General features: G+C 40.7%; 2 protein-coding genes and 1 long non-coding RNA gene across 10 annotated transcripts; 1 reads left to right on the forward strand and 2 right to left on the reverse strand.

The window, feature by feature from the left end:
• Positions 1 to 9,933: 9,933 nt before the first annotated feature.
• On the reverse strand, positions 9,934 to 23,106 carry LOC127582753 (cold-inducible RNA-binding protein-like). 6 transcript variants are annotated; one of them, XR_007958162.1, is made up of 8 exons: positions 22,992 to 23,106; positions 22,369 to 22,475; positions 20,701 to 20,842; positions 19,742 to 19,823; positions 19,558 to 19,610; positions 16,121 to 16,176; positions 10,975 to 11,201; positions 9,934 to 10,184 (listed from the first exon to the last, which is right to left on the reverse strand). XR_007958162.1 is itself a non-coding variant. In XM_052038325.1 (6 exons), the coding sequence occupies exons 1-5, from the start codon at positions 23,089 to 23,091 to the stop codon at positions 19,559 to 19,561; spliced, it is 483 nt and encodes a 160-aa protein (XP_051894285.1). In that variant the 5' UTR covers positions 23,092 to 23,106; the 3' UTR covers positions 17,729 to 18,640; position 19,558. The 6 variants fall into 6 exon arrangements, 2 of the variants coding, with proteins under 2 accessions (XP_051894285.1, XP_051894284.1); XR_007958161.1 differs by having other exon boundaries at positions 16,106 to 16,176; XR_007958160.1 differs by having other exon boundaries at positions 19,558 to 19,613.
• LOC127582754 (cold-inducible RNA-binding protein-like) lies at positions 23,022 to 43,566 on the reverse strand. Of its 3 annotated transcripts, none has more exons than XR_007958164.1 (8): positions 43,421 to 43,566; positions 39,887 to 39,994; positions 37,965 to 38,068; positions 37,435 to 37,567; positions 36,907 to 36,955; positions 36,760 to 36,833; positions 31,167 to 31,233; positions 23,022 to 23,104 (listed from the first exon to the last, which is right to left on the reverse strand). XR_007958164.1 is itself a non-coding variant. In XM_052038327.1 (7 exons), exons 2-7 carry the CDS (start codon positions 39,984 to 39,986, stop codon positions 34,107 to 34,109), a joined length of 474 nt encoding a protein of 157 aa, XP_051894287.1. In that variant the 5' UTR covers positions 39,987 to 39,994; positions 43,421 to 43,566; the 3' UTR covers positions 33,478 to 34,106. The 3 variants fall into 3 exon arrangements, 1 of the variants encoding a protein (XP_051894287.1); XR_007958163.1 differs by lacking the exon at positions 23,022 to 23,104 and adding an exon at positions 29,803 to 30,286; XM_052038327.1 differs by lacking the exons at positions 23,022 to 23,104; positions 31,167 to 31,233 and adding an exon at positions 33,478 to 34,120.
• Positions 43,160 to 49,232, forward strand: LOC127582755 (uncharacterized). The gene is made up of 3 exons (XR_007958165.1): positions 43,160 to 43,249; positions 48,144 to 48,269; positions 48,573 to 49,232. It is a non-coding gene; the product is annotated as an uncharacterized LOC127582755 (long non-coding RNA).
• The last annotated feature ends 22,857 nt before the right edge of the window (positions 49,233 to 72,089 follow it).

The raw sequence follows: 72,089 nt of genomic DNA on the forward strand, positions 1-72,089 counted from the left end.
TTTTAAATATGGGTGTTTAAAAACCCAAGCTTTATACAGTATGTCCACAAATTCGTAATTTATTCTACATTCCCTTTGCTTGTTCCAGCTTGTGGGTAATTTACATTTTAAACCTTGACCTTCATTTAAACTTGTCAACTAAAGGAAAAAGATTGTAACACTTACAACACTTAACAGCTTCTGAATGCAAAGTGAAAAGGATTCCAGTCACTGACTTCTATCATTCCTTGGCAGACACTGAGGAAGGAATTTCAGATCCTACGGAGTTAATTTCTTCCAAAACCATATATGCAACAGAAGTTGCTTTTCTCCTGGTAAAGCCAGTTTTGGCACAAGCTCAAGGATGATACTTTAACAAATAATCTACATCAAAGAGACACTCAGTGGCAATTCTATAATGATGATGCACAAAACCTGTTGATTTGCTGATAAGAAATCTTTTCCAACCCATGCTCCGACCTGTCTTGTTTGGATTAATCTATTGGCAGTCGAAACGAACCACTCTTAATCAGTTAAAACATAGAGGAAAAGCCTTCAGAAACCATTGCCCTTTCTTGAAGGACTTGCAACTTTCTGGTATTTTTATTTAATTACTGACCTTAGTGGTTGCTGGGGGAACAGTAAATTAGCCTAAAGAATCTATGCTGGTTGTCAAAGGGCATGGCCAAAGTCCTTCAGTGACCTAATGCATGCTCCAAGAATACACAGCACAGCTGCTCCACTTGCAGCTATTCATTTATAAATGAATCTTCATTAAATGAAGCAGCTGCCTTGCATAATTTCCGATGTTCCAGCACTGGACAGCACTTCGGTAGTACTTCCTTGGCTATAAAGCACTCTGAGGCATCATGAAAGAACATAAGAAATAGAAGCAAGCAGATGCAAGTTGGCTCCTTGTGACCGCTGTGCTGCTTAAGTAAGATTATGGGTGATCTTTTGCCTCAGCACCACTTCTCACCAACTATTACCCTATCCTTTGGTTCAATTAATAGCTACAGTTCAATTGATCTCTGGAAATGAGATGTTGCAATCCCTTTCCTTTTCTTTTGAAGCTGTAGCCACACCACAGAGCTACATTTAAATACATTAAAATATGTTGACATTTGCTATCTCCACTCTGGCACTGACGGCGAGATTATTTAACGTTTGAGAGTCTGAAACGTTTAGACTTAGAGGATGGGAAAATCCACAATAACTTTCTTGTGGATAAAGCAACGTAAGCAATTGAAGGAAGAGCCACGAGTGGAAGTTAATGCTGAGCCAGCCTTTGTTAGGATGCTGGTTTGGTTCAGTGGGAGCATTCTCACTTTGCAACCAGCATGTTGGGAGCCTAAATCAAAGGACTTGGGTGCAAAATCAATCCAAAGCTATCAGTGTTAGGCTAGTGAAGTGTCACATTTTCTGAGATTCTGTCCTGCAAAAGCCCCTGTGTATCCATCCAAAGACAAATGGATTTATTACATACCAACAGATCTCTTTATGCAAGTTCTTCATTGAACCAACCAATTTATTCTAGCTGACACGAGAGACTGCAGATGCTAGAAACTGAAGCAACAAACAATATGCTGGAGGAACTCAGCAGGTCTAGAAGCATCTGTGGGAGGAAAGGAATTGTCAATGTTTTGGGTTGAAACCCTGCATCAGGATCTTGAACTTATTCTGGCTTTTGGATGCATCAAAATATAGTTCTATTATTTATTAGATAATTGCACTGTAATATGTTAAGTGTTTACCTTAATGACAAGTAATCGGTTGATAGCTTTACAAAGTTTCCCTATTAATTAAAGTGTGATGTGGGTCTAGAACTCCAAGCCTGACAAGGGTGGGAGAGCAGGAACCCTCATCACAAGAGGTTTTGAAGAACCATGTTCCATAGAACTAGCATGCACATGAATAACCTCTTTCACTGCTGTAAATGTGTGAGAGAAATGCTAGAATTATATTTAATTGAACCTTTCAAAACATTCCAAAGCCCTTCACAGGCAATGAACTCATCAAAAGTAGTTTTGGAGAACTTTGGAAATATAGTCACTGCAGTAATGAAGGAAGCACCCTGAAATAGTGATGGTGCTACGTAACAAGTCCTTCTCTTTTTATTAACCCCATAGGATAATTGACGTCCTTGCGATTGAAATGTTGGTTTAACACAACAATCGAATGTTGTCTGTGTCCAGCTGTGTGTGAGCATTGTTATCCATGTAGCAGAGTGTGGTGTCCGACCATCTTCCCCCACTCCACCTGATCAAGTCTGTATGGTAGCTAGTGTACAATGGCTGCCCCATATTAAAAGAAAGCACACACGGGCAATTTCCACCTCACAAGAAGACAATCATACGATGTTCTCTGCAATCAACAACATTCCTCACTTGTGTGGTAACCTGGTAAATCCCAGTTTTGAAAATCAGGAAAACTCCAAATGCTGGAACTCTGCACTGAGATGGACTATGACCTCATGATCTATCTTGTTGTGACCTTGCACCTTATTGCACTGCACTTTCTCTGTAGCTGTGACACAAATGCACTCTGTACTAACTCAATGCAACTGCACTGTGCAATGATTTGACCTGTATGATCGGTTTGTAAGACAAGCTTTTCACTGTACCTCGGTACAAGTGACAATAATAAACCAATACCAATACCAAAATGGAAAATGTTGGTAACACTCAGCTTGTCAGGCAGCATCTGTGGAAAGAGAGACAGAGTTAATGTCTCAGGTTAAGGCATGATTAGGAAAGAGAGAAAACAAGCAGAGAGGGTGGGGGAGAGATGGATAGAACAAAGGGAATACCTCGGACAGGGTTGCTGTGCTGACAAGCGATTGATGAGGCCACCTTACTGATAGGTTGATGAAGGTAGTTGCAGATGTGACATGATTACAGGAAGAGTGAAGTGCAGATGAATTAATAAGAACCTTATTAAAAGTACCTATTTATTTAATACTTTGGTACAAAAACAAAATACTGGAGATGCCGGAAGGCTCATCAACCCGTGACATTAAATCTATTCCTTTCTCTACAAATGCTGCCTGACCTACTTCTAGCATTTTCTGTTTATATCCCTTTCTCCTTTGTGAGTTATAGTGTCTAATTCAAACTAATCCACTGTTTTACAACATAAATAGACCACTTGCCTCAGCTTGGTCCACAGTGTTGTTTAGATTCCATGAAACCCTTACTCCAGTCAGCCCTAAAAATGTCCAGTTACAGGAGAACTGAAAATTAATGAAGAACTATGAAAGGCAAAATTACTGTGAGGTTTTTAACAGAAATATTCCCAGTATTTCTGCCAGAATGTGTGTGTGGGTGGCAGGAATCTGTTGTATTTTGAAATATTCACCTGAGGGAATTAAAATCCATCTACAGAAATTCATTTCTTATGACCACAGAGTTTGTTGAGCAATGGTACACAGTAATAAATTCACTTAGACCTCGTGCAACAAAACATAACATTTTCGGTGCATTTTACAACATGGTTATTTTGTAACTATGACCTTCAGTTCCTAGGTGGCTTTTTCACATGGTCTCAGCACCCACATTCTATCTCCACGAAAGATCACTATATTAGTATCAAGTTCCAGGCTCGGTAAGATTACACAAAGCTGGGTTTTGTTCATCAGTGGCAAAATGACCATCCTCACCAATGACCTTGAAGAAAGAGGCCCTGAACGATTTGTCAATCTTAGAGGAATGGACTTCTCGTTTTCCGATATTAGTTAGCTATTAGTCATTAGTTCAATGGGGTTCCCTGGCATCTAGTAGATATACATCATCACACTTGCTGAATTCACACAACTAGCAAACCAGGAAGGAGGTAGCATATATTTTGGATAACATTGTAAACACTTTCACAGAACCCTTAAGATTGGAACAAACACATAAGAATGAGATGGAAGCTGAGATAGTATATACGAATTCTTTAAAAATAAAAAGTTACAAATTATTTATCCAAAGGAATTACAATCCACATACAAAAAATTATTCTTTGTAGGGCCAGAGAATTTTTCGAGCAATGTGTTTGATACACTGTTATAAAGTGTAGTGGGCAGCACAGTAGTGTAGCGGTTAGCATAACACTATTACAGCGCCAGTGACCTGGGTTCAATTCCCGCTGCTGTCTGTAAGGAGTTTGTATGTTCTCCGTGTGTCTGCATGGGTTTCCTCCGGGTGCTCCGGTTTCCTCCCACATTCCAAAAATGTACGGGTTAGGAGCTGTGGGCATGCTATGTTGGCGCTGGAAGAGTGGCGACACTTGCGGGCTGCCCCCCAGCACATTCTTAATAATGCAAAAAGACATTTTTCACTGTGTGTTTCGATGTACACGTGACTAATAGGAAAATAAAATTAAATAAAACCTTCATTCAACAAAGTGTAACATTTTCAGTGCACTTTACATGGTTATTTTGTAAGTACCAGAAACTTTCATTAACTTCACATTTTCCTTGATTGGTATGGCGAAGGCTGCATATAGCACAACCTAGTGGAGGAGGATTGAATTACTGGCAACAACTTCAGCCATGATTGAATGGCAGAGCAGACTCAATGGGCTGAATGGCCTAATTCTGCTCCTCTATCTTATGGTCTTTGAGCAAAAAAAATCACAAAGTTGCTTTCAACTTCACAGTGACAGTTTTGCCTTCACCATAACCAAAAAATTGGGCCTATTCAGGTCGCCATATCTTGAAATGGGATGGTAGTTCCCATTATTTCACCTAGAGAGAAATGCCAAAATGTATGGCACTCTCCTCAGCCCATCCTACAACTACGCACTCCTATCTTTGGATGTGGCTTGAATTTTGAGGGGTGACGGGATGTCCACTGAACCAAGATAAACAGCAAAACAGATAGTCTGTTAGCAACTCAGCTTAGAAGGTTGAAGAATCGTGAGTAAAACATTCATCAAAGCTGCAACTGGAAGAGAAAGTCGACGTTATTAGGATTGATCAGTTGAATGTAGTTCCTTTCAAGCTTCATCTTCCTGGCTGTTTGCAATGATGCAATACAGTATTGAAATGTCATGTTTAAGGTGATTTTGTGTATACTCATTTTTTTTAAAAAAAGATGCATGTCCGTACAAGCAGTCCCCAGATTATGACAGGGTTCAGTTCTTGAGAACTGTGTAACCTTAAGTCGGAAATGAACAGAAACAACGTGTGGGAGAGGATCACAGAAGCAGCGGTGACGGAACAGCAAGCAGGCACGGTAAGAGCAGCCAGCCTCACTGATTCAGTGATTAAACTAGTGAGTCTGCTCAGCACTCTCCAGCTCTGCTCAGCTTGACCCAGCCCCTGATTGTTGTGGCTCGGTGTGGGGAAGGGGAGAATGGGGTGGGGTGGGAAGAGAAGGCACGCAGAAATACCCCGCTCCCACCTGGCAGAAGATGCCTGCAGTTCCACAAAAGCTGGCAAATCCCACCCCATCTATCCCATTGGTCTCCTAAATGCTTGCTCGTACATACGGATGTCCAAATCAGGTATTCATAACCTGGAGAGGTGGCATGTTAAAAGCCTATTTTAGCAAAGACATTTTCAGATCATAAACAAATCTGTCAAGTGCTGATTGAATGTTTGACATTGTCCTTCTATTAACTACTTGAAGATTATTGTTCAGGACGTACATTTCTTCCACATTTTATTAGAAAAATATAAAAATGTGGTCTTTTGGTGCCCACTAGTGGATATTGTAGGTATTGCTTTTTGATTTCAAAACCACTGAAGTCACTCCGTAGAAACTAAGCACATTACACGAATTCTAACTCAAGAGCAGTAAAACAATGAAGAGGCACCAGCTCTGTGCTTGCCCATAGCCCAAATCAACTAGTTTCTTTAGAAATGCTCAACAAAACAATATTAGTCTTGATAAAACTTCAAGTTATCTCATTCACCCTACTTTGAATCGTTTGAAACACAGATGGCAGCTGAAAATAGGTTGATGACTCTTTGTAGCCCATCAAGTATGGGAAGCAAGAGAAAGCAAGATGTTCCTGTTTGGAGATTGGATCGGAGATAAATATTGAGTAAGCAGATTGGATCTGCCTGCTCAATTTCTGTATTGCTGACTCGACCTCAAGTACCAGGGTGATTTTTGTTCTTGGTGGGCACAATGGTACCGATCACTCTGGTGAATCCATAACAGAATCATCAGCCACAAAGACTCCCAGGGCCATGGTGTAGACACTTCTGACGTGGCACAATCTGGGAATGTAGGACATATGGTCCTGTGCCATTTTCAATTCCTCTGATATGAGGATAGGTGGGGGTGGTGTACATTGCTGGAGCAGCTTGACATGGTGTAGGCTAAAAGTTATAAGGTTATATTTCAAAGGTCTCTATTTAGCAGATAAGGTGGCCCGGTGGTAAATTTCCAGACAAGTATTGCCTGGACCATCCTATAGAGTTTGAATTTCACAGTGGCAGCTGGGGGAATTTAAATTCCTTAACAAAATACTTTCATGAGTGGTGGTGAACAAGGAACCATTAAATTGTCATAAAACCGTAAAGGATTCACTAATTAGTCCATCCTTATTTCATGTGGCCAAAATGTTACTCCAGACTTAGTTTGATCAACTCTTAAGTCCTCTCTATAATGGCCCAGCAAGCCATTGAGTCTAAGGAAAATTAGAAGCGGACTAATGGTGACGTGCAAACCTAAAAGAAAATAAAATCAGTTTCTTTTCCAATTACCTCTCCACAATCCATCACAAATAGAAAACTAAAATGATAGTGGGCCTCCCTCATGTCAGGATTGCACTATTTTGCTTATCTTCCACAAACAGTGTAGATCCAAAGGACAATGGATAGCATCTTCAGCACCTACCAGCAGCATGCCCCAGCTTTATTTTCTCCTCCAATGCCACAAATGGGGGCAAAGACAAGAAACACACTACAAATTCTGACAGAATTTTACAATGAGGTAGAGATCCAATGTAACTTATAATTACTTCACATTCCATCCCCACTATGACCAGACAGGAGGAATTTAGGACATCAAATACTTAAGAGTGATAAACCATCACAGAGCATCAGACAGCGGCAGAAACTGGATAGAAGTAGATGAATACAGAGATGGCAAAGTGCAAAGCTGGTAAGTGCAAGGTTTTTTCTCCAAGTTTAAAAATGAGGAATGAGCAAAGGAGTTTAAATTTCATTATAAAGACCAGGTCAATGGATGACCCCTTTGAGGCATAGAAGACTTGTGTGACTTAACTATTGTAGATACGTACACCTAATGAACAGTCAAAATTATTGTTCACAGACTGACTGTGACTATCAATAGTTGGTAGTTAAAGCCTCTTAACGAGAGCATGCGTATGAGAGAGTGAGAGAAAAAGTTAAGCTCCTTTGAACCTACACAGGGTCTAGATTGCTGTTCTTCATATAAGGATCAAAATTGTAATCACATTGGTTAATCCCAGGAAACGTTTAAGGAGTAGTAACAGCAACTCTCTCCCTCAAAAGCTGCTGGAGTGAAGGAAAGTATCATTGAAAAATGCAAAGCCAAAGTTGATTGACAAGGGTGAAAATGAATTACAGAACCAAGCCAGAAAGATAGAGTTAAAATTCAGATCAGGTATGAATGGGGATACAGGCCCGAGTCTAATAACTCTATTCTTAAGTTTGTTAAATTGTCCACAAATAATTAGAGGCATTGACTGACAATTTAACCCTTTCCACACTTGGGATAAAAGATGCTGAAACATGCCCAGTTAATGAGGTGAAAGAATGTGGAGATTTGAAATCATGCATAAATCTTTCACTAGAATATTTTGAATGATGCTTCCATTAACAGTTCTCCTTGCATCCATCCAATAAAGTCATGAATCCTTCCACAAGCAGATACAATGCCTTTCATAGAACAGAACAGCACCACATCCAAGCTGAGCACGAAGCCTATCTACACTAGTCCCATTTTTCCCATGTAAGGTCTGTATCCCTCTACTCCTTTCCTAAGTACCTACCATAATGCCCTTTTTTGTTTAAAAAAAGTGTTGTAATTGTGTCTGCTTACTCCGGCAGCTCATTCCAGGTAACAACCTGCTGTTTGGAAAAACTTAACCTATGGCCTCTAGTTCTAGACTCCCCTGCCCTGGGAAAAATACCTTATCTATCCTATCTATGCCCCTCATTGTTTTATAAACCTCCAAGATCACCTGCCATCCTCCTACGTTCTTGTGAAAATAAACCCAAGCTACTTAATCTCTCCCTATAAGTAAAGCCCTCCATTCCCGGCAACATTCTGGTAAATGTCTCCTGCAATCTTACTGCTACCACATCCTTCCTGCTTTGTGGCAACCAGAACTGTGCTTAATACTTTGGTGCCTGTTGAATACTATACTGAATGTAAAGGGCATATCATTTGAAAGGCATCTAATCGTCACCTACACAAGTTGCATTTATTGCTATTATCAGGTACCGATTTTTATTAAAATTCTCATGGCTTTTGGTACAGGGTTCTTTTATCACCCACTAAATCTGTAGGCTCTGGTTATCATGCTCCTCTATTTACTGTCAGGGCTTCACAAACTGTGGTTCATAAGTCCAAATGAAATCAAAGATCTACTGATGGAGTCATATTAGCTTGACTGCATACAGTCCATCACATTACCTCATTGACCTACCAACCGCCTGCCAGAAAACACCCTTGGACCCATCACTCTACTCTCACTGCCTTGAGTTGTGGGAGTAACAGCCTACTATACTGTTGATATCAATCACTTACAGGCAGCAGTGTTCATTTCTTGCTGTTTCTGTCTTGTGATCTGTTGATAAAAGGATGAAGACCTGCTCTGCTGGGTAACAAGAGCTCATGAAATGAAGAGATAGAGGAAAGAACCTGCCACTTCCCACTGGTTGCGAGCCCTAGTTCTCTTATTGCGTGGGGCAACCTTTGCTGGGAATTGGAAAGGACAGACCCACAGATATGTCAGTACATGCAGCTAAATTCAAATGTTACCAGGTGTGTGCTTAGTGGTTCTCACCACTAAGTGAAAAAGTAATGGATTCAGACCCCGGTATTGAAACTTGAGTAAAAAAATCTAGGTTGAAATCCATTGCAGTCCCAATCGAGTGCTGTACAGTCAGAGCTGGCATCATTATAGTTTAGCCACATCTTAGATCCCAAGGCACCATTCAAAGAGCACCCAAATACCCCACATGCAATCAAGATTCTTCCAACCCAGATTGTCAAGCCAAATTTTTCTACTTAAGATTCAATTACCCATTTGTCCATTTATTCAACCAGCTTGTATGCCACCTGTAGTCTGCATCAAGTTTACTACACTTTAAAATTTCTGTCCTATGGAAATTTAAGATTCGTTCTCCATACCAAAGTACAAGCTTTAATGAAAATTATTTTTCCTTAATATAGCACATTTTCTGCCCGAGAATACGATGCCAGTAATTATTTCAAGCACATTTACTATGTAGGCAAATATCTCCCACTGTAATGCATCTAAATATTATAAATGTCAGCTAAATTTTGTTCTCGCATCTCTAGAAAGGAAATCACATTTTCTCAGACTTACAAGTTCACCTACTTCCACTGAGCCGATTTAATTGCAATAGACTCTTCTGTGAAAAATTATTTTAGTTTAATTTATTATGAAGGTAGTGCTTCCATGTTTTTTTATTTTGTAACGTTAAGTACTTAGTTCACATGTATGAGCATTTAGTTCTAGCCACTACAATTGGAGGAAACATTCACTGTTGTGGTGGTGCTTGGGCCCAACTCCTTTAATAAAAAGTTTAGAATGCATTTTTCCACCAATAATCTCCAATAACAAAGCTGTCTGGCAAATCAATCAAAGCAGATTTGCAGTCTAAAAAGTGGCACAATTCATCTTGCATTGGGTATTACTCACAAGTATAGGTGAATTGACAGGAGTTCGAAATCCAAGACAATTTACTGATTCAAATGAATTTGTGAAGGAGTAGTTTATTCAGTTAGGAGTCATCAAGTTAACAAAGGATAAACAGTATGAATAAAATACAGACACCCAAAATATTTCCCATGAATCTGCATCATAGAGCTTTCAGTAACATGCAGAACTACACAATTTTCCCCACTTTTACTGAATTTTCTTGATTCAGCTTATATGGATGGAAATCCTTGTACAAACTCCAGCTTACTCTGACCTTCGCAATCTCTCCAAAGTAATCCATTAACCTTATTTACAATCCAGTGGCCTCCCTGTAAAATACATGCATTCAACATTAAAAAAACTTTTACAATTAAAAGAAAACTTCTTAACTGACAAACGGTCACAACTGAATTAATTTTTACTAAAATCCACATTAATATTTTGTATTCAATTAGTAAACAATACAGAAAACAAAAATTGTTTCTAAAAACAGAAACATCTGGCAAAAATTCAATTGTGGACCCCTCATTAAAACTAAAAAGAAAACTAGGAAAATACATTGGAAAGAACAGCGTTAAAGGAAAATGCAGCCAAAAAAAACCCTAGGAAGTTCAATGACCCATCTTAAATGTCAAACAAGGCAAAAGGAAAAGGGGAGAAAAATTAAAGACAGAACCTGTAAACTGTAGCTGGGCGCACAAGGCAGGTAAAAAGTGAAATTGAAAGCTCGTTTATAACAGTATCTTCCTGGAAACCAGCTTTCTCAGTTCTTTAAGACTTCTGGCCAGTTGAAACTGGCTCTGGTCACCATAAAGTTACATTTAATTTTAGATATAAAAATCAAGGATGAGACAAAGAAACTACATAGAGTGATGAAAATTATTCCATGATTTCATGATAACTCCACATTTAATTTTATGCAGAATGTCAATTCTACCATTTTGTTGACAAATCAGCCTCATATCTATATATGCCCAAATAAATTAATAAAGTCAGAATCACTTTTCTATATTCGTTATTGCTTTTGTATACACAAAAGTTTAGTTTGGTGTACAAGTTGTGAACAGGGGAAAATTAAAAATATTTTTATCAGAAAATAACAGTATGGAAAATACTTACCCTATAGGTATCTTTCTGCCCAAAGTCACCAACATTTCCTTGTTTACTTCACCAGTTGATTAAACAAAGACAGTCTATTGTATTTGACACTGCGTACAATGCTACTGTATTTTCTAAGATATTTTCCTTTAAAGATTTGCTCCTCAGTCAGCAGCATAGCATACAGAAAGTTTTTCTCTCTCCAAGGATGTTGGTTTTCAGAAATTGTCAGTTCTTTTCTTATTAAGCTGAAATTGGACAAAATACAAAACAAAATTTTAAAAGTTTGCATTTCACAATCTCATCTTGTTCCAAATGTTCACAGTGGCACCACAGACAAATACACTAAGGCAAATGCCAATTGTAAAATTACTTTAAGAGTAATAAATTTGTTGATTGAGAGGAAACACTGGCCAAGACACAAGAATTCCTCAAATAATGTATCTCCTAGCATATTAAAACTAAAAAAAATGAATTAAACAGCTGCTGACTAATTTAAATATATTTAGACCCCTATTGATAATTCCAAGCTTTCGCAAAAACACAATGGTTACAGTATAGGAAATAGCCATTCAGCCTACAGAGTTCCAAACTGGCTCTACTTATAAGTAACAGCTAATCCTACCGCCCCTGGCCTCTTCAAAACCCTACAAATCATTTCCTTTTGCTTTGCACAATATTTCAAAATAAGAAAGTTGACAAAGAATTGCTAATTTAGTGCTAAAAAAATTCAAGAATTTTGAAAAACCACTACTTTAGGAATCATTATCCTGAATACTTCTATGCAATACTCAACATGATAGTAACAATGAATTTTCAGAACTTTAAAATATTTCCTTATTTGCAAAGAACTACCAAACAGTCTCATGGCAACATGGATCTACAATAGAAAACCAAAATGAGCAACACTAGGCTGACTTCCATCCTTTAATTTCACAAGTAGTAGTCTAAACCTTCTTGGACCCAACCGCTCCCAACAAGTTGACATATCTTTCCTTACATAAGGAAACTAATACTGCAGGATTTAATCTCACCAATGCACTAGACAAATGAGGCACAACCTTCCCATCTTTGTATTCAATTCCCCTAGCAATAAACCATAATATTATTTTATCTTCCCTAATTATTTGCAGTATCTGTATATTGGTCTTTTGTGAATCATTCACTCCCCTCCTCCCAGCACACCCAGATCCTTCCGTATGTGACAATGTGGACAACTTTACATTTCTCATTTTATACTTCATTTGTCAGCTCTTTGCCCACTTATTTAGGCTAACCATCTCCCTTTGTAGCCTCATGTCCTCTTCAAAATTTATTTTTCTTCCTATTTTTGTTATCTGCAAACTTAGTAACCATCCAAGTCATTTATATAAATTAAAATTTAGGGCCGCACATGATCCCTGTGGCATACCATACATTACATAGAACAGTACAGCACAATACAGGCCCTTCGGCCCACAATGTTGTGCCGACCTTTAAACCTCACCTAATACTTTCTAACCCCTTCCTCCCACATATCCCTCTGTTTTAAATTCCTCCATATGCTTATCTAGTACTCTCTTGAATTTGACCAATGTACCTGCCTCCACCACCACCCCAGGCAGCACATTCCATGCTCCAATCACTCTCTGGATAAAAAACCTTCCTCTGATATCTCCCTTGAACTTCTCACCCATTACTTTAAAGCCATGCCCTTTTGTATTGAGCATTGGTGCCCTGGGAAAGAGGCGCTGGCTGTCCATTCTATCTATTCCTCTTAATACTTCGTACACCTCTATCACGTCTCCTCTCATCTTCCTTCTCTCCAATGAGTAAAGCCCCAGCTCCCTTAGTCTCTCCTCATAATGCATACTCTTTAAACCAGGCAGCATCCTGATAAATCTCCTCTGCACCCTTTCCAACGCTTCCACATACTTCCTCTAATAAGGAATATAATTACGTCTTGCCAACCCGAAAAGGACCCATATATTCTTACTTTGTAAATCTTACTACATCTACTGCTTCCCTTTATCCACATCCACAAAGAATTCCAATAATTAAGTCAACATGACTATGCTTTTGCGAAACTATGTTGACCTTGCCCAAATACCTTCAAATTTTTCTAAGTTCCTGCTAATACCGTCTTTAATAATAGCTTCAGACCAATTTTACACCATGAATGTGTCTCAAGTCCACACCCTCTAATATGAACATGGACTAAAATGACAAACACTAAATAAACAAAATTGACTAAAACAAGTTAAATTCTGACTGTATATCTGTTATGCAGCAAAGTGTCAGAAATAGTTCAGTGTCTGGGAATATACTGGGCTCATGCAGGGATGTTGGTTTCTTCAGCATAGGAACTGCTGGAAGTAATAAAGCAGATTAAATCACAATTCACTCCTTTAAAAATTATTAACCTGTCAATTGCAGGATTCTTGGTGTCAGCTTAAACAACTCTGGCTACGTTTAGTTTCTTCATAATGAAGTGCATAATACATTATTAAGCTGCATTCTTAAACTAGAAAATAACTAATGAAGATTAACTTTGTGCAACTACTACACAGTCAGAAATTCTCATCTTTTGAAATTTTGTGATAACTTAAAAATGCAATCTATCTGCACTTTGCAAAAAAAAGATTCAGATATACACTTGGAAGTAATCTTCTGTAACGAGAATACCTGAAGCCATGATTACAATCAAAAAATCAGACCTTAAACATTCAATTGCAAGTACAATATACAGCAAAATGTAATTAAATTTCTTTGAACAATGTTCCATAAACAAAAACAATCACTGCACAAGTATACAACTCATTTCAGAATTACTATAAATGTCCTGTTGAATCACAAACACACACATTACATTTATCACAGCTAATTGCACTGTTTTCATCACTTTAAGGCTCAACTAATCCAAAGCTCTCCTGACCATGCTCCTATCCTCCACAAAATCAAACTCATCCAAAATTGTGTTGTTCACCTGTGCCCAATGGCCCCCTCTGGCAACTCTTCTATTTGGAATCTCTCAGTTTCAGGGTCAAATCACACCATTAGATCTAAACTACCCGTTTGCAGTATCCATAAATTATTTTCCTTACATGTGGATCCAACAGCTACATACCTGCACAATATTATGAATATTCCAGTTCTCCACAGGATAGACATTAGACAGTTAATAAATGCTCCTTTTTTCAACCCTGATCTCCAACTCCTCTGTCTTAATACAAAATCCAGCAGTTCTTCAATTTAAAATTTGAGTATACCTAGGTAATGACCAATTCTGACTAACACCTTCCGGATATGTGCATTAATCTTTCAAAGTGGCAGGACACATTGAGAGAGTGATTAGCAAAACATGCTATTCTGGGGTTTATATGCAGACACATAGTATAAAAGCAGCGAGGCTATGTTGAGCATTAACAACACATCAAGCTAGGCCAATTTCTCAGAGAGTGAAAAAAAAATACTTTAGTGAGCGTCTAGGGATTAGGGATTACAGCTGTAAGGATTGACTAGAGAAACTGGGATTTTTCTTGAGCAAAGATGGTGGAGAGGAGATCTGACAGAAGTGTACGGGATCACAATGAATTTAGCTAACGCAAATGTAAGGATTCCAATAGCAGACAATTCAGGGGCTGGGAACAGATTCAAAGTGATACATAAAAGATACACAGGTGGGGGTGAAAGGGAATGTGAGGAAAAGCTCTCAAAAAAGAAAAAGGGAATGGGATTGAATAGATTGCACTACAAGGAATGAACCACCTTTAACTCAGGCCAATCAACTTCCCTTTGTGCCATAAAAATTCTTTGGTTTTTGCACTTCTTTTCTGGGCACAAGAGTGTTTGTCCTCAGAATTGATCCATCTCTCATCACAAGCTTCACCTCACCTCTAGTTTAACACACACATTTTGTTTTGAATTTGGCTTCACATGACTGAAAATGTGCCACATCTGCATGTTTCAAGGAATTGTTAATTAACTTGACAATCTCACTTAGGTGGTCCTGATGAAGGATCTCAGCCTGAAACTTCAACTGTTCATTTCCCTCCATAAATGCTGCCTGACCTGCTGCGTTCCTCCAGCACTTTGAGAGAATCTCACTTAGGTAAAATTTTCATTTCTCTTTAGAATATTGACAGCAAGAGTGAGACTACCCTTCAAGCAAACAAGATGGTTCCTTAATGAAAATCAAAACTGCAGATGTTGAAAATCTAAAATAAAAAACAAAATGCTGGAAATACTGAGGTCAGGCTGCATTTATGGGAAGAGAAGCAGTTCACCTTTCAGATCGAAGGCCCTTTGTCAAAATGCATTTTCTGTTTTTATTTTATAATTAAGATGACACACAAGTCCTTTTCATTAAAACAAACTGCACATTCCAGAGCTGCACAGTACAAGATGCACGCAATAATCAGTCAGAATTGCTCGCTACCACCTTACACACAATGTCTCAATGGGTAATTAAGTCATAAAAACAGCCAAAAACCCTGCTTTTGATCACTAACCAATGGGTTATTCATATCTGTTTCAATGGATGGAAAGCAATCAGACTTGGCTACAATGTATGCCTTCCAAAGAGTTAGTTGCTATTCACTATTATTTTTCTGCATAAATGACAATAAACCTGATTGGTGAGTCAAAGCTCAACCATTACCCAAGACTAACTGAAGCTAGAAGTCGAAGTTTTAGAGAAAAACTGGTAGAGAAATTTTAAGAGTACTGTGGGACAGGAAATGCATCTCCAAATATCATCTACTTGTACTAAACTCAACACCATGGAACAAGACTCCAGAACTTGAAACAGAAGGTACAATGATAGATAATGGAAACTTAGTTTCCAAAACAGTCCACAATGCAATGCTTGACAAACACTAAACATAAAGGAGACTATTTAAAAGTATTACTTGGATGTGTATCTTAGTTATTTTACCATATACACACAGCTACAATACAGATCCTACTGCAACAAAATTAGGCTACTAGTATATTTAATTCAAGTGTATAATACACATCAGCTTCTGGGGCATTTTCAAAGTCATTCCTCTGGTATCTCACAGCCTCATTTTTATATACCCAATGCAATGATACAGAAAACTATCTTTTACCAAAAAATAGCAGGCAACTATAGATACAGCAATTTTCTTGATAAATGTGAAGTCAGACATACCACATGGGTATTCACCTTCTGTCACTGGGCCATTATCAACATTACTCACTCGTGAAGTCATCCATTTCATTCTGCAATATGAAAAAAAATTATATTTGGACACATGCAGTAATCTGGTAACATACCAACTTTTCAAGGGCAAGACTGTGATTATGTTAACATGGTGATTATTATAATTTTCAGTAAACCACTTTCTCTGAGTCACTAGCAAATCAAATCCTACTTAAGATGTAACAGTATAACATTCAATTTCGTTCCCCCCAAGGGAGCAATATTTTAGATTGCTCCCTTTGTTATAGAATACAGCAAGCAGCTTAATGAACAAAAGATCAAGAAATGAAGCATTATAGTAAGGTTTGCTGTGGTGTTCAATTTTAAGAGTTGGATTCTTCTAGAAACTAATCCAATAAATAAATGAAATTTTGCAAGCATATAATTTCAGAATTGTTTTGAATGAAGTCAATGTAAACTGCCCATGAGAGTAAAATGAGTTACCTCAAATCTAGGGCTATATCCACATTTGCACTTAGCCATGTACTGTTTTCATCTCAGGTTTCATTGAAGGTGGTACAGCACTTCGTTCTCCAAGGCCATTTCTTTCCAAATGCTAGCAAAGATCCTTAGAAGTTGTGAATTGTTATAAAGATCTTTAATGGACTTGGAACACCTTCCTGAACAGATGACTGCACAAAATTTAGATATGCCCAATTTTTTTTATTATAGCAGCAGAGTGTTTTTTTGAACTAATATAACATCTACCCAGGTATTTCTGATGAACAACTTATTCTAGACCTTTCAGCTCCTAATACTAGTTTTAACATTTTATAGATACAGCAATTAGGATAGAAAAATTTCCTTTTGTTTTCAGTTAGCCCTTGGGTCTCAACGTTATTGCAAAGCCACCAGCCTTTGAGGAACACAAAATAGGCGAGTCCAAAAAAATGACATTTCTTTCTGAAATGTTTGTCGTATGGTCTTAAAAATTATTCTTTTTACTCCAATTTGGCAACGGCACACAAGAAGTCTCCACTTCAAAATTTACCCTTTTCCAAAAATGAAGCAATAAGAGTGCAGCACCACAAATAGGTTTAGATGTTTGTCTGCATTAGGAAAAATGGTGGTTCAAAAGTAAGAGTAAGAAAAAAAATCATTCACAGCTCCACTTCAAATAAGCACCAGAATCGGTATTGACCTTGTGCATGCTAGGTACGGGAGGAAAAAAAAATGAGCAGTACTAATTTGATTAGTATTCCTTCAACTGTTGCAAAGGGACAGTTGAGATTTTAGTGTACATAAACTTAATACTGCACTTCATATGATATTCTACAGTAAAGGCAAGACTGTGCATCTAAAACAACTTAGCAGGAAATCTATTCATATACTTGAATTGTAGAAGTTACGTGGGGCATTAACTGCAATGGCTCTACATCTACAACTGAATACGGATACTTAAAATTCACTGCTGGCTCTTGGGTTATTTTCCTAACACTCCCCTTCCACCATTTAGTTCTAAAATGACCCTTCTCCCGCTTTTCCCCACTAGAGTGCAGTACGGTTAATCCCTTCCTATACTCTTTCTACTATATCCCATCTCCCAAGAATCCAACTACAGGAAGATCAGTGTTATGAGTCAGGTATTTCTTTTAATGAGGCTTCGTGAAGCCTGTTTCCAGTACAAAAAGGTCAATTCTAAACCACTTGAACATACAACACAAAAAGCCATTTCCAAATATTTCTCATCCAGTACATGTCCATCTTATAAAGATACATTGCTCAGAACTTCATTTAATTTTGAAGAATCTGGAACATGATTAACGTTGTTTACAGTGTACAGAACTCTTGAAACTACTGAAAGATGTACAGATGTCCAATTACGTTAAAAATGAAGCCATTTATCATCAGCAGTATCAAGGCGGTTTGAGAGGCAGACAATATCTTCTGTTCCCATGTTGGTTTCCTACCTTGCTACACTAAAGGAACGTTTCAAATGACAACTTTTACAAGAATAATTGGCTATTAAAGCCTTTATTTTGAAATAAAGACCACAGCTTGTTCAGCTTCTATAAAACATCAGTTTGCTTACCATAAAAATAGACTGAGAACACACTGTTAACCCCTTTTGCATTTTTTCCCCCACCAAAATTCCAGTCAACTTCACAACTTCAATTCGGAAATAGCTAAACTTTCTGGGAAGCATTTGAGCAATGTTAACATAAAAATAAAGAAACTGATAGAAACTAAAATAAAAACCTTGTTATATTGCTTAAAAAAAACATAAAATGAGGGCTTTGCCAAGTGCCTGAGAATGCTAAGTTTGTTAGATTGTTTAATTCCAAAATTACTGATACAACACTTAGTGTGCATCCTCATGTCAGAAGCTGTCAGGCTGTGATTAACAAGGCCAAACTGAAATTCTACAAGGTATGAGAATACAAGTACACAATGCGATTCCACGAAGCTCCGAAAATCTTTATAAATACAGCCATAGGAAGGACGATCTTGAGTCAAGAAGATTTATTTATTCGTTGTGTGTAGCTGAGAACAAGAAGCAGGTACAATTTAAAGACTGCAACAGTAATCATAGTTTCCCTTCCTACTGTTAGATCAGTGGTATGGATTGATGATCATAGTTTAGCACTATTGAGGTACAGTAGACTACTATCTGAAGCACAATGCAACAGTGAAAATTAAAGCACTTGCATTCCCATGTCAGTGTAAATGCAATCACATAGGGAACATGTGGGAAAACAGTGGGGAACTGGTTATTAAGATGTGATAAATTTAGTCCGATAATGAACCTGCCTATGTCACTCGTAATTTTTCTAAAATTTAGAATACACTACTGCTTCTTTGATTTTGGTTCAACTAGTTGGACACTAAAACTTGTTCATGAATCAGTGGGCAAATACTTTCAGCTATCAAAATGACAGCTAAAATGCATCACATACAGAACAAGAGAAAAGATAAACTAGTCCAAGATTTCAATGCAAGAAAATACACTGTGCTACAGCACTATGTTTGAAGTCAAAGTTTGCAATTATTTTCTAAATTGTGCACTGCTGCAGTTTACCTATAGAACTTGGTAGCAAGTATGTAGTACTGACCAAGAACTGGTTCCTTCCCCACATCCACCCCCCACCCGACCCAACAGAACTTCAAGGACAGAACCTACCAGCAGTAGATCTTTCTGCCCCCAGAGATGCACTGTTGACCGGTACAATAGGAAGAATCAATGATACACTGCACTGAGTTTTTAAGCCTTTCAGTACTCAGATTATGGTTAAATAACCCATATAATTTTAGGGAGATATTCACATGCAGGTAAACTATTCATTGGCATTTCACATTACATTTTTTCCCTTAAAAATCAATCAAGTTAACTAAATCTATTCAGAAAATTATAATGACAACCCCAGCCTGACCAGTTCATTTCTATTTTTAATAGCACCTACCTTAACTGTCATAGCTGTCCCTGTAAGAGCCACCACCGCCATAGCTCCCTTGACTCCTGGGGACAAACAAACATCCCTGTAGTGTTTCGCAGATCACTTAACAGCACATAATTGTTGATAAAGAAATATATTATCTAAACATAAATGGAATATAACCAGACAAGTAATAAAGAAACATTTTTACCTATCTCTGTTATAGTAGTCTCTCGATCCCGAGTAACCACTTCTTGAATCATAGCGTGCAACGTACCCTCTGTCTCCGCCACCTGAGTAAGAATTCAACTAAAGATGTGAATACATTCAAAGAACAATGATGTTTCAGTAATTCAATCAATCACTAGGGGCATAGAGCATAAATGTTAGGAAATTATGTTGCAGTTGTATAAAACTTTGGCCATGCCGTACTTGGACTATTATGTGCAATTCTGGTCACCCAATTACAGGAAGAATGTGGAGGCTTTGGAGAGGGTTCAGAAGAGGTTTACCAGGGTGCTGCCTGGATTAGAGGGTATTAACTGTAAGAAGAGGTTGGACAAACTTGAATTTTTCTCTCTGGAGCGTCAGAGGCTGAGGGAGAGCTGATAGAGATTTATAAAATTATGAAAAGCATATATAGATAGTCAGAATTTTTTTCCCTCCAGGGTTGAAACGTGGAACACTACAGGGTATAGCTTTAAGGTGAGAGGAGAGAAGTTTAAAGGGGACGTGCGGGGGAGGTTTTTTCTTAATCACAGAGAGTGATAGGTGCCTGGAACACGCTGTCAAGTGTAGTTGTGGAAACAGATACGATAATGGCAGTCAAGAGGGTTTCAGATAGGCACGTGAATATGCAGGGAATGGAGGGATGTGAATAATGTGGAGGCAGAAGAGATTTAGTTTAATTTGCCAACGTGTTCACCTCAGACATTGTGGGACAAAGGGCCTGTTCCTGTGCTGTACTCTATGTTCTATGTAAAGAAAACACATTAAATAGTACCATATTAGAAATTTTCAATGGCCATTCTGTTTTCTCCAGTTGCAATCAGTTAAATGTTGAACAAAGGAAATCAACGGTAATTAAGAGAATTAAATTATTTAACTTCCACCATAACTGGAAACTGAAGTGGCTAAAATTCTTTTTAAACTATCAGTAAAGTTACATACCTCTAGAAAACCCACGTGCTCTACGTCCAGACCCACCACGGAAAAATCCACGGCTGCTTGCGTTTCCACCTCTGTAACCTCTGGAACGGTCTCCAGAGGATTTTCCAGCTTGATCCACCCTAATCTGACGCCCATCAATAGACTGGAATTGTTGAAGAACGTTATTGTTTAATCAATCGATCTCATTGTTAAATACAAACAGGAGCTTCAACTTATATACCGTTTATCCTACAATTTTCTATACGTGCTATAAAAACAGTTCAGCAATCAGCTTCTAAACTATGTTCCAATCAATTCAGTTGTGCCTAAACTTGAATTTCTATTGAAGTGTAGATTCTATTAGAAGTGAAGCAATTAATTTGAATTCACTTCTCACTAACGACAATATCAACTAGTAAAATGTCCCAGTCGCTTTATGGGACGTACAAGAAAAAACTACATTGAATCAAAGGGTGGACAGTAAATAAAGAGGTGACCAGAAGTTTGCGCAAAGGTGATAGTGGGGATGGGATTCCACTATTGGGTTTGGGTTCCAAAGAGCTGAAGACGCAGCAGCCAATGATGAAGTGGAGTCATGCACAAAGGCAGAGTTGTTTCAAGAGAATTGCACAACTGGAGAAGGTAACAAAGACAGTGCCAATGCCACAGAGCAACTTGAGCACATGAACAAGAATATTAAAATTGAAGATTTGCTGCACAGGGAATTAATGCAAAGAGAAAGCATGGCAAATGGGACCTGAACTAAAACAAATTTATAGAGAATGGTGGATTAGATTCAGGCCAGGAAACCACTGGAAATAATATCTGAAAATAGCTAAAGCATTTATTAAGACGACAGGTGAGAAGAAACTGGCAAAAATACACACAACGTTACAGAGATTAAAGCAATTTTAATTGCGAATGTAGGTTTGGAAACTCTGTCACAAGGGGAGTGAAATTCTGATCAAGAGGGTTGCAAGGAAGATCACTGCAATAGATCCCCAAGAATCTTCCATGTGATTGGAGCCAAAAGAAGAAATTTCAACTCATCCAAGACTAAATTTCAGACAGAGAAAGCAACGATATAAATTACAGAATAATCAATTTTTGGTTGGTTTAAGGGGTAAATATTGGTCAGGATACCAAAGAAAGAGGCCTGGTCTCCTTCAAATTAAGCTTGTTACATCCACCCTAGAGATAGGCAAGGAGACACAAGAGACTGCAGATGCTGGAATCTGGAGCAAAATAAAAGAGCTGGAAGAACTCAGTGGGTCAGGCAGCATCCATAAAGAGAAAAGGACAGTCAACATTTCGGGTCAAGCCTCTTCAAATGAAGTGAAGGAGTAGAAAGGAGATAGCCAGTGTAAAGAGATGAGAGGGAAGGGTGGGGCAAGTGATAGGTGAAACCAGGTAAGATGGTGTTGATTGGTAGATGGAGTCAGGTGGAGGATGGAAGGGTGGAGAGAATGACAGAGGCTGGGAGGTGATAGGTGGAGGCCACAAAGGATTGCAGGTTATTGAATCCAATAAGAAAGGGTAAAGACGAGCCAAATAATGTAGATATGGTGAGTTTGGTTTATCTTATCCAAAGAACAACACCTCTCAGCAATTTTTCAGTGGTGCATAAACAAAACTAATCAACCAAGGCAGATACTCAAAATCAACAAATTTACAAAGTATAAAATGTACCTTTCCATTCATAGCTAACATAGCATCCTTTGCATCATCGGGATTTTCAAAGGTGACGAAACCAAAACCCCTCGATCTCTGTGTCTCCCGATCTTTAATTACAATAACTAAAGCAGATAAGCGAAAAACGATTCAAGTTACCAGACGCCGCCTCACGACCAACAAGAAAAAAAATCTTTTACAACCTGTTATAAAACACAAACATTCAATAATTTTAAGCTGCAATAGGAAATTTACTCCAGTTTACTTCCCTGCAAAGTATGTTAAATCTCAGTTTTTATACATAACTGAATTACGACTCCATCAGGCCATTTAGCTCAATGGGCCAAGGTTCTAAATAAGCCTCCTCCCACATTTACTGGTGTCATTCAGTTTTCAAGCTCAGCACCCCCACCCCATCCGAGAAAAATCCATTGCACCAGTTATTTGTAATATAGGATCCTGAATTTCAAGGTCAGTCTGTAGAATACAAGGTATCATGTAAATACCCAAATGACGGATCATTATTCTGCAAACCCACCACCCCACGCCAATAATCCAGCCAGGATAAACAGGTACAGTGTACAAATGCCTGCATTGTTAACGCGTGCCGATTATATTTAGAGGTGACGGCACATACCGACCTTCAGAGATCTGTCCATATTTGGAGAAGACGGATTCCAGCGACTGCTCGTTCGTGTCGAAGTTGAGACCACCAACAAAGAGCTTTCCTTCGTCCGACATCCTGCTTCACCGACTGGGGAGGGGGAGAGAGAGAGAGAGCAGGGGTTTGGAATGAGCGGTGGCTGTGGAAAACAAAGGGGCTTCGGTTGCCTGCGAGCTCGGGGAGCGACCCATTCCCATCCCCGCCCCCGCCGAGCGCTCGCCGCACTGCGGCAGGATCCGGGTACCCACCGCGGGCCGGCGCCTGCCCGCCCGGCTCCGCCATGTTGTACCCCCCCCAAACGGAGATCCGATCCCCCTCCCCCCCCACCCCCCAAGCGCGGGTTCGATCCCCCTACCCCCCAAACGGAGCGAGTGCGATCCCTCCTTCCGCCTCAAACTGAGGTCCGATCCCCCCTCAAAATGGAGTTTAATCCCCCCCCAAACGGATGTTCGGCTCCCCCCTCCCCCCAAACGGAGGGAGTTCGATCCCCTCCCCCCAAACGGAGGGAGTTCGATCCCCCCGTCGCCTCATTCTCCGGGGTCTTCGCCTCGCGGTTTTTGAATGAATAAACCAGGAGGCGGAGAGGACCGGAGGGTCGGGCCGGTATCAGCAATACATGAGCGCAGATCCCCCCACCGCTGAGCCTGCAGTGAATCCGGACCAACACAAAAGGAGAGGGGGGTGGGCAGTTTCCCGAAGCGAGGTTTGGTTTCAGAAAGGGCGCTACAGTTGCGTGGCTGCGGACGGTGGGGGGGGGGTGGGGGGAGAGAGAGAGAGAGATCCCGCCCGCCGGCCCCTTTACAAGGCCGGTGCGAGGCCCCACCCCCTGGCAGCCGGTTTAAAAGCAGCCGCCGCCCCGACATTTCATTCCCCCGCCCCAAAAGAAAAAAAGCCACAAAAACAAAACCTCCGCCAAAAGGGTGGGCGTGGAAGCCGCACAAAACCGGAGTTACAGCACAGCGCCATGGACACTCACAACAAGGCGCTCACCACCGTCAATTCCGATCGCCAGCTCGGAAATGCGAGCGCCCCGACGCCAGCTGGTATTTGTAGGCGCGCACCCTGCGCCCACCCTCCCCCAATGCCCCGCACCCAGAGCTCTGCGCAGGCTCCAACTCCCCCCTCCTCCTGCTACCAAAACGCACAGTGCAGCTGCTGCCAGCGGCTCCGGTTACCGTGCCGTCAGTTCAGCCTTACAGGTAGAGCAGCACTGCAACCGCCAGACGCGTTTTAACAGGTGCGAGGTTGGGAAGGTTTGAAGCCAGCATGGACGTTCATCTGAGCACACTGTGTTATTTAAATGCTCCAAATTGCTAAGGGGTTGATCAAGATTTGACCCCGAAAGCAACATCGGGAAAAGCCAAAAGCTTTCTTAGAGAGAGATAGAGAGAGGTTAAGTATAACAATCCGCGGGCAATGCACAGAAAGAAAATGTTCCAGTTAATGAGATCAAGGTTAATCCGCTGTCGATCTCAACTCCACTTTCATGACCGCTCAGAGGGATGTACAGAGGGATCCTGGAGGTTAGGTCCATAGCTCACTGAAAGTGGCCACACAAGTAGATAGATTGGTAGAGGCAGCATATCTCATGCTTGCCTTCATTGGTCAGGGCATCGAGTAGAAGAGTCAGGAAGTCATAAAACTTTGGTTAGATCAAAGTTGGGAGCAATTCTAGTTCCCCCATTACAGGAAGGATGGGTGCTTTGGAAAGGGTGCACAAGAGGTTTACTAAGGATGCTGTCTGGACTAGAGGGTTTGAGCTACAAGGAGAGGCTGGACAAACTTGGGTTGTTTTCTATGGAGCGTCAGTGGCTGAGGGAAGACCTAACGGAAGTATACAAGATTAAGAGAGGCATAGATAGGGTAGCTAGAATCATTTCTACCCTGGGGGAAATATCAAGTACTAGAGGGCATACATTTAAGGTGGGGGGGGGGGCATTTAAAGGGCATGTGCAGGGCGAAGTTTTAAAAAAAAAACGATGGAGTGTTATAGGTGCCTGGAGGGAGTGGTGGAAGCAGATACAATAGTGGCCTTTAAGAGACTATTAGACACATGAACATGCAGGGAATAGAGAAATTGGGATCATTCCAGGGAAAAAAAATAATTTAATTCAACATCATGTTTGGCACAGACATTGTAGGCCAAAGGGCCTGTTCCTATCCTGTACTGTTTTATGTTCTTAACCCTCAAACTTGCTTGTACTCCAAAAATGTCAGCATCTGTAGATTTTTACTTTAGGCTGAAGTGCAGCAATATTTAATAAAGTTGTATTGATTCCTATACTCAAAAAAACTGACATTATAGCAACATCCATCATAAAACAGCTTTGAGCCACAAATGACCAATCACCACAAGGGTACTGGAGCAACAAGCAAGATGCTGAAGAACTCTGCGGGTCAGGCAGCATTTGTGGAGGGAAATGACCAGTCGACATTTCGTGTCAAGACCCAATCCAGAGGAAGGACAGTCCATTTCCCTCCACAGATGCTGCCTGACCTGCTGAGTTCCTCCAGCATCTTTTACTGCTCCAGATTTTCCAGTATCTGCAGTCTGGTGTCACCACAAGTACACTGAGATGTCAAAGATATAGATTCAAGGATGTGCTCAAATTCTATTTGAAAAGATGCAACATCCCAAATATCACTTGGGAAATCCTTGCCCAAGACCACCACGGGAAAAATAACCAAGCTCACGCACCAGATACACACGGTCTTCCCTGTTTTATTCAGGGGGGCAGGGGGTCGCTCTCAGAAACTACCAAATTTGGTCTCATAGCTGCTGCTTACCTGTAGAAGACCATTAGGTGATGGTCTTCAGATCCTACATTTGCCTCAGTCATCTGCAGAACCCAAACCAGAAAGGAAGATATCCCTTGATCTTGAGGGACTGCCCTGATAATTGAGACATTATGCCCCAATTACAAAAATATCAGCCTGGAATACCTATTTGGAGCTCTGATTTCTGCCATGTTATGGGTGTTAGCGCTTGTTGAAACAAAACCCTGCAAATGGGTTCAGCTCATGAAATCTAGCAGATGGAATAAAAGACCAACACCACAACTCCATTCCCAGACATTCGGTGGAAGACAACATTAAAATCAGAAATTGAATTGCTTGATTACATTAGATTGAACATTAAATCAAGACCGAACTAATATTGCTGAATTTCACCAAGCACTGTACAGCTGTTCCTGGGTGATCAAACCTCATTAACCTGTTTTTTCCCCCGCCAGAGAAGTTTGCTTTAAACAAGCATTTAACAACCTGTTCTCTGCATTTTTAAACCTAGAAAAACTGCAGTGTTGGTAATCAATAACCATGCAGGAAACACTCTTCAGGTCAGGCAGCATCAGTGAAAAGAGAAAATGAACTTCTTTCCACTGCACTGGAAACTCAAACGTTACACCCATTTCTCTTTACACAGACCCTAACTCAGCTGTAGAGCATTTCCTGTATTTTCTGCTTTTAATTGGGCTTTTTACTGGATTTCTATTAATTTTTAAACTACCCACATAATTGTATTAATATACAAGGCTAAGATAGCATAAGAATTTACTTTCTTACAGAAATTACAAATGCAAGAGCTGAAAATGTGGCAAGTGATGACATTTCCATAGGTCAATGACTTTGGGAACTCCTCAAACCGAATTGTACTCTAAAACTGCAGCTCTTTCTTTCACATATTCAAATTACGGAAATTATTCTGCAAAACCAACTGATGTGACAGGTTTTGAAAAATAAAATGTGGGTAAGAACCACCCCAGGAAAACAAATCCTTAACTAGCAAGCCAGTATGACATGAACAATTTACACACTTCCGATGTTCCCATCTGCAAATTCATATTTACTATCCACACAAGCCTGAGGTCTTAAGTTCTATTACCATCAGAAGCACACTGCATGTGCAACATTACCTTGTAATAATTTAAAATTTTGTTTTATGAATACAAAAACAAAATTTAACAAAAAGACTGCACAACCTAGAAAAAGAAATATCAATGCACCCTAGTTCAATTATTTCCATGCCTCTATACCCTGTTCACCTACAATCAACAATTAAGCAACTGACAGGATGAGCACCTCCAATGAACAACCCCATCCTCAATGGCATAGCTCAGCAGCAAATGCAAAACAGTTCAAAAATATTTGCAACCAGAGTTAATGACCCATCTACTTTGAGGTCTCCTTTACCACTCCTTTAGACAACTCGTCTCAAAAAAAAAAGCCAAGTTCACCAACTACACATATATGTAATGGGCTCAACATACAAATTGAATTGCTGAAGGCATATTCCAGTTAGTTACATCAAGACAAACTATTCCAGTATAGCTCAACACTGACAATAGTTAAGAAATTGTCCACAAAAGGCAACAACATTAATCCTGAACTACACTTAGCCCTTCTGATCTTGCACACCAAATGTTTAAGTGTTTACCTTGGATGACTGAGCACAGCAGTGCAAGTTACTGCTGCAGCTGCACAGTTACAACCTGGGTTTAATCTCAATTTTGAAATGCTACCTGTGAAAATTGCAGAGTCTTCCTGAACAGCATGGATTTCCCCAGGTTCTGTGGTTTCTCACATTCCAAAGATCCACTGGCAGGTGAATTGGTTACTAGTGTAGGTGAGTGACAGGAGAATTAGGGGAATTAATGGGCATGTGAAATATCATAAGATTGTGGGGAAATAGAGAACACAATGAGCCAAATGGCCTACGTCATAAGAATATAAAAATGTAATATGATGGGGCTACATTAATACCCAGAGAAATGTCAAAAGAATAAAATGTCAAAACATAGTTGTTCAAGTAACACATAATAGATGAGGAGACAAAAATGGTGACAAATCGGTCAATCTCCAAGTGACTTTCCCTACCCGTAAAAAGGCCTTTCTGAATGCAAATGCTTAAGGAATCCCACTTTCAGAAAACTAAATTATAATTAGTTTTCTGCATATGCCATTTATCTAGATGGTGTTTTAATTGAAACCATCAAGGTATTTCATTATACAATACACATGCACGTGGCTATATGCTGCCACAATTGCTGAATTTTTCTAGACTGGCCAAAACTGACACCTAGAAAAAAAAGTTTTCTTTCACTAGTAGGTGATCCTTCAGTTAATACTAAAATTTAACAATTGCTTACAAGAAAAACACTACAGGTTTAATTTCATAAAATCATAAACAGCTGAATGAGCTTTGGATGCAAGTTTCCTACAATAATCTGCCATCCACACACAAAATGCTGGAGGAACTTAGCAGATCAGGTAGCATCTATGGGGGGAAATAAACAGTTGATATTTCGGATCGAGACCCTTCATCAGGACTGGAAAGGAAGAGGGAAGCAGCCAGAATAAGGAGGAATACTAGGCGTTGTTCCTCCAACCTGCATCTGGCCTCAACGTGGCAGTAGAGGCCGCTGTGGATAGACATGTCAGCATGGGAGTGGGATGTGGACTTGAAGTGGCTGACCACCAGGAGATCCTAGCTTTTGCACTGGGTGGAGCAAAAGTGCTCGATGAAGCAGTCACCCAATCTGCACCAGGCCTCACTGACGTAAAGGATGCTGCACTGGACGCAATAAATGACACCCTCAGATTCACAAGTAAAGCACTGCCTCACCTGGAAGGACTGTCTAGGGTCCTGAATGGTGGTGAGGGAAATGTAGACACAGGTGTAGCACTTTGCACAGTTGCAGGGATAAGTGCTGGGACAATCATCAGTGATCAATGGGGAGGGACAAGTGTACAAGGAAGTCATGGAGAGTGTGATCCCTGCAGAAAGCGTGGGGGGTGGGAAGAGAGAGAAGAAAGAGGAGGGAGGGGAAGATGTGCCTGGTGGTGGGATCCCATTGAAGGTGGCAGATGTTGCAGAGGATCCTGGGGTGGTAGGTGAGGACAAGGGAAGCCCTGTCCATTATGTCAGGGACGTTTCTCCTCCCCCCAGTAGCAATCCCTGCGTGCATGATGTTTAGTAGCAATCTCTGGTGCTTCCAGTTCACCGTCCCCTACATCGAGTCCCGACACAGATTGGGTGACTGCTTCGTCGAGCACCTACACTCCATCTGCCGCAAAAGCAAGGATCTCCCAGTGGTCAGCCACTTCAATTCCACATCCCACTCCCATACTGACATGTCTATCCACAGCCTCCTCTACTGCTACATTGAGGCCAGACACAGGTTGGAGGAACACTTCATATTCCACCCTGGTAGTCTCAACATCGATTTCTCTACCTTCTGGTAACCCCTTCCCTCCCCCTTTGTCTTCCCTCATTTCTGGGGCCACTCACCCCTTCTCTTTCCCCTCCCCTGCCATCATGACCTGCCCTCTATTCCCCACCATCTCCTCTTTTGTCCCCCCCATGGTCTACTGCATTCTCCTACTGGATTCCTCCTTGTCCTTTGCCTCTCCTACCCATCACCTCTCAGCTTCTTAGATCACTCCCTTCATCCCCCCCCACCCATTTACCTTCCTCCTCCCACCTGGACTCACCCATCACCTGCCAGCCTGTGCTCCTCCCCCTCCCCTGACCTCCTTATTCTGGCCTCTGCCCTCTTCCTTTCTAGTCCTGATGAAGGGTCTCAACCTGAATAGTCAACTGTTCATTTCCCTCCCTAGATGCTGCCTGACCTGCTGAGATCCTCCAGCATTTTTGTTCCAGATTCCAGCATCTGCAGAATCTCATCTCCATAATCTGTCATCCATTTCCTTTTTCCTTTAGTCACTTATTCATGAATAGTTTCAATCATGTTTAATTGTTACAAGTAAAAAACATTAACCACATTCAATAGAACTAAAATATTTAATTGAAACATTTTAACAGTAAGGAAAACCTTCATTTACAGTACATTTTTGCTTGTTTTTCTGAAGTAATCGGTGATGTAGAATTAGAATCTGGTTAGGTAATACTCCACTAATTAGAACATTTCAGGAGAGGAATTGATGCAAGAGAATTAAGGAAATATTCATCATATCCAAGAGTGCACAAACTTAGTTCATTAGGTAAGTGTATTTAGACACAAGTTCATTGGGTAAGTATATTTAGACAAGAATTTTCTTTTTTCTTGCCAAGCTAGGAAGTGCTTTTGCATTTTAGTGGATACAACAGCTTTACAGTCTCCCCAGTTTCAGTTTATAACAGGAAGAAAACAAAAGCTATGCTGGACACAATTTTATTGAAAAATCTTCTCCAGTTACCTAAAAACATTAACTGCAACTACATTAATTTTTTTTCCAATTTTTCTTCTTTTTCTTCCCAACAGATGGGTCAGTCTGAAATAAGTAAATAGACCATTAAAAGACTGTTCAATCAAATGTACTCATTTAGAGCTAGATCAACTCACTGACCCAACACAGACAAACACAGAACAGGAAAGACATCCATGTTTTAGAGCCAAAGCACAGAGGAAGACCTTTGACCTACACGAATCACATTTTATTTTTCCCCACATTCTTGTCAATAACCAGATTCTATCACTCATATACACACTGGGGCAATTTAGTGTTTTATTAACCTACCAGCCTGCATTTATTTAGAATGCGGGAAGAAACTGGAGCATCTGGGAGAAACCCATGAGATTACTGGGAGAATGTGCAAACTCCACACAGATAACACTAGAGGCAAGGAATGAACACAGGTTTCTGGAGCAGAGGCAGCAGCTCTATTAGCTGTGCCATTGTGCTGCCCCAGTCAGAATCATCATGCAAGCCTGTAACAAGATTCAAGTTAAAGAAACAAAATTTACTGATTTGGGAAATTGTTTCTTTGAAAGCAAAATCTTCCTCTTCCCCAATACGCCCACCCCAATTATGCTGATGGAATTAACATAGCCACTCAAACTTTGAAATTGCTATGTTAAAATAACTTCTGCAGATTTGACTGCATTTGACATACAACTAAACCTGCACCCAAAAACATTAACTTCCTAACTATGCGATGATTGTGCCATTTGCACATGAATAGACTGTATAGAAAAGATTGAAGTTTGATACTTGATGTATAGTTCTAAAATGAAACAAGCTGTATAAAAATTAGACATGGCCTTCAAATATAGTTAACCCCAGTTTTGTAATTTATTAAATGAACTGTTTTAATTCAGACTGATGGCAAACTGGCAACTACAATTAAGTTTTAAAACTGTAAAATACTCACATTTAATGTGACTTCGTCTCTCCCAAAACTAAAACATGACAGCCATCTTTCTTCAGCACTTTTCATTCTAAAAAACAGAATGTTAGTATTAATCTTAAATTTTCAACACTAATCCATTAATATTTTATACAAGCAGAAAAAACCCAAGATACTTAAAGCTCCACTTTTAAAACATTTTTCAACAAATCTAAAGTATTACGAATTCATAAGTGATGTGTACAATAAGTAACATTTACCTCCAATTTAAGAGGATTTGGATTTGTACAGCACATTTCACAACCTTGAGACATCCCAAAGTACACGATAGCTCATTGTTTTGAATGAGAGCAGCGTTATAGTGTGGGAGATAACAGCACACAGCAAGCTTGCTCAAACAGGATTACGACAATGAATGCTGATTAAGAGATAATGCTGACCAGGTTAACAGGGATAAGTTCAATGCTCTTCTTAAGTTTCCATGGAGCTTTATATCCATTTGACATCAGAAGGGTTATATACTACATTAAATTTAAATTAAGGGTTATATTACTTTAAACCTTCAAGAGGAATGCACTGTTTTAGTTGTGACATTGGAAGTGGACAAGGAGAGAATTTAAGCTTGGAATTGAAAAATCACCAGGTACTCATCACAAATCTAGTTTTTTTTAAAAACATGAAGTCACTTTGAAAATGTTCAACGAAGGAAAAGACCCTATATCCAAACTGAAAGTTAACATTGGCAAACCCAAAAAGTGATATACTTACAAAAGAAATTGGTATGCAATGAGAAAATTCTACAACACAGTAGGCACCACTGCTTGTGGGATGCAGAGTCTCAGGCTGAAATCTGAGGACCTTGAACCAGTCTGAAACCTCTGCTGTATAACATTGCAATAACGTGCTACACATAGGAACTGGGATATTTGATAAAATTGCTTGGAAGATGAATTCTTCTCCTCACTCTACTGAGCAGAACAGTTGACCTTAACATCCACATTGTTGAGTTTCCCACAAGTCCAGGATATGATGTAGACAAGATCAATTGCATACAAGTCCTACATTGATCTTCATTCAATGGAAACAGGTCAACTTGACCTTTGTGCATGCAACAGGGGAAATTTCATTTATTTGAACTGATCAAAGAGGTGCACCCCGATAAAAGGACTCAAGAAGAAAATACACTCCAGTTTATTCCAAGCACATCACCATAACATTTAAAACGGATCCGCTTAACAAAATGGGAAAGTGGACATTGCACAAGAGCAAAAGGAGTTACCTCGAGACTATGATTATATCCATTGGTGCATTAGTCATAACCAGCTGAAGTTTCTTTGCAGGAGGAATACGTCATTCTTCAATGCCACTACTTTCATCAGAGCCAGCAAAAATCTTGATTTGATAAAGTATGAAAATTTTTGACAGATAATGTGGATTGATATCTCAATGTAATTGTTGCACAGGTTTAAAGGTCAACACAAGCAGGAAGTACCTCAGGTAAGTATCCAAGATACTTGGGGTAGGGGGATGAGGATGTGGAAGAATTCAAGTTCTGCATAATTAGAACCAGTTTAAAAACCTTCAACATTTTGATGCAAATCACCGATGTTTTAACTTCACCCTGAAGCGCAAGATGCCTGTACGTCATTTGGCTACTTTTCCAGAATGATGTTGGGGAAATTTTGAACAGCTATGCAAAGTCTAATTTTGCTTAATCAGTAAGATGGTTGTTTAATCTGTAATGAATATTCCTTCATTTCTAAAAAGAGAGACATCGATATTAGAAATGCAGGTTTTTGTTTTGAGTAGGTGAGCCAAGCGGCCCTCCCTTATTTGACACCCAATTCAAACTAAAATGCCTTTCTAAAAGTGATTTTAAGATGCAACAGTATATTTTAGAAAGTATAATAAAGATTTGCTGGGCTGGAGAGAGGAAGAACAAGGGTTGTGTCTGGAGAAGGAAGTAGTAATTTATGAAAATAAACAAGCAAATCATAGCCACCTCCAAAATATGTCCCAAATTTCCTCACTGCTTAAAAATGTAGGATATTCAGTGATTTCTGATCTTGCTAAATTTGAATCTCTGCAGGCTACCAAAAAAAAGTTAAAGGGCTAACTTTTTTTGAATTTCAACACAGCTTCCTAATAACTTTTGGTAAACCGTCATGCATTAAATTAAAAAATTGAGTTCTCACTACATTTAGATTTGCAATAAAGGTGCTTAAGTATCAATAATCAGATTCTATGTACTCAGCCACTACTCTTCATCCAGATTGCACAAACTTCAGTTAACAGTATTCACTGTAACACTTAGTTGATTAAAAGCAACACGATCTTTGGGCAAGGTTCTTTAATCAGTTTCCAAAAAGCCAAGTTTATACAAAAAGAAGTTTCATCCTCGAGCATGAAATACAGCATGAACAAATGGCCAACTTTATCAGTATATAATTTTCCAAAAACAAGCCTATTAGATTTTCTTTTGTAAACAGGCTAAATATGCAAGATCCAGTAGATTTGAACATTTTACTGCAATTTTCAATGACAGGCAGAACGACTGAATGTTGATTTACCATCAGGAAAGTCGGTGTATAATTTTATTTCAACAAATAAAAGTCATAGTCAATTCTCTGCAGCTCAGACTGATTATAGGCAGCAGAGGGGTAAAAGCATCAAAAATACAGCAAAGAAAAGAACTGGATAAAAAGGGCAAGAACTGATTGAGATTTCAACAGGATAAAAATGATGATTAAGTCTGTCTTTGTAGATATAGGCCTGAAAGTGAAAAATTTGTAATAAATAGGTTCAAAGGGTCATTGTTGACCTAAAAGTAAATGCACATTCAAGTCAGAAGTTACTGTCAATAATTTTGATCATGTTAAACAGACAAGTTCAGAAGACAACTGCTTTCTGTAGTTCCAAAACTCAAGAGCCAAAAGGATGATGATCTTGATTCAAGGAGATTGATTATTCATTTGTAGCTGGAGGAGGAGAAGCAGGGACAATGTAAAGAATTCATAATACATTTTCTTTTAATTTAGCTTCCCCATATTCTATCAGATTGTTAAAAAAAACAGTAATGGACAGACATTAGTTTTCCATGTACAACTGTATCAATCAACTACAGGCTACATTAAGTATCAGAGCTGAAAAGGCTCCAACACAAGCATATTTAAAACAAGTGGGTAGCCAGTACAAGATTCCACTGGAAGTCTATTGTAAGAGCTCTTCAGTTAAATTTGCTAGTCTTTTTAAGGTCAAAAGGGACAGAGATAAGAGAATGCAACTTGCAGATGAAACAGCCATCTGAAGGTGACACCAAATGCCACTGAAGACTTCATGGCAACTTCCACAAGATAGTTTCCTTCAGTTATAAGAAAGTTGTATGTATGTAGGCAGAAGAGATATCAAGAGATGCTAAAGCTAAAGAATCTTTATTATTGCTCAAAGAAAACTAGTAGAAAGCAAATGTCCTTTAAAAGGCTTTGTTATTATTGGAAGAGAACAGTTTGGCAACTTGGAGCAGAATTAACTATGCAACTACAGAACTGCAACACCAAAATTGCATGCTAACTTGGAGATAATTCACAGTGAAAGAGAGGTTGACGAGCTCAGTTTTGTAGCTCAACTCTTGGAGCTCTCTGCCCAAAAATGCAGCAGTTAGAACACAATTTCAGTAAATGGGTTAATGCAATACAAGAACTCCAATACTGTTGATTATCTAGCACATTTTTTAGTAACCACTCAGCTACAAGTAGCAGCTATAGCCAAAAATAACAGGGCAGAAAGGGCAAATAAGATCCAGTATTTTAAAATACTGGGTCTTATTTGCCCTAAAGATAAATAAAATAAATTCATATCAGACAGAATTTTTCAGTTTTGGAGGACAAAATAAAATTTCCATTTGTGAATTTTGTGTTGACTGGATATTATTTTCTCATCTTGTGGAATGTGGTTTAGAAACATTTGCAGAAAAGCAGAATCCAGTGATCAATACTGGAAAATAACCAGTATTTTTCTTCGAATATGCATGAAAACTAGGAGCACCCATTAATTCAACTGAGGCAGAACACAACAGCAAAAATAAAATCTGGATTTTGTATTTTAAATCTAATAGCCTTAAAGCACTTTCCATTAGAAAGTATAACATCTTGAATTAAGATTCAGATATTTTTGTGTTTACAGAAGACTAGTCTCTTCTACAATTTACTTCCACAAAAATGCAGTTACATATTTGTGCAGCAATCCCAAATTTCAAAAATACTTACAATATGGTCTGGTTACACATAAGAATTCTCAACTCTTATTTGAGTTTATTTACCATGAAACTATTTCAGCCCTTCAAATGATTTAATCTTTCCCCTAACTTCCAATTCCAATTTAGAGGAAGGGATACTTGTCAAGAAAACTTAAGTGCAACTGCAGAGAAGTTGAATCACGAGCCTTAACAACTGGAAGCCTGACTAGTGTAGCTGTTGAATTTCCAGTGACTAACAACACCTTCACTAAATTAACATTGGAAGCTTGTGTGTTAACTCCTAATAAGAGTCATGATTAGCAAATTTACAGTTCAAATAGATGGTTCCAATGCATACAATTGTAATTAAGTTCAGATACAAAGTGCATAATAAACTTGTTGCATTCACAACTTGATGCCAAAGCACTTTTGGGAAAAGGCAAAAGAATCTTGATTTGTCCTGGGTCCAACACATTGATGCAATCACGAAGAAGGCACATCAGCGGCTCTACTTCGTTAGGGAGTTTGAGGAGATTTGGTAGGTCACCGAAGACTCTTGCAAATTTCTATAGCATTCTGACTGGTTGCATCATAGCCTGGTATGGAGGCTCCAATGCACAGGATCATATAAGGCTGCAGAGGGTTGTAGACTCAGCCAGCTCCATCTCAAGCACAACCCTCCCCACCAAAGACATCTTCAAGAGGCAGTGCCTCAAGAAGGTGGCATCCATCACTAAGGATCCTCAGCATCAGGGACATGTCCTCTTCTCATTTCTACCATCAGGGAGGAGGTACAGGAGCCTAAAGACCCACACTCCGTTTGGAAATAGCTTCTTACCCCCGCCAGATTTCTGAATGATCCACGAACCCATAAATACTACCTCATTATTCCTTTTTATTTTGCACTATTTAGTAATTTTTAGTTATTTTATGTCTTGGCACTGTACTGCTGCTGCAAAACAAATTTCATGTCATAAGACAGTGATAATAAAATCCAATTCTGAACAACTTCCATTATCATATTTACTCAAGGAAGATGCAGTGTACAATTATTCCACAAACTGGAATCCCATTTGTACATAGAATGGGACATGCATGCTAACTAAACAAAGTGCTTGGATTTTCATCAAGGAAACAGTTGTTGAAGAATAATAATGTTCTCAAATACAAGATTTAATAGTTAAAATACATCACTATTACACTTTTCTAACCTTAATGCTTTTCATTGCTAAATTCCAACTGCACTGGAAGTTCACCGGAATAGTTTAGCTGGCCATTTTACTAAAATCTCAAACGTCATGCTAAAAATATTTGACAAAGCATTCAAATGTCTGTGGCAGATTACAGTAACGTCACTTTTCAAGCTGTTATAAATGTACTTACCATAGCTATCGTAGTCATCCCGGTAGGACCTTCCAGCTGAATTGTTATAGCCATACGTGCCTGAGCCTTGGCTCCTAGAATTTAAAAAATCATATTCAGCATATGCAAAACTAATGAGACTTAATTTGCAATAATGCAGGTACTTACCTATTGTAGTAGTCATTTCTGTAATTGTTTCGTCCACTTCTGTCACCGCCTATCGGAAAATTGATCAAGTTAGTTTAATTTTTGTTGGAGGGAGAAATTTAACATTTACTTGACTTGCAAAGCCAGTACTAGATTATCAAGGTGTATTATGCATTGATCCATCCACCATCTTATGCAATGGCAGCCAAATCCATAAACACCTTCGACATTGAGCATAGTGCTCAATACTAGCACCTACTTTCTATTTAAAGAAGCATGTTTTAAATAAGCAATGTAGTTATTAACCTGTACTGGATGATCCAAGAACACAGATGATAATGTGGCAACAAACCAAGTTGCATGTAGTCAGGCAAGTATGTTGGGCTTTTACAATCCTTATAGCATTTACGATAATCTTTTTTGTGCAATCCCAAGATGCAAGATCTACTAATTTCAATCTCAAACTGCAAGGGCAGGACTTGAATTTTTGCTTTCCAGATTGCAGGGCTAGTGCCACAGGCCTGCAGTCCACATCACATTATAGATTACCTCTGTAAAATCCACGGCTGCCTCTTCCACCATAGAATCCGTAGCTTCGTGACTGACCACCTTGGTAATTACGAGATCGCCCCCCAGATCCTTTTCCTGCCTGGTCTACACGAATTTGCCGACCATCAACTGACTGAAAAATGTCAAAAGAAACAATTATCTTCATAGTACAAGTTTCAATAGTATCAAGAACAATGTGTTTTCCCCACAAAGTTTAGGGTGCAAAACAACTTTTTGCATTATCTGTTAATAGATGCAAGAATGTTGGGTAGAAAACTGAAGTAAGGAAATGTCAGGTTAAATGAACAGCAAATAAGTAGACCATGTTTATTTCACATGGCAAGGCTCCAAACAGTCATCAAGCAATTTGGAAAACATGTAATTAGATTTGTTGATGTAATAATTTACAAGACAAGATTTTGCAATGCAACTTCCTTTCACATCAATTTGATGTTTAGACCAAATTTTAAATTTAAGTACCTTGCATCTACCACCTAACCTTTAAAAGACCCTTAGCTGGAAATATATACCTTTCCATTCATGGCCATGGCGTCTCTTGCATCATCAGGATTTTCAAAAGTAATAAAACCAAACCCTTTAGATTTGTGTGTCTCTTTATCTTTGATCACAAGGACTGAACATGTGCCAGGAGAAAAGAAAACAATATTAGAATTTACCTTTCAAGTCATAAATGCATTTAAATTTCTGAAGTAAACATCTTAGCACAGTATTTATTGACAATGATTTTGGATCTAACCATGCAATTAGAAAGCATGTCCTGGACAGTTCATGGATTAAAGATTGTCTTTTGTGTTGAATCATCAATCATCCATTTGAAGGAAACTTTAACAAAATCAACATTTGGTAGTATTTAAGATACATTTCATTTGGTAATCTGACCATTTGCTAAAGATGAGTAATACTACATTACATAGATGCCTTTTGATGAAACTGCACCTCAAAGCCACGTCATCAAAACCACTCAATTCTAATGTTACCCAACAGTATCCCTTGAGCAGCTCCTTTGCAGCACATCATCCAACTCTCAAGTTCAAAATTCAACTACACATTCAGGTCCTCCCTGGGTTACGAACACCCAACATATGGATACCCCCTACAAACATATACATAGGTTCCCATAAAGACATTTTAAATTGAAACACAAGAACCTGACTTGGGATAAAGTTGTTTACATGTAACCTCCCCACAACAATCAGTCACCATCGCCTCTTGAGAACACAGACTGCTAGCTTCGCTGCCGGAGGCTGCTTGAGAGTCTTTTTATAAATTAACATGCAATCACTTCTACTGATACTTGTGCAACCATACCCTATTAAACAATAACATACACTAATATTTCAAGCCCACTGAAAATAGCTATTAAGCATGGGTCATACCGATTCTGCACCATTTTAACATGATAGGGGAAGACAAATGTTCATGTTAATTGTCCCACAGCAACACCATTCAATACTATGGAGGCATGGTTGTCCTATCAAATGATTTTGTGTATTTTCCAACTTACGGACAAAATCGACTTAGGGACATCTGTAAAAACAGAATCTGTTTGTGACCCAGAGACTGCCTGTACATTGCCCCACAAAGATCTTGCTCAGTCACTGCCATCATTCTCAAGTCTATATTTATCTGCCTTACCCACAACACGTTAAATTTAAAACACACTAAATCCTTCTGAAGCTTGTTCCAAGCCATCTTATTTATCATCTCTCTTCAGCATCACTTCACTTTTGCATCTCTATCAGTAACAGATGCTTCAACCTCCTTGGCTCAAATCTTGCATTTATTACCCAAAACAATCTCTTCACTTTCACTTCACCAACCATGATTTCAGTCTCCTCCCCAGTACACATTATACTCCAGCAATTGCTTCCAATTCCTTTTATGCATATGCATCTCCCAGCCCACCATAAGTATCCATAGATTCAACATCCAAATATAGTACAAATAGCTAATCATTCCCATCTCCACTGCACCATACTGCCCTTCCTTCCCCCTGGCGGATCACATTGAAATCAGCAGCCCAGGTATCAATGCTCATCATCATGGGGCTTTTGAGCATTCACAGAGTAATATTTATCATCTTTTGTACTACACTACGCAACCTGTGCACAGATGTTAGGAGGACTTGGATTTACAATCATTTTGGAGAAGCTGTTAACTGAAATTAATGCAATTGGACAAGACGCCCTTGGCTAGGGAGTTCATTTTTCAAGTTTAGAAGAGTACAATAGATATCTAACAACTGACCTTGCTATCTCAATAATCTGTTGCATTTCCAAATACAAAATTCAGAAAGAATCCCATTTCCTGGCAGTTACTCCTGTAGCAGCAACTAACAAAGCACAAATAGCGCAAGTTACCCACTATCCTCCACCCCTGCCAGGGAATAGCCATATTAAAATTGCCCAAAATGAACACAAAAGGACCTTACCATCACGAACTTCACCATACTTGGAAAATAACTGCTCCAGCGATTGTTCATCTGTGTTAAAGCTCAGCCCACCAACAAAAAGCTTTCCTTCATCAGACATGGTGCTTTCTGGATTAAAATATAGTTATAACCTCAGGTTAAAAAATCTGGCTACCGCAACTATTAAATTTCATTCCAAAGCAAAAACTACAGAGAATATTATTGCTCCTCTAAACTCATGTTTAGTTTCTCCAAAAGGATTAAGAAACATGGCACAATGCAAGCAAATGAATTTGAGTTTGTACAAATGAATTCTTAAAACATAGTGGTGATGTGTTTTAACTCCTGTAAATACTGAAGCAACTACTTCAACCCATACCAGTTAATAAATGTAATACAGCCGCAGGAAAAGTACCTCCATTTTTGAGTTTGTCCACAGCATTTGGATTTTAGAACACTAGCACTTTCCTATTAAGTATCTAACAAATAAAAATGGGGAATTCAATTATGACAGTTTTAAAAAACCTAAATAGAAATAGTAAATAAAGCTGAATGCATGATCATTATTGCCATTTCCTAAATATATTTTAATAATGTGCAGTCTTTAAAAGATTAAGAAATTCTCTTGGAAGGAACCAAATGAGAAATAATTGTTCATTAATATACAATTAAGAGCTACAGATATATATTTTTAAATGCAATTTCAAACTGCTCTGGATAAAATTAAACATCTATATAATCTATATTCATTTAAAAACTACTTCAAGATCTTAAGTTGTTGCAATCAATGGAAAGCATGGTATTTTTAACTGACATTTAAACAAATTTAAGGTCAAGAAACCCAGTTAGGTTTAAGAGAATCAGAATCAGGTTTACTATCACTGATGCATCGTGAAATTTGTGGTTTTGAGCAGCAGTACCGTGCAAGATGCAAAAATTACTAAGTTCCCAAAAAATAAACAAACTAATGCAAAATAGGAATAATGACGTAGAGTTCATGGACCGTTCAGAAATCTGATGGTGGAGGGGAAGAACCTGTTCCTGAGACATTGAGTATGGGTCTTCAGGCTTCTGTACCTCCTTCCTGTTGGCAGTAATAAGAGGGCATGTCCCAGACGGTGAGGGTCCTTAATAGTGGATGCCACCTTCTTGAGACACTGCCTCTTGAAGATGTCTTCGATGGTGGGGAGGGTTGTGTCCATGATGGAGCTGGATAAGTCTACAACCCTCTGCAGCCTCATTCAATCCTGCACGTTGGAGCCTCCATACCAGGTGATGATGCAACCAGTCAGAATGCTCTCCACTGTACATCTACAGAAGTTTGCAAGAGTTTTTGGTGACATACCAAATCTCCCAAACTCCTAATGAAGTTGAGCCAGTGGCACGCCTTCTTCATGATTGCATCAATGTGTTGGGCCCAAGAGAGGTCCTCTGAGATGTTGACACCCAGGAACTTGAAGCTGCTCACCCTTTCCACCACTGACCCCTCAGGTGTGTTTTCTCCCGATTTCCCCTTCTTGAAGTCACAATCAATTCCTTGGTCTTGCTGACATTGAGTGCAAGGTTGTTGTTTCGACACACACAACCAGCCGATCTATCTCACTCCTGTACACCACCTCGTCGCTATCTGAGATTCTGCCAACAGTGGTGTCATCGGCGAATTTATAGATGGCATTTGAACTGTGCCTAGCCACTGTTACAGGTTAATGTCTTAAATCCATGCTGCATATGGAAGCCTTTACACATACTATTGTAAATGGACTAATGTGCACTCACCCCTGGCTGGCAGTTCCGTTGGGAACCAATGATATCCTCCTCACAGGTTAGCTGGTCTTTGACTTCTGCAACTGGTCATTCAGATGCAGCAGACACACTGGAGGATAGATTCAGCACATCTTTGCTGAACTTTCCAACCCCTCATCTTTATGCCATAATTGGTATAAGTAGCAAGATCTCATTCAGTTAAACTGACCCCAAATTAAATAACATACTGCAGATGAGCAGTTTCTTACCTATGTGGTTTTTAACTAAGCAATAAGTTTAGATTTTTTTCAGTACATCTACTAATTATCTGTTCAACCCAACACAAACACACATATCTGCAGGACCATCAGTCCTTAAAAGGTGACCAGAGTCAGGGCACAGATACAAATAGTCAACAGCAAGGAAGGATATAAAGCAGCGTGGACTTGCTAGGCCACATTTCCTGACACTGAAACTATTAGAAAGACATTCACACAGTGTCTTTAGCATTCTTCTGGACATCCCAAAGCACTTTAAAGCCAGGCAATTATGTACTTTTAAGCATACTCATTGCAGTAACACAGGACACATTACAGCCAATTTGCACACAAACTTCCAAACAGCAACCTAATGTTTTATGCATAAAAGAATTAAATTGAAGCACACCTACAAGGAATGCAAACACTGATTAGTTACAGCATCCTTGGGGGCCTTTGTCCTTCCAATCAAATTTGGAGAACATTGTTCAACATACGAGGTAATACTTCTAAAATAAAATGTCAAGCCCTTTGACCAAACCATCCCATGCGTGGGAATGTTTAAAATGTTTTTTAAACATTTTAATTGTACCCATCTCTACCACTGCCTCTGGCAGCTCAGTCCATAGACCCATCACCTTGTGTGTGAGAAAGTTGCCTTAAATCTCTCCCTTCTCACATTATCCCCTCTAGTTGTAGATTCCCGCCGTGAGTCCTGCCTGCTCCACGTCCCCGTGAGTCTTGTCTGCACTTTTTCCAACCACGAGGCTCATTTTTTTTGAGGGAGAGGTTTGAAATGTTGAAAGGACTGGACAGAGTAGATGTGGCAAAGTTGTTTCCCTTGGTGGGTGAGTCCAGGACTAGAGGACACAGTCTTAGAATTAGAGGGTACCCATTTAGAACAGAAATGAGAAGAAGTTTCTTTAGCCAGAGGATCATAGATCTATGGAATTCACTGCCACGTACAGCTGTGAAGGTCCGATCATTGGGGGTGCTTAAGGAGGAGATTGATAGGCATCTAATTAGTCAAGATATCAAGGGATATGGGGAAAAGGCCAGGAATTGAGGCTAGATGGGAATAGCTTAGCTCATGGTGAGGTAGCGGAGCAGACTTGACAGGCCGAATGGCCTACTTCTGCTCCTTTGTCTTGTGATCTTGTGAAACACAAGCAGGGTCTGACTTGCAGTGGCGCCGGGGAGGAGAGGAAGCCGCGGAGCCGCCTCAACCCGGGGAGCAGCGCGACCGCCATCTTATCGCCTCGGCGCCATTTTACGAAGCGGCCGGGCCCCGGGACAACGGTGAGACACCCAGACGCCGCGCCACAAACTCCCGCACCAAGCATCCCCCGATCTAAAAACGGTTTCATCTGAGACATCGCCAAAGGTAAGCTCAGCGACAATAACATCTGGATTTTTTTAGCTTTATTTCTACGTCACCAACCCCCAAACGCTGGATAAACAAACCTCAACCGTCATTAACACCGAGAAACCTCGATTTAAAACACCGTGCGAATTGATCCCAAGGGCCCCCGGTAATCCTATACCTTGCACTCACCGTGTTTGCGTGTGTTCTTTAATTAACAAACGACGCAGTTTCTCCCAACAACGCTCCTTCCGCTCCGAGACAAACAACAGAATGAGAGCGAGGGGGAAAACCTTCCTCCTGCCCTATTTTCTCAGCTCTGCGCAGACGCGGCGAGGCGATTCCCTCTCCTTCCCCTGCGAGCCGGCACCAGCGCTCGAGAGTGCGCAGGCGCGGCGGACGGGTTTGCAATTTTAAATAAAACGGTCGCCAGCCCGCGGTACCGGAACTACTTTCCCGCCGCACTCGGAGCTGAACAACATCCCGCAGTGCGCAGGCGCGGAGTTGCACCAATCACTTAATGGTTGATAGGAAACTGGAATTTTCACAAGATCCCCAAAATCTTGACTTCCCTAAAATTTACCTACCTCAGCTTTGTATATATCCAATGACACAAATTTGGCTCCCTGGAATAGAGAGTTTTGAAGCTTCACAACCCTCTTAGAACTGAAATTCCTCCTTATTTCTGCCTTAAATGGACATTCTGAAGCCATCACACCTAATTGGGATTGGTTTATTAGTGTCACATGTACCGAGATACAGTGAAAGACTTAGTTTTGCAAGCCATCCACACAGATCATTTCAAAACATAAGTACATAGAGGTAGTGCAAGGGAAAAGCAATAAAAGAATGCAGAATATAAAGTTAAAATTATAAAGAAAGTGCAGTGCCAGTGGACAATAAGTTGTGGGGCAATGAAGACAATACAGTTCCAGGGCAACAAGCAGCCTGCTGGAGGAACTCAGTGGGTCGAGCAGCACCTGGAGGGAGGAGGGGAATGGAATTATCGACATTTTGGGTCGAGATTCTGCATCAGGACTGAGAGTGGAGAGGGGAGATGAACAGAGGAGAAGGGGGAGGTGTGAGGCAGGAGTCTGAGGAACCAGAAATGTCAACAATTAGAACCATAGAACACTACAGCGCAGAACACAGGCCATTCGGCCCTTCTAGTTTGTGCTGAAACTTTATTCCGCTAGTCACATAGGCACCCAGTCCATAACCCTCCAGAACTCTCCCATCCATGTATCTATCCAATTTATTCTTAAAGCTCAAGAGTGAGCCCGCATTTACTACATCAGATGGCAACCCCTTCCATACTCACACCACTCTTTGAGTGAAGAAGTTCCCCCTAAACCTTTCCCCTTTCACCCTAAAGCCATGTCCTCTTGTACTTATCTCTCCTAATCTAGGTGGAAAGAGCCTACTCGCATTAACTCTGTCTATACCCCTCATAATTTTGTAAACCTCTATCAAATCTCCCCTCATTCTTCTGCGCTCCAAGGAATAAAGTCCTAACCTGTTCAATCTTTCCCTGTAACTCAACTCCTGAAGACCCGGCAACATTCTAGAAAATCTCCTCTGCACTCTTTCAATCTTACAAATATCCTTCCTATAGTTAGGTGACCAGAACTGCACACAATACTCCAAATATGGCCTCACCAATGTCTTATACAACCTCACCATAACATCCCAACTCCTATACTCAATACTTTGATTTATGAATGCCAGGATGCCAAAAGCCTTTTTTACAACCCTCTCTACCTGTGATGCCACTTTCATGGAATTATGTATCTGAACACCCAGATCCCTTTGTTCCTCTGCACTCATCAGTGCCCTGCCATTTACTGTGTATGTCCTACCTTGATTTGTCCTTCCAAAATGCAACACCTCACACTTGTCTGCGTTAAATTCCCTCTGCCATTTTCTGGCCCATTTTTCCAGTTGGTTTAGATCCCGCTGCAAGTTTTGAAAGCCTTCCTCGCTGTCCACTACGCCTCCAATTTTAGTGTCATCAGCAAACTTGCTGCTCCAGTTTACCTCCCACATTATCATCTAGATCATTGATATAGACAACAAACAACAATGGCCCCAGCACAGATCCCTGAGGCACACCACTAGTCACAGGCCTCCAGTCTGAGAAACAATCATCCACTACCACTCTCTGTCTTCTCCCACACAGCCAATTTCGAATCCAGTTTACAACCTTTCCATGGATACCTAGTGTCTGAATCTTCTGAACTAACCTCCCATGTGGGACCTTGTCAAAGGCCTTATTAAAGTCCATGTAGACAACATCCACAGCCTTTCCTTCATCTACTTTCTTGGTAACCTCCTCGAAAAACTCTACAAGATTCGTTAAACACGATCTACCACACACAAAGCCATGCTGACTATCCTTAATCAGCCCTTGGTTGTCCAAATACTTGTATATCCGATCTCTCAGAACACCTTCCAATAATTTACCCACTACTGATGTCAGGCTCACTGGCCTGTAATTACCTGGTTTACTTTTAGATCCTTTTTTAAACAACGGAACAACATGAGCTACCCTCAGTCCTCCGGCACTGCACCCGTGGCTAAGGACATTTTAAATATATCTGCCAGGGCCCCTGCAATTTCTACACTAGTCTCTCTCAATGTCCAAGGAAATATCTTATCAGGCCCAGGGATTTATCTACCTTTATTCGCTGTAAGGCAGCAAGCACCTCCTCCTCTTTAATCTCTATAGGTTCTATGACACTATTGCTTGCTTCCATATCCACTATGCCAGTTTCCTGAGTAAGTACTAATGCAAAAAAACTGTTTAAGATCTCTACCATCTCCTGAGGCTCCACACATAGACGACCACTCTGATCTTCTAGGGGACCAATTCCTTTCCTCCAGCAGTGTGTTTGTTGCTCCAGATTCCGGCATCTCCAGGTCTCTTGCAACTCCTGGTTCTAGCACCGTTACTCTATTTTACACACGCTGGGCCCAGCTGAAACAAGGATAGAGTTCCCCTTTGTCCACACCCTCCACTTCCTCTGCCCCCATAATCCCCACCCCCATCTGTTTCCATCTGCCTTTCATCCTTTCCCTAATGGTTTCCATTATCACCTTCCTTACTTATCAGTTCCAGCACTTTGTGTTCCTGCTTACCACCCTCCTAGCTATCTCCACCTTCATGCTCCATCTATCATACACCTGCCTCTGTCCCCTCCCCCTCTCTTCCTGGCTTAATCTGCCCATCATCCTTCACCCCTCCCCCTCTGTCCCCCAATCACCTCTGGTCCCTGTCTCACCCCTACTCCTCTCCTCTTTATACTAGCTCTCTCCCCTCTCCACTCTTAATCCTGATGCAGGGTTTCCACCTGAAACGTTGACAACTCTTTTACCCCCACAGATGCTGCTTGACTTCGCGAGTTCCTCCAACAGCTTGTTTGTTGCTTCATTATTTGCCCACCTCCAATGACCTTCCACCTTCTGACACTTCTTCTTTTTCCCTGCGCTTTCAGAGGAATGGTTCCTGGGCTGAATGACCTGTTTTCATGCTCTATGACTCTATGACTGTTCTCTCCATAACTCCCTCGTTGACTCTTCTACCCCCACCAACCACTCCTCGACTCACTGCACTTTACCTCACAACTACAGGAGTCACAACATCTGCCCTTGTCCCTTCCCACCACCCAGGGATCCAAACAGTCCATCCAGGTGTTCTACATAACTACAAGCACTTCATACTGTTTATTATATTTTGATGGTGAAACAGAAAAGTAAGCCAATATTTTCATGGTTATTAGAGAAACAAAGGACTGCAGATGCTGGAATCTAGATGAAAAACACTATGATGCTGGAGGAACTCAGCAGGCCAGGCAGCATCCGTGGAGAAAAGCAGGCAGTCAACGTTTCTGGTCAGGACTCTTCCTCAGGACTGAAGATAGGAAAAGGGGAAGCCCAATATATAGGAGGGAAAAGCAGAGCAGTGATAGGTGGACAGAAGAGGGGAGGTGGGGTGGACACAAGGTAGTGATAGGTAGATGCAGGTAAGAGGTCGTGATAGGCAGATGCTGGGGAGGAGGGGAGAGCAGATCCACCAGGGGATGGTCAAAAGTAAAAAGAGAAAGGGGAAAAAAAGGGTAGAAAAGAGAGAGATAGGCTAGGAAAGGGAAGAAGAGAAGAAGCATGGTGTGGGGGGGGAGGTGTGGGGAAGGGAGGTGGGGATTACTTAAAGTGGGAGAATTCTATGTCATCCCAGAAGAAGCACGTTAGGGTAGGGGGTTGTGGGGTAGGGGGTGGAATTCTCCCACTTACCTCCTTATCTTTGACCCATCCCCCGGTGGATCTGCTCTCCCCTCCTCCCCTGCACCTGCCTATCACTATCTCTTACCTGCATCTACCTATCACCACCTTGTGCCCACCCCGCCTCCCTTCTTTTGTCCACCGATCTCTGCTCTGCTTTTCCCTCCTATATATTGGGCTTCCCCTTTTCCTATCTTCAGTCCTGAAGAAGGGTCCTGACCCGAAATATTGACCGCCTGCTTTTCTCCACGGATGCTGCCTGGCCTTCGGAGTCCCTCTAGCATTTTTCATGGTTATTGTCTGATAGCAATCTTTGGATTTCTAAGTTTAACCATACATCACTGCTCAACTGAAGTTAATGTACTATTGACTACATAGACCCATGAGTGCTGTTATTTTGACAATAAACAAGGCATTACTGTTGCTTTTATGGCACTAATAAAATCCAGGCTTAATTATTGAAGTATAATGCAAAGGAGAATAGTAGCCAATTTACACACAGCAATTCCTCTCAAAGAGACATAAAAATAGACTAGATAAATCTTCCCTGAACATCTTTAATCAGTATAAAACCAGGGCTCTGTGTTTGGGATGCATGCCATTTGAATTCCCTATTCCACTCTTATTCTGATTTCAGCCACCTACACAGGTCCAGTGAAGTTCAAGAAATAACACCGCATCTATCGACTGGGCAAATTTGCAATCTTCACTGAGTTCAATAAGTTTCGATGACAACTATTGCTTTACTGGACAGCATGTTCTGGTAATCATTCTGTTGTTGCGATTTACACTTCCTCTCAAATTATGTTTTATTTTTTCACTTGTCTTATTGCGATCATTTTCCCTTTAGTCCTTTAATCACTCCTGCCTTCCATCTTATCGCGCACAGACTAATTATTTTGTTCTTTCTTCCCATTTTCCTGCCTGTTGTTTAAGAATCTGTCCTCGTCAACATTTTCCAGTTTCAGATGAAACTTTACTGCTCTGAAATTCTGTTCCCTCTGTAAAAATATTGTCTGACCTGCTAATTAATTCCAAAAGGTTCTATTTCTATTTGTTTTACCAGTGATTATTGACATACAGATGTTGGCCAGGACACCACTCTTCAATGATTCCAATAACATCAGGAGATCTTTAGACCCACCAGGACCCCAGTTTAATTCCCAATCTGAGAAAGAAGCACTGTCTCAGTGCTGCACTGAAATGTCAGTCTGGATTTATGTGCTCACACCTCTGTATGAGACTTGAATCCAGGACCCTGTGAAATGCTCTCATGTAAAGTGCTCAGCTCAATACATCACAGAGACATCCCTCCCCACCATCGAAAGTATCTACATGAGGCTTTGCCTCAAGAAGACAACATCTATCATCAAAGGTCCCCACCATCTGGGCCATGCCATCTTCTCACTGCTATCACAGGCAAAAGGTACAGAAGCCTGAAGTCCCACACCACCAGCTTCAAGAACAGCTACTTCCCTTCAACCATTTGGTTCTTGAAGCAACCTGCACAACTCTAATCACTACCTGAGTAGAGCAACACTATGACCACTTTGCGCTACAATGAACATTTTTTTAAACTAATTGTGTTCTTCCTTGTATAATTTTGTATAATTTATGTTTAATTTGTGTTTTTCTTGTGAACGTTGTCTCTCTAATGCTGTGTGCCTGTGATGCTGCCGCAAGTTTTTCATTGCACCTGTGCATACATGTAGTTGTGCATGTGACAATAAACTCGACTTTGACTTTGAAGAAGGGCAAGAGTACTAAAAGTTTCTGATATATTTTGATGAGTTACATTTTAACGTAGAGGGTTTAGTTAAGAATTTTACAGATGATACAATATTTGGAAAGGTGTTCACCAGTGAGGACAAATGATAGAGTCACAGGAAAATATGAATAGATATGCAGAAAACTGGCAAATTAAAATTAGTCTGGAGAAATGTCAGGTAATATATTTGGTAAGGGCAAGGTAATATACAATTACAGAGAATAATAGAAGGGTTGAGGGATTTTGGAGAGCATGTTCACCCATCCTTATAGATAACCCGACAGATAGATAAAGTGGTTGAAAAAGGAAATAGAATACTTTCCTTCAGTAGCTGAGGCACAGAATATAACAGGACGAAGGTTATGCCAAAACTGCATAATACATAAGTTAGGCCACAACACAAGAACTGTGTACAAATCTGATCACTGCATTTCACGCATTGGAGGAAGGACAAAGGGGATTCACAAGAATGGTTCCATAATTAGACAGTTTTACCTTTGAAACTAGAAAGAATAACATGTTTACTTTGAAGATTTTGGGCTTAGAAGAAATTAAATTGAGGGGCCTAGACAAGTGTGGATAGGACAAACCCATTTTCCTTAACAGAGAGTTGGCACAGTGGCTTAGCAGGTAGAGCTGCTGTCTCACAGCTCCAGTGACATGAGTTCGATCCTGTCCTCCAGTGCTGTCTGTGTGGAGTTTGCACAGTATTCCTGTGACCATATTGGATTTCCCCTGGGTACTCTGGTTTTCTCCCACATTCCCAAAATGTACTGGTTAGTAGATTCATTAGTTATTGTAAATTACCCTAGTGTAGATGAGTGATTTGATGGGTATGAGAGAGAGAATAGGTTATGAGGAGAATATGTTGTGGAATGAGATTAATGGAATTGCTCTGAGAGCTGGCATAGACTCACTGGGCCAAATGGCGCCTTTCTATATAATAAGGAAATATGAAACCACTGGGTAAAAGGAGAACCTTTCTTTCAACCAGAAGTGGAAGTGTGGGTTTCGAACCGACTTCCTGAAAAAATGGTGGATGCAATAAACTTCTCTCGTTTAAAAACCATTTGGAGATGTGCTTGAAGTTTCCCAATCTCAATCGCCACATACCGTGACCTCAAAAGTGGAATTAGGCTGGGTGTCACTCATTTAGGTGGCACAGACATGATGACTGAATGGCCTTTGGTACCTCTGTAAATTTCTGTGCATGAAGACTGACACTCAAGTCGTGTCATTTTACCTGCACTGCTGTAAAGAGATCCTAGGTAAAGAAATTAATAAAACATGCTGTACTTTCCAGATAAAAAGTACTGTGAGCAGTGTAATTCAATTCTCAAGAGATTGAAAGCGCTATTGTATTATTTAGCCAGATGGAAAATAAGCTCTGCTTGGAAAGGAAAAATATTGTTTGAAAACCTTTCACTGTATCCTATTAAACTTCTACTTTATCTGCATGCAACAATCACATTAAGAAAATGAAGGAGGAAGGCTACGGTTTTGAAAATGGGTTTTCACCATCTCAACACGCTCCAACTTGTATGAAGGTTGTTGAAGGACTCCTGATGTGTAGTCTCTGTTGTAACATAAGAAATTCTGCACCCAGAAGACATTGCAGATCCTGCTGCAGGGTTTCAACCTGAAATGTAGACAATTCCTTCCCCCCACCCCCCCCAACAGATGCTGCTCAACCCACTGGGTTCCCTTTTGTTGCTCCAGATTCTGCGGCCACTTTGCACACAGCAATCTCCCACAAACAGCAATGAGATAATGACTAGATAATTAGTTTTAGTTATGTTGCTTGAAAGATAAGATTATGGATATACAGAATGCCAGGAAAAGCAACTCTCTTCAAAATAATGCCACAAGATGGTGGGTTGGAAGGCCACCAACCAGCAGTTGGGGGAGGTTTGGGGACTGGTAGTTGAGAAGATAGATTAAAGATTAGCAGTTTGGCAAATGGGTGGAGGGGGGATGGTGGGGGAAGTGAAATGACATTTTTGTAGGGAGGGAGTGGGAACTGAGAGTTCAGCATCTGGAGGGATGGACTGGGATCCAGCAGTTTGGAATTTTGTAGGGAGGCTTTCATTAGGGAATGACAGGGACTGAAATTTAGGTACTGACAGTCCTGAAGAAGATGGGAAATGGACTAGAATCAGGTGTTTAAATAGTTAGGGTCAGTGAAGGAGAAATGAGTAACATGTCCAGATGGCTGGGATTCAGATGGTTATTGGGCTAATGGGCAGTCAGTTCAGGGCTGGGCTGCGGGCAAGTCACAATATCTACTTTTGTCACTAAGATACTGGGAGTGGTTGGCAATTTAACCTAATAAAACAGGTTTTAAATCCAGTCAGCATTGTTTGTGTTGAGGCTCCTGCAACATTTCTGACCCAACTTGTTGAAAAATTAGTTAACAGATAGTCACATGAAACAATCCTAAAAAGGTTGACAGTATTTAAGGAATAATTATTTTTCACAGGCCAATATTACACAAGGTGAAGGATGAAGGTAGGTAATTCAATTATGTGGCAGATGCCCTTGTCTGGCATTGTGCTGGGAAGACTATGTTGTCCCAGAATTGTCCAGTGATGGGTATTCCTGGGATAATATATTCCATCTTCACCTTTAATGTGCCAGAAAGAGCTTTGCACAGTAAATTACATTATCCCACATTCCATGGATACAGAAATTGTGTTGGAGCAGTTATAGCTAGAAGTGTTCAATTGATATGAATGATATGAAGTGACCCAGAGAAGGTCATTCATGTACTTCACTGCAGAAGTAAAATGATTTTTAGTTACTCACTGCTTAAAGTAGTAGCCTTATGCAATAGACTTTTTAGGTATACGTCCTTCGGTTAGTTGGTTTGGGTCATTTCACTGTTGTAGAAGGGATAAAAACTTAATATCAGAGGTTGAAAAAGGGAGTTGTATGTAAGAACTGTGGGAGTCTGTGGGAAGTGACAACCCAACCTATGCTGCAGTGCAATCAAATTCACTGCAGCCACTGGCCAAGGCTTATTCAATAGAAATTCCCAAACTTATGAACTCTACCACCGAGTAGGATAAAAACATGAGAAACAGAGGAATGCAACCATTTGCCAGATCCCTTCCCAATTGCAAAATATTCTGATGTGAAAATATATTACCCTTCCTTCATTATGACTGTGTCTACATCCTGTAGCTGCTACCCAACCACACTCAGAGTCCCCTCTTGAGGGCAATTAGGGATTGGCGTTAATTGATAGCTAAACTCACATCCTACAAATGATTTTTTTTATAATCAAACATTTTGCAAGGATAGAGGCATACAAGTTGGTTTTCCTTGAGAATGTTGCAATGACATAAGGCAGAAGAAATTATCTGGAATATCAGGCACCATGAATACGAGGAAGCAAGACTGGGTTGTCAAAAGTTGAATGGGAATGGTGTCATGGGTGCAGGAGGTGAACAAAATGACCTCAGGAAAATGATCAGCAGATGAGAGAGAATGTGGCTCTGCAGCTTGGGTGAAAGCTTATTGGGAAGGAGAGGGTCATCAACAGAAGCAGTTAAATGGATGTCCTCATTCCTCCTGATTAAGATGGCCATAATTGTCTCATCTTTGTTTTTTAATTTTGGGCAGGGTATAGAAGCAAACTAAGGAAATATTTGCAAGCAGAGGAAAGATGCAAGGGGTCAAATTTGCTCCTAGAATGCAAAGGAGAGCAAAATCTGATACAACTTGAAATGTTCTGTTTAGATGTGGGGAAAGATGATTGAACATTCAGATTTACTCCTCTTAGACTTTTGAGGGAACAAAGGTAGGGGCCATTATTGGAATGGGAGATTGTGAGATTTCAAATGAACTCTTGATGTCACAATGTACCTCGTCGTGGCTCTTGACTCTTATTGTCTACTTGGTATTGGTTTATTATTGTCACTTATACTGAGGTACAGTGAAAAACTTGTCTTACATAACGTTAGTACAGATCAATTTATTACACAGTGCATTGAGGTAGTACAGAGAGCATTGCGGTAGTACAGGATAAAACCAATAACAGAATACAGAGTAAAGTGTCACAGCTACAGGTAAGTGCATTGCAGGAAGACAATCAGGTGCAAGGCCAAACAAGTCCATCTCATCGTATAAGGGAACCACTACTTGCACTGCACTTTCTATGTAACTGTCACACTATATTCTACATCCTGTTATTGCTTTTCCCTTGTATTTATTGTTTTGAAATGATCTGTATGGATGTCTTGCAAAACTAAGTTTTTCACCGTATCTCGGTACATGTGACAATAATAAACCAATTCCAATTCCAATTCCAAGGTGGCAGTAAGAGGAATATTGTGCAAACTGACAGCTGCTGAACTGTAACTGGAAAAGGAGAGAGGGGCAAGAATTAGGCAACTGCAAATGTAAAGGTGCATCTTAAGTTACGCAGTGAAAAAATGTTCAAGGGCAGATGCAGAAAACAAGATCATGTCTGTATGTGGGTGACGAAGAATACAACGACTGGATTTTGTGATTGTAATCACAGCTGAGTTGCTGGCTGTTGCTGTTATTACACCAATAACCTGACAACAACTCTTGGAGTATTCATACACAATCAAACACCAAAAGTCAGAAGTTTTAATGATGTCAGGTAGGGACAGAGAGAATTGAAAATCATATAAAAAACTGCAGATGCGGGACATCTGAAACAAAAGCAGAAAATGCTGGAAAAACTCAGCATGTCAAGCAGCATCTGTGGAAAGAGAAACAGTCAACGTTTCGAGTCTGCGACCCTTCATCAGGATTCAGGGAAAAAATTCAAGGAACAATAGATGCCAGAAAGCAAAACAGGGCTGTGAATCCCTGTTCCCCCATCAAGGTGCACTGTTTGCAGCTTTCTGCTGTGTAATCTGCAGTGTGAATAATGTGTTTTGGAATTAATCCCCGGTTGCTTTCACTATATGTGTTGTATTTTTGGAGCTTTGTGCTCTACTATACTTTAAAAATTAAATTCCAATACAACCAAATCCTTGGAAGCAGAGTGGAATTTGCAGCTATGCAGTATATTTAGCACAAGTGACAGGGGATGAATTCCTTGTCAGAATTTTTTGCAAGTTATTCTTTCTGTAAAATCCCCTCATAATGTTATGCTTTGCTGCAGGAACATATACACAAAGGGACTAGTGGCAGGAATAGGTCAATCAGTCCCTCAAACCTGCTGGGCCACCTAATAAAATCATGGTTGATATGATTATATCCTCAATTCAACATCCCTGCCTATCCCTGGTAACCTATAACCCCTCCTCCCTCCACCCCCTTGCCTGTCAATAATCTAAATAACTCTGCCTTAAAAATATTCAAAGGTTCTGCTTCCAATGCCCTTTGAGGGAGGGAGTTCCAAAGACTCATTACCCTCTGTGAGAAAAAAAAGTCACCTCATCTCTTTCCTTATGGACTTGCCAAACTGTTTGCTGTACCTCAATACTAGCCTTTTGTGAATCATACAATAAGACACCCAGATCCCTCTGCAATCTCTCACCATTTATATAATGCTTCTTTTTCCTTCCTGCCAAACTGGACAATTTTATATTTTTCCACATAATACTCCATTTGCCAGATCTTTGCCCAATCGCATAACTTCTCTATAAGAATTTGTAGCCTCCTTATCTCCCCCTTCACAACTTACTTTCCTACCTATTTTTATGTCATCTTCAAGTTTCACAACTATCCCTTTCGTGCCATCATCCATGTCATTTCTATGGTATGTAAAAAGTTGAGGTCCCAGAACCAATCCCTGGGGCACACCTCACTTATACCTTGCCCGTCAGGAAACAATCCATTTATGTGTACACTCTTTTTCTTGTTGGCCAGCTAATCTTCTCTCCATGCCACTCTGTTACCACTTACTCTATGGGCTTTTATTTTTGACAATAACCTTTGATGCTGCATCTTATTGAATGTCTCCTGGAAATCTAAGTATAATACATCCACCCATTCCCCTTTAACTATAACGCATCTTACTAATTGAAAGAATTACAATAAATTGGGCAAAGGTGACTTCCCTTTTGCAAAACCACATTGACTTTGTATGATTATCTTGAATTCTCTAAGTGACCTGCTATAACATCTTTAACAATAGCTTGCAACATTTTCATTATGAAATATGTTAATCTACCTGGCCTGGAATTTACTGTTTTCTGCTCCCACTTTTGCTCCCTTTGCACTCTATTCAGATGTGTAGTTGTTGTTAATGTGGCCTGTCCATGACTTCCACAAGTAAATTCTTGCCTTAAGTATTTCTTATCTCAACCCAAACTGCTTCAATATTCTGGTTTCCTGAACTGTTATCGCAGGTACTGTGGCCTCGGGCTCCCTTTGAATTGGTGTCTGAACAAAGAAAACTTTAAATTAACAGACCCACTTCTCTGCCTGTCCTTCCTTAATGTTATATACCCTTCAATATTCAGGTCCCAATCTATGTCACCCTGCAACCATATCTCTGTAATGTCTGTCAGATCATAATTACCTATTTCTACTCGTACTTTTACTTTAGCGGACGCAAAACATTTATTTCTGTCCTGGTATTATGTTTGAAATCCAGAGCCTTATCTACCAACTTGCTCTTAGAATGGTATTCTTTATTCCTTTATGTCACAGCCTGCTTAACATTGACCATAGTCACTCCAGCCTTGTCTCCACTCATTGATTTATCACCTTTTTATAACTTTGATCCCTTGCCCCCACTATTTAGTTTAAAGTCTCTACTTCCAGCTCTTGCTGCTGCTCTGCAAACTCTCCTCTCCCACTGTAATTTTCACCTGAAGCAAAATACTGCAAATGCTTGAAACGTGAAATTAAAACAGAACACGCTGGAGATACTTGGCAGGTCAGGCAGCATCTGTGGAGAGAGAAAAGTAGCGTGTGGATTCTGGAATAAGAACAGAAGATGATGGAGGTACTAAAGAATGAAAGGTCATCAACGTGAAATGTTTATTCTGTTTCTCTGTCTTTAGATGTTAAGATAAGATAAGACCTTTATTAGTCACATGTACATCCAAACACACAGTGAAATACATCTTTTGCGTAGAGTGTTCTGGAGGCAGTAACCTGACCTATTGAGTACTTCGAGCACTTTCTGTAATTATCTCCTAACTTTACACTTCACAGGTATTGAATTTTGTTACCTAAAGGGTTTAGTTAGGCTGGGGTCAGGGTAGCTGCACTTCAGTAGCAGATTCATGCATTGTGTGTTATATGACAACATCTGATTTACCATAAAAAATACCAAGCAAGATCTGCTGGTAAATGCACTATTTGTGTTAATGTACCAAGTAAGCTCAACCATCTGGTTTATATCATGCGAGGTGAGTGATGTGCCAATATATATTTGGATATTTCCAGACATAAAAGAAAGCAAAGAATATCTTGGTATGACCAAGTAACAATGCTGCTTTTGAGAAAGCAGCCAAGGATTTTAGTCCGTCAGCAGAATTCCTAATATCAGACATTGCCACTGAGACTGGTTTCTAATGAATAGGAAAGTGTTTATTGTTTTCAGAAAGCTGCACAGAAGTGGGTTATATGAAAGTAAGGGAGACTTGGCAGGTTAATGGGATGTTTAACTATTTAACTGTTCAATTCTGATTGGACGAAGCTGGGTTTGGCATGCTTTTATATCTATACCCATCCAGTACAACAAGTCTTTTGATTACATGTGCTAGAAAGTACCCTCTGAAGATAAAGGAACCTTGAAAGGAAGACCAAGTGAACATTTTGGCAGGGTGGTCAGCCAGCTTGGAATAGCATCAGTCAGACAGCTTGTGCTTTGATTCCATCTCATAAGATCCAGATGCCATCCAAGCCTCATCACTGTAGATTAGATCTAGTACTGAAGAGTGCCACATTCTTTTTAAGTTGTGCTCTTAAAGCCTGAGTTATTGTACATATCACAGAAAGCTGGAGAAGATGTAAGTGATCAAGCACCAAAATGACAATGAAGTTTGCCTCCATTTCAAGTCCAAGGATGAAAAGAATCCTCTCACAACTTACCAGAGATCAAAACCTGTGATCAAACACAAATTGAGTGATTTTTGAACAGGCTCCAGTCAAATCCATGCAGATGCAAAGGAGCATTTGAAATCTTGTATTTTCTGTAAAGTTATTATCTGCAAGAACAATTTTCAATTATAAAAATGAATGAAGTGCTGGAAATCTGAAACAAAAGCAGAAAATACTGGAAACACTCAGGGGGTCAGGAAGCATCTGCGGAAGGAGAAACACAGTTTATACTTCAGGTCAAAGATCTTTCATCGGACCCTTAATCTGTTTTTATTCCATTTGACATGACAAAACATTTCTAGGTGCTTAATGGGAACGTAATAATCACCACAATGCTATACCAAAAGATCTACCTAAATGTAGCAATCCAATTAGTCAAATGAACGTAAGGGCAAGAAGCATAATCATTAAAAGCATGACTTCAAGAAAAACAGTACGATGCAACGTCATGGTCATCCGTCTGGACAAATGGTCAAAAATCACAGCTCTATTTCAGTTGTTAACGTTATGTTTGTTTGTAAGAAGAAAGTACAGGAATAAATGCAGCATCATCTCAGTTATGGCAACCACAACAAAACTTTTAGACATCACCTCATATCCAACAAACATCCCAGGGTTTAGGAATACAACGAGCAGGAAGTGAGAGAAAAATTATGGGGAGTGATGATTTACGAGGCAATGTTTCAAAATGAGAAGAGAAAGAGATTAGGAAAAGAGCCACAGGAGTTTGGTGATTGACAAATCAGCGACTCATCGTGGAGAAGCAGATGGCTACCCAATAAATCAGTTTCAGAAAGGACAGGAAGGGATGGAGGGAGCTGAACATTTTAGAGGTACGTGCACAGGACTTACAACCCTTGAAGCTTTCTGCCATTCAATTTGATCACCCTTCATCTGCCCTTCAGTTCTATCAGGGCAGGCATGATAGTGTAGCAGTTAGCGTAACGCTGTTACAGTGCCAGTGACCCGGGTTCAATTCCCGCCACTGTCCATAAGGAGTTTGCACATTCTCCCCGTGTCTACGTGGGTTTCCTCTGGGTGCTCCGGTTTCCTCCCACATTCCAAAGATGTACAAGTTAGGAAGTTGTGGGCATGCTATGTTGGCGCCGGAAGTGTGGCGACACTTGCGGGCTGCCCCTCCAGAACACTTTCTGCAAAGATGCATTTCACTGTGTGTTTCGATGTACATGTGACTAATAAAGAAATCTTATTGTATCTTATCTTATCATACCAAATCAGGAATAAAATCAGATAATACCAGAAATAATCAGGGCAGTATCTGCGGACAAGAGGCAGAGATAATGTTCAGGTGCAGATGACAGGTCATTGACCTTAAAAGTTAACTCTGGTTCTCTCTCCATGGAAGCTGCCTGACCTGCTGAGCGTTTTTAATTTCAGATTTCCTCTAAATGTTGTATTTTTATTTTGTATATCTAGTTATCTGACTTTGATCCAAAAAAGTTTGTTGATCTCAGTCCTAAAACTTGGAGTATATTCTAGATTTACACCGCTACTTGCATGGCCTGGCTCCAAGGTTGTGTTCTCTTCCTTTGAACCGATCCATTTCATCCATTGCCCCTGGGCTTGTTGATCTCCATGGGCTCTCTGTCTGCCAACACATCAGATGTAAAACTCTTGTTGCTGCGTTAACTTCTGGTAAATTCCTCAATCTAACCTGCTGTCCTGCCCCTGCTGAGAAATCTCACCAGCTGTGTTTAAGATATGAAAAACACGATGATGCTGGAGGAACTCAGCAGGCCAGGCAGCATCCGTGGAGAAAAGCAGGCGGTCAACGTTTTGGGACAGGACCCTTCTTCGCGACTGAAGATAGGAAAAAGGGAAGCCCAATATATAGGAGGGAAAAGCAGAGCAGTGATAGGTGGACAAAAGAGGGGAGGCAGGATGGGCACAAGGTGATGATAGGTAGATGCAGGTAAGAGATAGTGATAGGCTGGTGTGGGGGAGGAGGGGAGAGCAGATCCACCAGGGATGGGTCAAAGGTAAGGAGAGAAAGGGGGAAAAGGGTAGAAAAAAGAGAGATCAGCTAGGGAAGGGAAGAAAAGAAGAGGCATGGTGGGGGGGGGGTGCGTGGTGGGTGGAAGAGGTATGAGGATTACTTAAAGTGGGAGAATTCAATGTTCATGCCATTAGGCTGCAGGGTTCCAAGATGGAAAATGAAGTGCTGTTCCTCCAGTTTGCTCTTGGAATTCTCCTGGCAGTGGAGGAAGCGGAAGACTGATATATCAGTGATAGTGTGGGAGGGGGAGTTGAAATGGCTGGCAACAGGGAGATGCAGATCGCGGTTACGGACAGAGCGCAGGCGTTCTGCAAAATGGTCACCTAGTCTGCGTTTGGTCTCACCTATGTAGAGGAGGCCACACTTGGAGCACCAAATGCAGTAGATGATGTTAAGGGAGGTGCAGGTGAATCTCTGTCTCACCTGAAAGGACTATTTGGGTCCCTGGATGGAGGTGGTGTAGGGGCAGGTGTTGCACCTCTGGCAGGGGCAGTGGAAAGTTCCTGGGGTGAGAGCAGGATGCATGGGGGGGGGGAGGAGTGAACTGGGGAGTCGCGGAGAGAACGATCCCTGCAAAGGCAGAAAGGAGTATGGAGGGGGAGATATGCTTGGTCGTGGGTCCCATTGGAGATGGCAGAAGTGGCGGAGTATGATGTGTTGGATACGTAGGCTGGTGGGATGAAATGAGAGGACAAGGGGGACTCTAGCCCTGTTGGGTCTGGGAGGGGTGGGGGTGAGAGCAGAGGTGCGGGAAATGGCAGAGATACGGGTGCGAGCTCTCTCGACCACAGTCGGGGGGAAGCCATGGTTAAAAAAGTTGGACATCTCGGATGTCCTGGAATAGGAAGCCTCATCATGAGAGCAGATGCAGCGGAGGCGGAGAAATTGAGAAAAAGGGATCGCGTCCTTGGAAGAGACAGGATGGGATGAGTTGTAATCGAGGTAGCTGTGGGCATCAGTGGGTTTCTCTAGTGCTTAAGATATTGTTAATATCCTTCCCCACCTTTTTATACCTTAAGTGTAGAAAGAATTGCCCTCACCTAACCAGGACGAACATTGTTTGTTGCCTGGCCTAAATAGTTAGATCTGTAGTTTATGGATTTGGGCTCTGGAATTCTTCGACACACAAAGGGCTTAAAAGATTCCTGCACAATCTGGGAGGAAAAATCTGCAGAGGAATCTTGTTCTATCCTATCCTGTCCTGAGACATTCTGGATAATTTATTCCATGGTTCTGTCTCCACTCATCCGTGACAATGCAAAATTAAATGCTTTTTAGAATACTTTCTTTGGGAAATATGACTCTTTTTTTTACAGAAACACAAGAGCCTACAGATGCTGAGCAACAGACAATCTGCTGGAGGAACTCAGCAAGTCAAGCAGTCCTGATGCAGGGTTTTGACCCGAAACATTGACAATTCCTTTCCCCTAACCAATGCTGCTCAAGCTGCTGACTTCCTCCAGCAGATTGTTTGTGACCTTTTTATTTACATACTGCTAACTTCAATTTGAAGACATATCTCGTCTTTTGGCCCTCACCTCTTTAGTTCTTTCAGCCTCGACTTTTGCTACTTAGGTATTTACTCTGTTAAAGTCAGAGTCACACAGGAAGAGGCCATTTGGTGCAGCTGGTCCATGGTTGTGCTAATGCTTCACAACTCATCCTGCCAATGTATCCCTTCTTCTTATAAATTAGTCTTCACCATTAAGCATGTGCTAATTGGGCCCTGCGTAGTTTCAGTCATATGCCTACAGAAGGAAAACACGGTGACATAGCGTCTTGAAGCACAGAAACAAGTCCTTCTATCCCACTGTTAGAAGACTACTGAACGGTTCCCTGGTACGATGAGATGGACTCCTGACCTCACTATCTACCTCGTTATGACCTGGCACCTTATTGTCCACCTGCACTGCGCTTTCTCTGTAGCTGTTGCACTTTATTCTGCATTCTGTATTGTTTTACCTTGTACTACCTCCATGCACTGTGTAATAGATTGATCTGTATGAACGGCATGCAAGACAAGATTTTCACAGTGCCTCAATACTTGTGACAATAATAAACCAATTCCAATTCCAATTCCTTCAGCCCAACTCACCCATGCTGACCAAGTTGCCTTCTTGAGCTAGTCCCATTTTTCAGCATTTGGCCCACTTCCCTCTTCTATCCATGTACCTGTCTAAATGTACCTGTCTAACCTCTACCACTTCCTCTGGCAGCTCATTCCATATACCCACCAACTTCTGAGTGAAAAACTTTCCTTTCAGGTCCATTTTAAATCTTTCCCCTCTCACCTTAAATCTATTCCCTCTAGTTTTAAACTCCCCTACCCTGGGAAAAAGATTGTGACCATTCACCTTATCTGTGCTCTTCATGGTTTTATATATCTCTATAAGGTCACAACTCGGTCTCCTGGGATCCAGTGAAAAAAAGCCTCAGCTTGTCCAGTTTCTCCTCAAGTCCTGGTAACGTCCTTGTGAAGTGATGCCAATGTGTGAGATATTGGGTGCTTTTCTTCTGAAGTTCTGGAGCACACGAAGGAAAATAGACCCGTTTGGATTGGGTAGAAAGAGGGAGGTGAATGGGGCCTGGTGGGGGTATCAGGAGATAAGAGCTTTGGGTGGGATTGGGGGTGTGCAGAGTGAACTTGGAGATTGGAGGCTTGTTGGAAGGCTGGGGTTGGGTTATGAGATTGGTTCTTGGGCGATTGTTGGGAGGTTGTTCTTAGGCATCAGAAGTAAGCACTGGGTTGGGATCTGCATCAGGAGACACCCTTTAAATGACAATGCCTCTGAGGGAGCACCACTAAGACAGTTTTGCTGGCAGTTCCAAATAATGGGGGCTCTTCACAACATTGTGACCTCATTTTCAGGTCAACACTTTAAAGTAGCATTGCATTGGAGGATGACATCATCTTTTAGATGATTGACACAAGTGTGAATTATGACCAGAAGTATCTGGCTAAATTTCCAGAGTAGTGCAAATTGACCCAGAAATGGACAAAACATGTTCCATCTCACCAATAAATGATTTTCAATATGTCACCCTGAAAAAGGTGATGCTGTGTGTTTGAATTTACAATCTTTATCTGGACTTCTTTTGAAAGCATCTATGCTGGTTACATCAGTTGGTTACATTTATGCTGATTACCTCAGTCGATCTTGTGGTAACAAGTTTCTTGTTCCAACTGCTCTACAGTTAAGGCATTTCTCCTGAAGGTCCTATTGCTTTTGTTGACGTTGATCTACCATCTATGGACTCAAGTAGAAACATCTCCCCCCTGTCTGGTTTATCAAAGCCCTTCACAAATTCTGAAGTCTTTTCTTACTTTATCCCAGTCTTTTCTGGAGAAAAGAATCTCCGATTCATTCTAGTGATAATCTTCCTTCCCTTTAATTGCCAGAACTTTAATTCTTCTTTTACTTCCCACCCTGAGGTGTTTTTCTGTGTTAACAGCCTCTCAATAAACTGCTGTTGGTGCGTTAGTGAAGAGTGATTAGGACAAATGCACACTTTCAATGGATGAAATAATAACACATTAAAAAAATAATAGCAAGAAAAGAATAAGTTTAAGGAAGGAAATGTTATTAAAATTTTGCTCAATGGAATGACTGTGAGAAAAGAGTAATGTGGCACTGAATGAAAGGGAAATCATTTAACACACTGCCCTCTGGTGAACAAATTGTGAACTGTTATCATATTTGCATATTTTCCATTATTTTTCCTTTAATAATCAAACTGGGGAAACCTCTAGGTTTAAAACAGATAGAGAATAGGGGATTATTGGAAAGCCCAGCATAATTTAAAGTTACTTTAATGTCCATTGTCATTGTCGAAGTCATAAAAGGTACTGATGACTGACTCACCACTGTCAAATTTGTTCTATTAATGAGTCAACACAGAACATAGAACAGTACAGCACAATACAGGCCCTTCGGCCCACAATGATGTGCCGACCTTTAAATCTCGTCTAAGGCTATCTAACCCCTTCCTCCCATATACCCTTCTATTTTAAATTCCTCCATATGCTTATCTGTAATGCCTTGAATTTGACCAATGTACGTGCCTCCACCACCGCCCCAGGCAGCGCATTCCATGCCCCAACCACACTCTGGAAAAAAAACCTTCCTCTGATATCTCCCTTGAACATCCAACCCGTTACTTTAAAGCCATGCCCTCCTGTATTGAGCATTAGTGCCCTGGGAAAGAGGCGCTGGCTGTCCACTCTATCTATTCCTCTTAATATTTGGTACACCTCTATCATGTCTCCTCTCATCCTCCTTCTCTCCAAAGAGTAAAGCCCTAGCTCCCTTAGTCTCTCTTCATAATGCATACTCTCTAGACCAGGCAGCATCCAAGTAAATCACCTCTGCACCCTTTCTTGCACTTCCACATCCTTCCTATAATGAGGCGACCAGAACTGGGCTCAGTAATCTAAGTGTGGTCTACCCAGAGTTTTATACAGCTGCATCATTGTGCTGGGAAAATCTCCTACACTAAATGGAGAGGGGCACTGGAGACTGCAATGCTGGAATCTGGAGCAACACAAGAAAAAGACCACTGGAGGAACTCAGCAGGCCAAGCAGCATCTATGAAGGGAAATGGAGAGTTGATGTCCCGGGTCGAGACCCCTCATCTGGGCTGCAGTCCAGATGAAGGGCCTCAACCCGAAATGGCGACCGTCCATTTTCCCTCCATAGTTGCCGCCTGACCCACTGAGTTCCTCCAGCGCTTCCGTTTGGGTTTCTCCTACACTAAACACTCAGGTCTCTGGGGATGGGGCTTGACCCCTTTGACCATCTGACTCAGATACGGAACTGACACCACCAGGGTCACCACAGGAAGATTTCACACCTCTGTCCCAAGAGACAGGAAGACCAGCAAGGGCTCCCATTTCTTGGTCAAATTCCCAGAAGGAGTGAGGGGATGAACAGGAGAATGGGATCAGTGATGCACACCACAGTTGCATATCCCAACCCTGTTGAACCCTGATGGGTGAGGAAACAGTTGACAGGAGACTGCCTAATGGGCTGCTCTTCAGAAGGCATGATTGCCAACTGGAGCACTCAACAGAAGTGATAGAGAGGGAAAAAAATTGTGCCAACTTAACACTTAAATTTCTTTATCATTTCTTACCCTTTCCAAAAAGGATTAATTTACTGAACATTAGTATTGATCTCGAAAATAGATAGGAGGGCTTGCTGTGATGAGGATATTTATACTCTACAACAGGATATATATAGGCTGAGTAAGTGGGTGAAATCTTTGTGAAAGGAGTTTCATGAGGGAGAGTGTGAGATCATACACTTTGGCAGGAGGAGTCATAAGGCAGATTATTATCTAAAGGGAGAGAGGCTGCAAATGAACTGACTGCAGATCTGGGGATCTGGGTGTTGTTGTGCATGAAACACAAATGGTTAGCATAAAGGTGCAACAAGTAATTAAGAAGGCAAATGATGTATTGGCCTTGAATTCTGGGGGATGGACTTTAAAAATAGACCTCACTAACGCCTTTGACTCTGTCAATTGAGAGGAATTGTGAAGTATCCATCTCAAATTTGGCTACCAGCAAAAATTTGTCTCCATTTTCTGTATGCTGCATTGTGCAAGCTGTGATATTAACCAGGTGGTCTACAACAGACCAAACCTCAGTGCAGGCAGGCATCAGGCAAAGCTGTGTCGTCCCAACACAGTTCTCAGTTTTTCATGCTGCAGTACTTCATCACACCTCCAAGGTGTTTCCTGCTGGATTGAAGGCAATCTGCAGGACAAATGGGAAACTTCTTAACCTAAGTCACCTCCACTCCTGAATCAAGGTCGTCCCAGGTTCAGTCATTGAGTTACAGTTGGTACATTTGGCGTCTGAGCTCCAAGTCAGTTACTGAAACACAAGAGAGAATGAGCCTAACACTTAATATCTACAAAAGAAAGGTCACCTACTAACTTTCCCCATTGTACAATGCATCCTCTGAGAATAAAGTCCATAAGGACACCTCAGAAATCATGGATTACTTTCCATGTCTCAGGAACCACCTCTCAAGGAAGGTAGACGCCGATAACAAAATTCATTATTGACTTCAGTGCACCAGCACAGCCTTTGGATGTCTGAGGAAGAGAGTGATTGAAGATCAAAACCTCAAACCCAGCACAAAGGCTCAAGGTCTACTGGGCAACGTGATCCCCACCCTCCTGCTTCTGAAACGTGGACTACCCAGAGCAGGCACCCACCACCACAGCCCCCACCTGCACTGGAGAGATACCACCAGTGATGTCACTGACGATCCATTAAATCCACTGGAATGATTAGCAAACCTCTCACATAATCCGCTACCTAATCTGTTGCCTCAGCATTGAGGCCTTAATTACACTCTGTGATACGCAAGCCACAATGTTCACCTGATTCCTGAAACAGATACCATGTTACAAGCTCTATCAGGGCAAGAAATTACCAGGCAGAAAGAGAAGATGGTTCAAGGATGTATTGGTATTTGTATTGGTTTATTATTGTCACTTGTACAGGTCAATTCATTACACAGTGCAGTTACATTGGGTTAGTACAGAGTCCATTGACGTAGTACAGGTAAAAACAATAACAGTACAGAGTAAAGTGTCACAGCTACAGAGAAAGTGCAGTACAATAAGGTGCAAGGTCACAACAAGGTAGATCGTGAGGTCAGAGTCCATCTCATTATATAAGCGAACTGTTCAATAGTCTTATCACAGTGGGGTAGAAGCTGTCTTTAAGAATGGTGGTATGTGCCCTCAGGCTCCTGTATCTTCTACCTGATGGAAGAGGAGAGAAGAGAGAATGACCCGGGTGGGTGGGGTCTTTGATTATGCTGGTTGCTTCACCAAGGCAGAGAGAGGTAAAGACAGAGTCCAAGGAGGGGAGGATGGTGTCTGTGATGTGCTGCGCTTTGTCCACAACCCTCTGCAGTTTCTTGCAGTCCTGGGCAGAGCAGTTGCTGTACCAAGCCGTGATGCATCCAGATAGGATGCTTTCTATGGTGCATCCATAAGTGTTCTCAAAGCTTCTTTGAAAAAGTACAGCAGCTCCAGCGACTCATGGGTAGCCCTAGCCCATGACCACTCAAAATAGAAAAGCAGCACTCAGGATGGCATTGAGAAACTCAAGCCCATGCAGCAGGAGTATACAGAAGCCCAGCATAGATGGCAGTAGGAATGCACCACTTCCCAAACCACCAACCTCTCGACTACTCCGTGCCCCACCTGTGGTAGAGTCTGCAGGTCCCACATTGGCCTTATCGGACACCTCACAAATGGAATGGAAGCAAGTCATCCTCAATCCCAAAGGACACCTCAGAACAGGGGGAACAAAGGAACCAGTTTAAGTTCTTGTAAAATGCAGCACTGAGGAGGCTTCTTGAAAAAAAAAGTTCTACCAGTGTTTTAAGATAAGCATTACGTAACTCATTTATTAGTTAGAGGTTCCAAGATGATAAAAACTTTCCAAAATGTTTTTAGGCAGTTTCAAAAATAATTTCCTCCATGGGATTGCAATGAGATAAAGAATTTCAGCAATGGGTATCAGAGATGTAAGCCCAAATTTACAATGGTGCCATCCTGTGAGGGCAGATATTAGAATGTTACCCTTGCCTGGTTTTCAGTTTTTGACCATTGTTTAAAATGATGTGACTTTCATGATGCATCCACTGACTTTTTTCATCCATTGTTTGGCTGACGAACGCCCCCAGTACCAGTGTATAGTGGTTCTCAAACACAAAATGGCTTTTGTCACCTTTACAGCTACTGTTGTGTGCTCGCTGTGACAGAGTGGGTTGTAAATTGTATGTTAACCATTGGTGTGTCTCAGTGAAGACTTCTTCTACAAAGAAAAAGCTTGCAATTATGTGAGGGCTTTCATGAGCTTGGGATGTACCAACATGCCTCACTGCAAGTGAAAAACCTCTGGAGCGCAGCTATTGCTATAATTAGGGAAATGTTGTGGACTGTGTGCACAGCAAGATCCCACAAACAGCACTGAGCTAATTACTAGGAAACCTGGTGTAGAAGTGCTGTTAAGCGATTATCGTTGGACATGACACCAGGTTGTACTCTTCTGATCTACACAATCTTGCCTTGCCCCATACTCCTACAGCCCAACCCCATTAGAAGGATGAGTGAACCAACCTCATTGTCCTTCCCTGGGCCAATATCCCCTGCACTGAGGCCTTAAGTACACTCAGTCGGAAGTGTCCATTCCATCAGGGACCTCCTGCTCAACACGTCCTAAGGTCTGCGGTTCCCCTGATGACTTCTTCAATCACCTCAAGCCAAGGTGGAAGCAAGTTATCCTCAATCCTAAGGGACTGCCTAAGAGGCAGGAGAAAAAGAGGCAATCAGACTTCAACAGCTGGAATCATTTTCAGGAGCACATTGCAATTCCAGACAGTTCATTCCACCTTTATATTCACCCCTGTTTTATAGACATTTGATTATATGTAATTATTATATTCAGATTCTGCATACAGTGGAGATTGACTGTACGTTTATTATCACACACATCAAAAGCTAACATAATAATAGATTTCTGTAATTAGAATTCTAGATACCTTAAACAATATTACATCTAAGATCTATTGTACAAAACTAAGCCCTAAAAGGGGAAGTGAAATTTGAGTGCCGCTTTAAATAGAGGTTACATCGGATCACACAGACCCCAGCGCCCACTTTTCCCACAATTCTCTGGCTGAGGAGTGCTCTGCCACTTAAGATATGTCACCTGCTGTTTACAATCTCCCTCTCACCCACGTCACTTCATCTCTTGTTGGGCATGACAAATGCTGATTCCCTTGTCCACCCTCACAAACGCCAACACAATGCATTGAATCGGGCAGATCTCACGCAGGGCATCAATACCCAATGGGCAAAGAGTGGGCCGTTGCAAGAGAAAGGTAATGAAGGCCGTGGGAGTGAAATCATTCCTGCTTTCAAGCAATTTAATTCTTCAACAACTTGAGGCCCATCTGTTCCAAGGATAACAAGACAGTGCTTTTATATTTTGTTCAGTCATGGTACTGGCTCTACACTTGAATACACAGGTTCATTGCCTTGACTACAGTTATAATGTGGTTTTGTCCAGTAGCTGCACATTAATAGCTGCGCTTAATTATTGCACAGTGCAGTTACCATTAATTTTCTGTCAGCTCTTCTGCTCCGTACGTCACTCTTGCTCTCGGTCTATTTTTCATCAATTATTCAATTTAAATCAATGTTTTTCAGCTACACTCATCAGCCTACAAAGTCCCTTTTGCATTCGTCTTATTGTTCCTTCCATGTGGTTGATGCTCAGACCACAACAATACTCTAACCTCTCAGTTTAAATGTGGCTTTTTCTCTGCATTTCTCAAACAGAATTCACAGTTTGCAACTTCCATCTGTTGCGGAACTGTAAGAACTTTATTGGCGGCTCTGAAAGCACAATGGGGGTAGAAATTAGTTTGGTTTACTCTTGGAAACCCATGTGGCCAAAAATAGTACAATGTTGGTCTAAGGTTCATCTGCATAATCTGAGCAAGCACCAACACGCGCTCCGCAGGAGGTGTCAATTATTTTTATCTCGGGTAATGCTGGTGTATGGGGGTAGGATTGGTGGAGTTGGGGCAGAGAGGTGATGGTTGTAATACAGGCTGTCCCTGGGTTATGAATGCCCAATTTATGGACACCCCTACATACAAATGCACTCCCATAATATTATTAAACTCAAAAGTCCAGTGTAAGCACATATGTTCAGAATCAGAATCAGATTTATTATCTTTCTTATGATGTGAAGTTTGCTGTTTTGCGGCAGCAGTACAGTGCAAAAACTTAAAATTACTGTATATTACAAAATAAATAAATAGGTAAAAAAAAGGAATAATAAGGTAGTGTTGATGGGTTCATAGTCTGTTCAGAAATCTGATGGCAGAGGGGAAGAAGCTGTTTCTGAATCATTGAGTGTGGGTCTTCAGGTTCCTGTACCTCCTACAGAAACAAAAGAGTACCGATGCTGGAATCTTGATGAAAAACACGATGATGCTGGAGGAACTCATGAAGGGTCCTGACCCGAAACGTTGACAGCCTGCTTTTCTCCATGGATGCTGCCTGGCCTGCTGAGTGCCTCCAGCATCATTGTGTTTTTCATCCAGTACCTCCTCCCTGACAGTAGTAATGAGAAGAAGGCATGTCCTGGATGGTGAGGGTCCTTAGTGATGGTAGTAGTACTACTTAGTAGTGAACTACTTAACAAATTTTTTTTTCCTACAACAGCAAAACTATAATCAGAATCAAGTTTATTATCACTGACATACGTTGTGAAATTTGTTGTTTTGCGGCAGCAGTACAGTGCAAGACATAAAAGTTACTTTAAGTTCTAAGTAAATAGATAGTGCAGAAGAGGAATAGCAAGGTAGTGTTCATGGGTTCATGGACCCTTCAGAAATCTGATGGCGGAGGGGAAGAAGCTGTTCCTAAAATGTTGTGTGTGTGTCTTCAGGCTCCTGTACCTCCTTCCTGATGGTAGTAACTTGAAGAGGGCATGTCCCGCGTGGTGAGGGTCCTTAATGATGGATGCTGCCTTATTGAGACACTGCCTCTTGAAAATATCTTCGATGGCGGGGAGGGTTGTACCTGTGATGGAGCTGGCTGAGTCTACAACCCTCTGTAGCCTCTTTCGATCCTGCACATTGGATCCTCCATACCAGGCGGTGATGCAACCAGTCAGAATGCTCTCCACTGTACATCTGTAGAAATTTGCAAGAGTCTTTAGTGACATACCAAATCTCGTCAAGATCCTAACAAAGTAGAGTCACTGGCGTGCCTTCTGCATCAATGTGTTGGGCCCAGGAGATGTTGACACCCAGGAACTTGAAGCTGCTCACCCTTTCCACCACTGACCCCTCAATGAGGACTGGTGTGTGTTCTCCCAACTTCTCCTTCCTGATGTCCACAATCAATTGCTTGGTCTTGCTGACATTGAGTGTGAGGTTGCTGTTGCGACACCACTCACCCAGCCGATCTATCTCACTCCTGTAAGCCTCCTCGTCACCATCTGAGATTCTGCCAACAACAGTGGCATCATCAGTGAAGTTATAGATGGCGTTTGTTAGTTTCCTCTCTCTCCCCATTTTTGTAATTGTTCTTTCTTATCGGTCTTACGTGCTTTTGATGCCATTCATCACAACACTGTGGAGATGTGGTTACCACATTGTGTGATTTTTGTGTATGTTATGCCTTACAGACAAAACCAATTTAAGAACATCTGTAAAAACGTAACCTATTTGTTACTTGGGGATAGCTTGTAGTTACATGCAGTCAAATAGTTGACTACTTTTATAGTCAACTATTTGACAAATCAGGTAATTACACTTGATTTGTCTGAATCCAGACTAAGATATGTTCCTTAAAAAAAGGGCTGTCATCATAAAGGAAGGGATTTTAAAACCTAGTTGTGGAAATGGGAGAGGTTGGAGCTCACCTCCAATTTTGCATAGGCAGCAAATGTAATGCAATCAACTACTGCCCTCCCAACCTGATCACCATCTCCACCCTAATTGCCTCCTGCTTCTTCACTGTGCCTTTTCCTATCTTGTTCCTATACGGTGATGTACAGAGCAAAAGAGCTGCCAGAAAATTAATGGATCCTCTCTCTGATTGCTTCCAATGATATTGATCACCAAGTTCTTTTCTAATAATTGTGCACAAGGAAGTGTGTATGCTGTAAGGAATACAGTTAAATTTTTTGTAAGCAATGGGCTAGGGGATAGTGCTGCATACAGCTGACATCCTTGTTGCCTTCTTTTATTCTGCTTTAACTGTTTCCCTCACTGTAACCCACATATTGTTAACTTCTTCATTTTAAATAACTTCTCTTATCCTCTTTTATCGTGGCATTTTGACGTAGAATTTGCATACAATTTATTTACAATACCTTTCTCATTTGAGAACAACACTATTTGCATATGTTTGCATATATTAGCATGGTATATGCAAACTTAGCATAAATTACAACATTTCCTGATTGCACAAATGGTGTGACAACTGGTAAAATGTTATATCCATTATATATTGTCTGCAAAATGGTATTTATTTAAGACTGTAATATTCCAAAATGCTTATGGTATATGTCTTAATGAAAAGGTTAAGAAACATTATTGCTAAAATATCAATGCTGGGACACAAACCCAGATGTTGTTTATTTTTTTGATGTAGTTATTGGAAAGTAGGTAATGGGCTGGTCTATCTGCATAAGTTGGGTACGGAAGTAACTCTGACAAAATGAAACTAAAACGACCATTACTTGTAAGACTTCACACAATGAAAAAAATTAGATCCATATCTGTGGCATTTAGGTAAAGGGGTTAAGGGTTACGGGGAGAAGGCTGGAGAACAGGGTTGAAAAAAATCGACCTTGATTGAATGGTGGAGCAGATTCGATGGGCTGAATGGCCTAATTCTGCTCCTATATCTTATGGTTTAGAAGAATGAGCAGCGATCTTACTGAAACATATAAGATCTTTAGGGGCCATCTCTGACTAAATGTTAAAATGTGTGGGAGAATCTCAAATGAGGAGACACAGTTACGAGATTAGGGGGCAGTCATTTAAAACTGAGATGTGTCGGAACTTTGCAGAGAGTGGTAAATCTTTGGAATTCTCCATCCCAGGGAGATTATCGAGGGTATTTAAAGAAGAAGTAGATTAATTTTTGAAAGATCAGGGAATTGAGGGCTATGGGAAAATAGTACAGAAGAGGAGATGAGGCCT

This window comes from Pristis pectinata, chromosome 24, assembly GCF_009764475.1.
Source record: "Pristis pectinata isolate sPriPec2 chromosome 24, sPriPec2.1.pri, whole genome shotgun sequence".
Taxonomy (NCBI): domain Eukaryota; kingdom Metazoa; phylum Chordata; class Chondrichthyes; order Rhinopristiformes; family Pristidae; genus Pristis; species Pristis pectinata.

Coding starts and splice junctions, on each gene's coding strand:
- LOC127582753 (XM_052038324.1), bottom strand. CDS start 23,091: ATGTCGGACGAAGGAAAGCTCTTTGTTGGTGGTCTCAACTTCGACACG. Junction 20,843..22,368: donor TGTTAGCTATGAATGGAAAG/GTACATTTTATA, acceptor CAACAATTCCAG/TCTATTGATGGGCGTCAGAT. Junction 19,824..20,700: donor AGCACGTGGGTTTTCTAGAG/GTATGTAACTTT, acceptor ATTCTTACTCAG/GTGGCGGAGACAGAGGGTAC.
- LOC127582754 (XM_052038327.1), bottom strand. CDS start 39,986: ATGTCTGATGAAGGAAAGCTTTTTGTTGGTGGGCTGAGCTTTAACACA. Junction 37,568..37,964: donor CCATGGCCATGAATGGAAAG/GTATATATTTCC, acceptor GACATTTTTCAG/TCAGTTGATGGTCGGCAAAT. Junction 36,956..37,434: donor CAGCCGTGGATTTTACAGAG/GTAATCTATAAT, acceptor ATTTTCCGATAG/GCGGTGACAGAAGTGGACGA.